This window comes from Aegilops tauschii, chromosome 6 (assembly GCF_002575655.3).
Source record: "Aegilops tauschii subsp. strangulata cultivar AL8/78 chromosome 6, Aet v6.0, whole genome shotgun sequence".
In the NCBI taxonomy this organism is placed as follows: Eukaryota; Viridiplantae; Streptophyta; class Magnoliopsida; order Poales; family Poaceae; genus Aegilops; species Aegilops tauschii.
The window spans coordinates 74,427,785-74,499,873 of record NC_053040.3 but is presented as its reverse complement, the minus strand read 5'-3'; the positions used below and the strand labels follow the sequence as shown (position 1 = coordinate 74,499,873).

Sequence of the window (72,089 nt, the reverse complement as noted above, 5' to 3'; positions counted from 1 at the left end):
ATTCACAAGGTAATTTCACCTCATTTGAAAATAAAGTGCATCACTTTTGGCTACTTTGATTCTAATGCACATATGTGCATTCCTTTTGTCGTTTATCCAAATTGTGTACTTCTACAATGATAACCTGGTATATCTTTGCTGCATGTTGTTGATTCATTTAAAATGGATGCAGTTGCTGGCACTTTAGAATATATTGGATCCAATTGATTGCTTTCATATTTCCATTTCTTCAACTCTCTAAGCATGAAATTTTGAATGTCGCAAGTAAATAAAATTGGGAAGTATTATAGTAAATATAACAAAAAATAAGACCATTCTGTTGCCAACCAAAAACATTATTGACAAGCATATAAAATAAAATAAAATAGAGCTATTGTTTGTTTCCTCGAATTTCGTCCAACGCGAACTGGAACAACGTGGAAAGTGTAGTAGCTCATACATCTAGCCCAATTTTGGTAGTATTGTTTACTAATTTTCTTGCCTCCAATTCTTGCTTCTTCCTTTTCCTGTTTATTAGATGCATGTTACCCTCACTAGAAGCTATGTTGGTTCATCGGTGATATTGAGTGTTCAGTGGCAACTGTTATACTCACATTTGATAATCTACGGTAAACTCCCACAAACCAGATCAGTTTGATAAAACTATGCTGCATTGTTGCTTGCTAGGCATATCTTTTTATAGGCTTTGTTGCCTATTATGCCAGTTTCTAGGTATTTGTACCGAATATGCTATCTCTAAGAACCCAACATGTTGGCAATGTCACCAATTAAGACTGGCGGTGTTAGGTTTTACTGAGCTTTCACCTACATGGTGGATATGCATTTCATTCTTGTACATGTATCTTGTGTAAATTATTTTAGTCTATTATTTCTTATTATTTGTAGAGCCTTTCGATTTCTACCTTTTGAACTCACTCTCATTAACTATTTTTCCTTGGTGCCTTGACCTGTCCATTTACCATTGTTGCACTGTTTTACCTGAGTGAAATTGCTTAAGAAATTGAATTTGTAGAAATTGACTTGCCGGATAATTATTGGCAGTGTTGACATAAGGGTTTTCAGGGGATATTGTATAGGCTGTTTATGCTAAGTACTTGTGGGCAATATGCCCATCCTGGTTGATTCTATTTTTTACCACCGCAAATGATGTCAGATGATACAGATTCTATCGTCTTATTTGGCTTGTGATGCACTAGTGCAGAACCGGGCTTTAGCGCCGGTTCGTAAGGGCCTTTAGTGCCGGTTCTGCAACCGGCACTAAAGAGTGGAGACTAAAGGCCCCCCCTTTAGTACCGGTTCGGCATGAACCGGCGCTAACGTGCCACCACGTGGCACGAGCCAGGCCCGGGTGCGTGTAGGACATTAGTACCGGTTGGTAACACCAACCGTTACTAAATGTTTGGGTGTGTTTTGGTTTTAATTTTTATTTTTCCTTTAGTTCTGTGTTTTCAATTTAATTTAGCGATTGTTTTATTATAATGAGTTGTTAAATCATTAGCTGAAAGTACCGCAGATTAGTTTCGACTGGATGCATGTGGATCCTAGCTAAGTGATCAAGTATATGCCATATCCATATTACTTGATCACTTAGTGATCATCTAAGTAATATGGATATGGCATATACTTGATCACTTAGCTAGGATCCATCCAGTTGAAACTAATGTGCGGTTTCTTTCATAAATGATATAATAACTCATCATCATCATCATCATCATCATCATATTAATATAAAAACTCTTGCATCATATCATCACCAACAACAGTATATACTAGCTAGCAAAGATATCATCAAGTTCAACATGGTCATGATATTATAAGCGTTCATAACACCACAAAAGCAAATCACACTTTGAGATTAAGTTCAGGACGAAGAACACGGACACGCATGAGAGGACAACAAGTACTAAGAGCATGATAACTAACTAAATCACTCCTGCTGCTCTCTCTCAGGTAAAATAGCATAGAACATGTATAGCTCTCCTGATTCATCATATTGGAGCAGGCAGAGGAACCTGTCTCCTAATCGTGGGATGCGCTTCTGATTGCTGCCCCCTAGTACTTCTCTACGATCGTTAACAATTTTGCTCCAATCTTTCACTATTAAGCATTCATCACTTTCAGAAATCCTGAATGCACTCATGTGCACTGTAGGATATCTTGGCCGTAAGCTAACAATTGACATGCGACCTTTAGTCTCGATCCACAGAGGCATAACTGTCATCGGGAGTCCCTGTTGAAGAACATCGTATAGTAATTAATATACTTAGCAATGAAAGTTTAGCTTGAAAAACAATGTATGCAAAAGATGCACTGAGGACTAATAGTAAAAATCTTACCATCTTTCCTAAATACATGTGACCGTAGTTCAATACGATCACTATTGGTCGCACGTTTTGAGTACTAAGATTTTCAAATTCAGGAAAATGATTTCTCTTAACAACATCAAGATCCTCAAGCCATGAAACATAATGACTTATCTCCTCCCAGTTTAGTTCAGCTCCGGGACAGTAGTAGGTCCTGTCTACCAAGCACCGGACATGTTTGCTTGAATGGAAATAAGCTGTCAATAGAAATTAGTTGTCAACTTTTTTTGAATAAACAATATCAAAGACATAAATATGGTTGAGAAACTCACAAAATGGTAGAACTGGAGGCGTCTGCACATCGACCCAGATGTCTCTGTTACCTTCAATATCATCTTCCGGACGAATATCAAAGGTGATAACCATATCAGGCTCAAATGCATAAGCCTTGCATAGTGCTTGCCAAGTTTTGCATTTAAAATAGGTGTACGTGTCTGCATTGTATAATTTGACGTTGAAAGTATAACCATGCTCGGTCTTTAGGTAAACTCTCTTTAGCTCCATAGTTTCCATAGCACTGAAACCTATCTTATCCAAGACAAAAATTCTTGCATGGCAGGGGATGCGCTAGTAGAATAGTGAAAATTTAAAATTATAAGTTGAAGCAAATGAAGCATATATAAGTCATGCTTAATTACGAAAAAAGACTTGTCGTTGTGACTTACTGTATCCACTTCGAAGGTCTCATCCAGCTTGATGCTGAAGCGCCTATCATCAACAAGGAAATTTCTGTCGCACAGGCCGCGCTGGTCTTCACAGAATTCGCACTTAATGAAATCTTTTTCGTCGTCAGACGACATTTCCTATGTTCATATAGGTGAAACATTAAACACTTACTAGTTCTATTAATTCAACTAATTCAACTACTTCTATTAGTTCAACTAGTTCTATTAATTCAACTAATTCAACTAAGCATTTAATAAAAATAAACTTGTTCTATTAATTTTCTTACTAAAATAAAGTAGCTAGTTCTATATAGTAATATTTTAATTAGATCATCAAATCTCAGATATCAAAATTTCTTACTAAAAATAAACTAGTTGTATTAATTCAACTAAGAATTTACTAAAAATAAACTAGTTCTATTAATTTTCTTACTAAAAAATATATATAAAGTAGCTATATATAGTAATATTTTAATTAGATCATCAAATCTCAGATATGTAAATTTTCTTACTAAAAATAAACTAGTTCTATTAATTCAACTAATTCAACTAAGAATTTACTAAAAATAAACTAGTTCTATTAATTTTCTTACTAAAATATATAAAGTAGCTATATATATAGTAATATTTTAATTATATCATCAAATCTCATATACCTAAATTTTCTTACTAAAAATAAACTAGTTCTACTAATTCAACTAGTTCAACTAAGCATTTACTACAAATAAACTAGTTATATTAATTCAACTAGTTCAAATAATCTCATATACCTAAATTTTCTTACTAAAAATAAACTTGTTCTATTAATTTTCATACTAAAAATAAACTCATTATATTAATTCAACTAGTTCAAATCTCATATATATACCTAATTAATATCTAGCTAATTCATCTAAAATTGACATTAATATTTAACATCTTTTCCATATAATTCATCTAACATTAACATTCTAACATTCTTATCTACGTAATTTGTCTAACATTAATCTAAACAACAGAAAACAGAAAATAAGTAAAAAGAATATGTGTGTGTGTATGTGTGTGTGTACGAGCGGGGGGCGGCGGCGTACGGGCGGCGGCACGAGACGGCGATGCGACGGGGACGGCGCGACGACGAGCGGCGGGCCGGGGCGACGGCGCGATCGAGACGACGACGTAGTACGGGGCGGCGGCGACGGGCGGCGGGGGCGACGGCGGTGACGGCGACGATGGGCGGCGGGGGCGACGGCGGTGACGGCAACGACGGGCGGCGAGGGTGGCGGGGCCTGCGAGGGCGGCGCGCGATGGATGACGGCGCGGCGGCGGCGGCGGCGGCGATGTCGCGCGAAGTAGTTGGAGAAGAAGTGGTGGTCGATGAAACTGAACTTTTCGTAAGTGCCATATATATAGGAGGGGCCATTACTACCGGTTGGAGCTACCAACCGGTACTAAAGACCAATTTTCGCCAGGCCAAGGGGCGGGAAACTGCCCCTTTAGTACCGGTTCGTGGCTCCAACCGGTACTAAAGGCCCCCCCTTTAGTATCGGTTGGAGCCACGACCCGGTACTAAAGGGGTGCGCTGGCGCAGGAGCGGTGCGGGCAAGTTTAGTCCCACCTCGCTAGCCAAGGGGCGTCCGCACCAGTTTAAAAGCCCCGGCGGGGCTACTTTCTCGAACTCCTCTCTATAGCAGGCTTTTGGGCCTAACTTTGGCGCGCTGCCCTGTGAGCCTGCTGGCCCTTCTGGGCCTGTATTTGCAAACCCTAGGTCTGGCAGGCCCACTGGACAGCGCCCCAACAATTTTTTATATAATTTTCTTCTATTTATTTCTGAGTAGTTTTTTTGCTGTATTTAGTTTCTTTGTGAAGAAAAAAATTATATAGTTTTTTTTCTTTTCTGCATTATTTATTTTCTGCTATTTATTTTTGAGTAATTTTTTTATATAGTTTTTGTCTTTTCTGTTTTATTTATTTCCTGTTTTGTCTTTTGAACATCCTATGTGGGTGAAATGATGATACCATGCCAAGTTTCGACATTTTCAGAGTTCATTTTGTAGTGATTTTTAATTTCACGGTCATTTAGCTCTCTAAACAAATCGGTAAATGACTGAAAAATAGCAAATGATGTCAGAAAGAGTTGAAAATTGATGACGTCGCTTTGAATGGTGCGTACGGAACGCAAAAAAAGTCTGGAGTTGTAATGAGTTTAAAAAAATGAAGTGCCAGTGTAACAGATGAGTTCTCGTCCGAAACCCTGATACTCCGAAAGAGATTGTCCAGTTTGTACACGAAGTACGTCCAGTTTTTGCCGTAACCCTCTCTACTCTTTTGCATATGCTATGTGGGTGAAATGATGATACCATGCCAAGTTTTGACAATTTCAGAGTTCATTTTTTTAGTGATTTTCAATTTTACGGTCATTTAGCTCTCTAAACAAATCGGTAAATGACTAAAAAATAGCAAATGATGTCAGAAAGTTTTGAAAATTGATGACGTTGCTTTGAATGGTGTGTACGGAACGCAAAAAAGTCTGGAGTTGTAATAAGTTTAAAAAAATGAAGTGCCCATGTAACAGATGAGTTCTCGTCAGAAACCCTGATACTTCGAAAGAGATTGTCCAGTTTGTACACGAAGTGCGTCCAGTTTTTGCCGTAACCCACTCTACTCTTTTGCACATGCTATGTGGGTGAAATGATGATACCATGCCAAGTTTCGACATTTTCAGAGTTCATTTTGTAGTGATTTTCAATTTCACGGTCATTTAGCTCTCTAAACAAATCGGTAAATGACTAAAAATAGCAAATGATGTCAGAAAGTTTTGAAAATTGATGACGCCGCTTTGAATGGTCTGTACGGAACGCAAAAATGTCTGGAGTTGTAATAAGTTTAAAAAAATGAAGTGCTCATGTAACAGATGAGTTTTTATCAGAAACCCTGATACTTCGAAAGAGATTGTCCAGTTTGTACACGAAGTGCGTCCAGTTTTTGTCGTAACCCTCTCTACTCTTTTGCACATGCTATGTGGGTGAAATGATGATACCATGCCAAGTTTCGACATTTTCAGAGTTCATTTTGTAGTGATTTTCAATTTCACGGTCATTTAGCTCTCTAAACAAATCGGTAAATGACTGAAAAATAGCAAATGATGTCAGAAAGTGTTGAAAATTGATGACGTCGCTTTGAATGGTGCGTACGGAACGCAAAAAAAGTCTGGAGTTGTAATAAGTTTAAAAAATGAAGTGCCAGTGTAACAGATGAGTTCTCGTCCGAAACCCTGATACTCCGGAAGAGATTGTCCAGTTTGTACACGAAGTGCGTCTAGTTTTTGCCGTAACCCTCTCTACTCTTTTGCACATGCTATGTGTGTGAAATGATGATACCATGCCAAGTTTCGACATTTTCAGAGTTCATTTTGTAGTGATTTTCAATTTCACGGTCATTTAGCTCTCTAAACAAATCGGTAAATGACTGAAAAATAGCAAATGATGTCAGAAAATGTTAAAAATTGATGACGTCGCTTTGAATGGTGCGTACGGAACGCAAAAAAAGTCTGGAGTTGTAATAAGTATAAAAATAAAGTGCCAGTGTAACAGATGAGTTCTCGTCCGAAACGCTGATACTCCGAAAGAGATTGTCCAGTTTGTACACGAAGTGTGTCCAGTTTTTGCCCTAACCCTCTCTACTCTTTTGCACATACTATGTGGGTGAAATGATGATACCATGCCAAGTTTCGACATTTTCAGAGTTCATTTTGTAGTGATTTTCAATTTTACGGTCATTTAGCTCTCTAAAGAAATCGGTAAATGACTAAAAAATAGCAAATGATGTCAGAAAATGTTAAAAATTGATGACGTCGCTTTGAATGGTGCGTACGGAACGCAAAAAAAGTCTGGAGTTGTAATAAGTTTAAAAAAATAAAGTGCCAGTGTAACAGATGAGTTCTCGTCCGAAACGCTGATACTCCGAAAGAGATTGTCCAGTTTGTACACGAAGTGCATCCAGTTTTTGCCGTAACCCTCTCTACTCTTTTGCACATGCTATGTGGGTGAAATGATGATACCATGCCAAGTTTTGACATTTTCAGAGTTCATTTTGTAGTGATTTTCAATTTCACGGTCATTTAGCTCTCTAAACAAATCGGTAAATGACTGAAAAATAGCAAATGATGTCAGAAAGTGTTGAAAATTGATGACGTCGCTTTGAATGGTGCGTACGGAACGCAAAAAAAGTCTGGAGTTGTAATAAGTTTAAAAAAATGAAGTGCCAGCGTAACAGATGAGTTCTCGTCCGAAACCCTGATACTCCGAAAGAGATTGTCCAGTTTGTACACGAAGTGCATCCAGTTTTTGCCGTAACCCTCTCTACTCTTTTGCACATGCTATGTGGGTGAAATGATGATACCATGCCAAGTTTCGACATTTTCAGAGTTCATTTTGTAGTGATTTTCAATTTCACGGTCATTTAGCTCTCTAAACAAATTGGTAAATGACTAAAAAATAGCAAATGATGTCAGAAAGTTTTGAAAATTGATGACGTCGCTTTGAATGGTGTGTACGGAACGCAAAAAAGTCTGGAGTTGTAATAAGTTTAAAAAAATGAAGATCCCATGTAATAGATGAGTTCTCGTCAGAAACCCTGATACTTCGAAAGAGATTGTCCAGTTTGTACATGAAGTGCGTCCAGTTTTTGCCGTAACACAAGAAGTCCGGAGTTGTAATAAGTTATTAAAGATAAAAAGACGCACAATGCTCGTTAATTAGCTTCAAGCCTTTCGGAATAGTGCAAACTGCACTGCACATAGCTCCGTGCAGTCTACACTATTCCTCAAGGCTTAAAGCTAAGCAACGTGCAGATGAGCATTGCACCTCTCCTTCATCGTCTCTGCACTCAGGGCTTATAAACCGCTCCTAGTGCCTCTCTCTTCGCGAGGTGGGACTAAAAAATAGCTTACTAAGAAACTATAGTACCGGTTCATGGCACGAACCGGTACTAAAGGTGCCCGTGGGGCCCCAGCCTGACCACAGCCTGACGCAACCTCATTAGTACCGGTCCGTGACACGAACCGGTACTAATGATCTCCGCCCGCCTAGCCGTTGGAACCGGCACTAATGGACACATTAGTGCCGACTCAAATCAAACCGGCACTAATGTGCTTCACATTTGACCCTTTTTCTACTAGTGATGGTTGATAATATTAATGCTTCCATTCTTCCGTGGATCAGGTCGATGGTGCCCTTTTGAGTATCTTCATAAAAGAAACAAAAGCATGATATCTAGGGAAGGAAGGCAAAACAGTGTGTCTCGTTTTTATATTTTGAAGAACATGTCTCAGCGCTTTGATTGAAAATGTCGGATGCAAACTCGCTTCATGTAGCTAACTAATTTATTTTGCCGGGTACATCATGGAAGGATGACCTATGTAGTTCTCTATCTAAGATCCACTGTGTACTCTTTTGCCCAATATGCTCTATAGAAATAGATTACATTAGTCATTATTTGGATGAATGGGTTATATCGGTGATGTAAACTCACTTCATGTATAATCAAAGTGACTTAGTGTGGACATATAAGCCCTAATGTATTGTTCATAAGGTTCTTATTTCTGTGACTCATCATTTGAACAGTAGATGAATGATGAATGATTAGTTGCGATTTAGTGTGAACCTTTATCCTTTATCCTTTTGGTATATTACAATTGAATGTTTCTTCTTCACTTTATTTCTATCTTGTATTAAGGGTATTAATGCATCTGCTAAATCTGAATTCCTACTAACTTACCATTACCTACTTTATCAAAATGTTGGGACCGGCACCCTCACGCCAAGGCCCGATCCCGATCTAGTTACTAACATAAGACGGGCATATGGGGGGCACCGGGGAGGGCGACTAGTTTGCACTACTCTTTCTACCTTGACCATCAGGCAATTGTGCTTTCGGTATCACAGAATTTAGTCCAGCACTACAAAAGAATGACTGCAGTTTGAAAACATAAATATGAAATGTCATAATCATTTTTTTTAAATAGAGGGAAAATTTCCTCATCAATTAATTAAGTAGAAAAGACTTGCCCAGTTAATGAACCAAAAAACAAGCAAAAAACATTAGAAACGAGAGCACATGCAAACTACTCCCAAAACATGAAACCCCGCTACCACAAACGCGGCTCCTGAAACACTACCAACATGCCACAACTGCAAGCTATCAGCATAAGGGACAAAACATGACATATCAACCCTAGCGAGAACCCCTCGACCCGGACACTCGAAAAATCACCATGACAACCAAACCCATGATGATCTTCAAGAGAATTAAGGTCATCCATCAAGCAGGCACACAGACGACTTTCCTATACCGCCACTTAATCAATCTTTGGATTGAATAAAGCTGACCAAACAACCTTAATCTGCATCATGTAACCAGCACAAGGAACGACCGCGCGCCCTTCACCGTAGACAAGAGGCGCGAAGACGAAGGATGACTTTGTGTGCAAGTCACCACAGTCACCATCCCACGTCTCAACTGTAATCACCAAAGAATCCCCTACCGACACCGCCACGACGCGACGCGACAGCTCGAGCACACCATCGTCCCCGACTGTGATCACCGCGCCAGATGCGTTGCTGTCGAACAACACCATCTCCTCCGGGATCTTGGTTGTGCGTGCGTGCACCGAGATCTTCCTATACAGTCCGTCGTCAACAACACAAAGATCCTTTTTCTGGTTTCCGTCTTTGGTGGAATTCTTCAGGATCTGGATCTCGACGGTGGACTCGATAGCGCCCCGGACCGCCATGTAGCACAGCTCGACGGCGCCGAGCGGCGACGAGAGGCTGTCGGAGATGTGGGTGTGCTGGTTCATGTGTCTGTTGTACTCCATCATGTCTTGGATGAACTCTATGTCATCCTCGACACGACCCGTCTTGAGCTTGAGGTTAAAGTCGAAGAAGAGGAAACCAAAAACCACGAGGCCGCGGGTTGGACCTGTCAGCAACAACGGCTCGCCCTGCGAGGTGATGAGCTGGGGGTCGTCGCGCTCGCGGTGGAAGAGGCAGATCCCCTCATCGTCGAGGGCGTCTCTCACAACGACGGAGCCGTACAGGCTGAGGGGGAAGCTGGCAACGCCGGAGCTGGTCACCTTGATGGAGAGGACGTTGGCCGATCGCTCGAGGGGTGCCCCGATGGCGTCGGTGTGGCGACCGGGCTGGAGCGGCGACTCCTCCTCCGTGTCGAAGTCGATCGGCGGGGAGAAGAACTGGTAGTCCACACGGCCTCCGTGATTCACATCGTGTCCTTCCAGTCGCGCGGAGCGGAAATTGGCGCGGATTTTGGAGGATGGTGGTGGTTGCTCAGCTTTGCCTCCGGGCTCCCACAGGAGGAGCACCTCGTCCTCGGTCTCCGCCTGCATCTTCAGCTTCGCCATTGGCACACCTGACAAGTCCGCCACCATCGATTTGAGGTCGAACGTCTCCATGTGAAAAGGGGTCACAAGGCCACCAACGGCAGCTGCCACGGCCGCCGCCGTGTCGTTCCTCAAAACAGGCGTATTTGGACCCGCCGGCAGCTGGAGGCCGGGTTGTTGATCCTCCTCGGCACCATCATCGTTCGGGGCAATCTGCCCGGCCTCCTCTCCCGCCATGATGTCCTTCACGATCTGATCGACGCTCGAGTCCACGAGCGTCCGGCGGCCGCCGTCCACCGCCGTTTTCTCCTCGAAGAGCCGGAGGCGCTCTACGTGGCCTCTCAGCTCCAGCAAGGTCTCGCTCTGTCGACAACAAAGCTCTTTGGACGGAGTGTTCCAAAGGCCAAGCTTCTCGACGATTTCCTCCAGGTAGGTCCGCCAGCCTCGGAGCTCCGCCAGCAGCTGCGCCTTGCCGTGGATGCTCTCGTCGAGGAGGAAGACATAGCCCGGGGCGACGCCACGGACGCGGTCGCAGAGGGAGTCTGTGGTACGCCTTATCCACGACATGAAGCTCCCGTCGCCGCTGGCCGTCGCCATTAATACCTTCTGTCCGCGCGGTAGTAATGGTCAAGGGCGAGTTTTCGGGGATTGCTCAGCGCGAGAACCACCTTTTATATTGATCATCAGAATCGGTCGGTACGAGTCCCAACCCAACATGAAACACGATGCCGACTCGAAGTCCTAAAGAAAAAGGAGGTCAACGTACCTCATACAGTCATACTACAACTGGGGTTAATCCTGTGTAAGTGGCCGCGTAATCCGGCCGATATGCAAACCAAATGTAAACCGCCTTGTCTACCGTTAGATGAGATAGATCCGCCTCCGCAAAAAAAGAAAAAAAGAAAAAAAAGAAATATGAGATAGATCCGAGCCCGTCTGCTCGTCTGTCTCCAACTCCTCCAGCACACGCCCGCAACAGTGTCTCAGCTCCTGCATCTAGCGCTTCACAACAGACGCTCCTCGTAACATAACTCTAGACGTGGCAGCCCGGAAGCCCGGCAGCTCCGACGAGCTGTAGCCGACGGCCGGCTCGCAACAGCAACAGGCAACACCTGCACCACCGCACGCTGTCTCCCCGGTTTCGCTGCAAAGTTATCATCCCTGGAGCTAGCTTGCACGCACAGGCTTGAAGGCTTGAAGCAGTGTGTTGTTCTTCATGGTAGCACAGGCGTGCAGGTGCAGCTTCGGCGGCGCCTCATAGCGAAAGCTTCATAATACGGCGACGACCATCACAAACATCAGGCCCACAGCTTTGAACGTCCATTGTCATGAGTTATCATCCCTTGGACGGCCACGAGGAAGGTTATTTGGCGGCAACTTTGGCATTGATTTCCGCGGGAACCGAGACGATGAGAACGACGAAGGTTCTTGGCGTCGCCCAGTCGCTGACTCGGCGGGTCCACGCGGTACGATTTTGTTTTCGCGTCAAATTCATTTCCCTAGGCGCCCCCCAACGCACTGGGTTCGGCCTGGGTCCGCTGGTGCCAACTTCGGCCATAACCGGCGAAATTTAGGCTCCGAGGGCGCAACTAGGCCGAGCATAATACACTTATGCTCTTAGATACATCAACCTGAATTGCTTAGTTCTAACTTTGATAAGGAGTAGCTGCAAACGAGCATAATACACTTCATTATAACCATCAAATAGCCAAATAGGATGGTTGTCGAACCATAGGCGAATAGCAAACTGCATTAAAACAAAGGAACATGACCGCATGAAGCTTGCACACAAGGCAAAATAGTTCAATAATTTCCGAAATTGATGGTATTGCCTGAGATATGATGCTTGCACACAAGAGAAGTTCATGCTTGTGATTGCAAAATCGGTGTATATGTAAAGATCTTGTCCTGGTTTCATGAATTGGCTCAGATTTTTGGAAAGTCTCACTTGGGCAGGACAACCATGGTCTTGATTATATGTATGTTGACTTTCCCACTTTTCTTTTGAGCAGGCTATTTCAATTTTAGGTGAGCTGGCGGGGATCACAAGCATCGGTGTTGCATTCCTGAATCTCACACACACAGGTAAGTATATTCTCCCTCACATAAAGTCCTTTTAATGCATGTATAGAGTTTTGCTCACTTTCTTTCTGTTGGAAATATTAGCACTTTTCCGATTAGACTTATCCACGAGTAAACAGTAAGCATGGCATAAAAGGTATGCATCTCATAGCTATACCTAAGCATACTAGCACGTACAGAAATAGAATCGAACCATCTATGAGCAGCACATATACGGCTAGCATAAGTACGAGTAAATGAGGGATGAACATATCATACCCTCCGGTTGGCTAGGCCAACACGGCGGCGGCAGCAGCAGCCTCGGCGTCGTCTGTGGCCTTCTTCTTAGCGGCGGCGTCGTCGGCCATGGTGTCGATGCAGGGGAAGTAGTGGAAGCAGAGGCGGACAGAGTTGGGAATGGATCGGGAGCAGTCGCGTCGAGACACTCCCCAAAAACCTTATTGCTGTTCTCCCGGGCAGGATCTCGAACGACAGGGTTCCGGAGGCACCTGCTCTCCCGACCGGCCGTGCACGCGGTCGTCGGGATGGGGTCGCCGGAGACAGCACAGAGTGAGGAACAGTAGATGACGGCTAGGTCACGCGAGAGGGAGTGAGTGAACCGAACTAGGTCACTCCACTGGGCAGAGCTTTCTTATATAGGTCGTCGGGCAGGAAGTCGTGGGCCTGGGCGGAGGCCCACGACCGACTCCCGGCAAGGGAGTCGTCGTTCCCGGGAAGGGTGGCACACCCGCGAACAGAGTCGACGAGTCCTGGCAACGCAAGTCAGCCCACAGTCCAACGTCTTGGACAGTGGCCCACCTGTTAGCGACTCGTTAATTAAGCTTCGGCTCGGCTCATTCCCGCAACCCGCGGCGCGCGCGCGTCGTGACGAGGCGAGGCGAGGCGAGGCGAGGCGTGGCGAGGCGGGCGGCGGAGGAGGAGGAGCGCGCGTGTACCACTCCTCTTCCCAAGCTCCCAATGGCAAGTGGTAGAGCAGCCCTTATAAAGGGGTCTCAACTCTCCTCAACTAGCAAGGTGGGACTAAACTTCCCACCACCTGCCATCTCATACATGGGCCTCAAGATTAACCAGGAATCATTGTTCATATGGGCCTAAAGCCCATCTATGATTCAACAATCCCCCACCAGATCTCGAGGCACATAAGTTTGTCAACTATTCCAAACAATGTTTGATATATCAGAAATTTCAGTGGAGACTGTTAAGTTGAACTTCCACCTAGAGCAACAGGATTAGACTTCTTCACAACTGAACAATGGACTATGCCTTGAATTGTCAGTTTGGCGTGCAGAAGTTTCACCTATTGTCAGCTGATACGTGGCTGCCGAAGGCTAAACCCCACGGGTGGAGCTTATTAGTCATACTCCGTACCTTCTCATGAGCTTACTAGAGATTACCCAATCTCATAGACTGTGACCAGCAGTCGGGCTCACATAGGTGTTTTCCTCCAAAGAATGCTCTGTAGGTTAGCATCTTGCTTACACAAGCTTTGGAACCACATTAAGACAAAAGTCAGCCTGCCTTACAGAATTGAGAGTATTACTGCATCTCCAACGGAGTGGGTTTATTAAGGATACTCTCCTCAGTTGACCGCTGGATTGTTTTCCCAGGTCCTAATTCACGGGATCTCCGATCACATAGGTTGGGTTACCCCCATGGCAACTTACGTGGGTCTCATACCCATCCCCCTCGATGCATTCTCTATCACTATCCGTGATAGCCCTTTCGTAAAAGGGTCTGCCAGATTCTTAGCCGTCTGGATATAATCCAACGCTATCACTCCGGAGTTTCTTGATTTTCTGACAGATTTCAATCTTCTTCTTATGTGCTTTGTGGATTTCATGTTGTCCTTTGAACTCTTAGCCTTGGCAATCACCGTTTGATTGTCACAGTTCATAAGGACAGCTGGCACTGGTTTATCAACCACCGGCAAGTCCATCAAAAGCTCTCGGAGCCATTCTGCTTCGAGCATGATGTGTCTAATGCTGTGAGTTCTGCTTCCATGGTTGATCTGGTTAAAATCGTCTGCTTGCAAGACTTCTAGGAAACAACACCACCACCAAGTGCGAAGACATGTCCACTTGTGGCTTTCATCTCATCAGCATCAGATATCCAATTCGAATCACTATATCCCTCAAGTACCGTCGGGTACCCAGTATAGTGAATTCCATAGTTCGCAGTATCTTGCAAGTAACGCATCACTCGCTCAACAGCATGCCAATGCACATCTCCCGGATTGGAAACAAACCGGCTCAGTTTGCACACAGCAAATGAGATGTCAGGACGAGTAGCACATGCTAGGTACATCAGTGAACCAACCACTTGAGAATATCTCAATTGATATATAGCCGTGCCTTCGAACTTTCGAATCCGCACGCTAGGATCATATGGTGTTGCAGAAGGTTTGCAGTCCGAATATCCAAAACGGCTCAAAATCTTCTCAACTAGTGGGATTGCAAAAGTGTAATTCCACCCTCAGAATTTCTCAGTAGCTTGATGTTCAAGATAACATCAGCCACGCCCAGGTCTTTCATCTCAAAGTTATGAGATAGAAAAGCCTTGACCTCCTCAATGACTTTGAGGTGGGTCCCAAATATCAGTATGTCATCGACATACAAACACAGTATAACTCCTTCGCCCCCACCATAGCGATAGTATACACATCTGTCAGCTTCGTTCACAACAAAGCCAGCAGATGTCAGAGTAGTGTTGAACTTCTGATGTCATTGCTTAGGCGCTTGTTTCAGGCCATACAAATATTTCACTAGCTTGCACACCTTTCTTTCCTGACCATTTACTACAAATCCATCCGGCTGTTGCATGTAAATTTCCTCGTCTAGCTCTCCGTTAAGGAAAGTCGTCTTAACGTCCATCTGATGAACGAGAAGACCATGCAAGGCAGCCAAAGCGAGTAACACTCGAATGGTTGTCAGCCTAGCCACAGGTGAGTAAGTGTCGAAGAAATCATCTTCTTCCTTTTGGGTATAACCCTTGGCCACAAGCCTAGCCTTGTACTTCTCAACAGTACCATCGGGCCTAAGCTTCTTCTTGAACACCCACTTACATCCCAATGGTTGACAACCATAAGGACGATCAGTGATTTCCATGTCCCGTTAGCCAAGATGGAATCCATCTCGCTACGGACTGCATCCTTCCAGTAGTCAGCATCCGGAGATGCATAAGCTTCTGAAATGGAACTGGGAGTATCATCATCCACGAGGTACACGAGGAAATCATCACCAAAAGACTTTGCAGTCCTTTGTCTCTTGCTCCTAACAGGAGCTTCTTCGTCATCCTTCGTGGAACTCTTGTTACTTTTATGTTCATAATATTCCATCAGAATGGCAGGTTCAGGAGTCGCATCAGATTCCAGTCTAGAAATGCTTTGCATATCTCTCATGGGGGAAATATCCTCAAAGAATGTAGCATTCCTAGACACTATAATTGTACCGACCTTCTGGTCAGGTACCTCAGATTTCACCACCAGAAATCTATAGCCAACGCTATGCTTGGCATAGCCAAGAAAAACACAGTCCACGGTATTTGGTCCTAACTTGCGCTTTTTGATTATCGGCACGTTGACTTTCGCCAAACAGCCCCAAGTGCGCAAGTAAGAGAGTGTAGTTCTTTTCTTTTCCCATTGCTCATAGGGAGTAGTCTCATTATCCTTTGTGGGGACTTTACACAGGACATGACATGATGTCAATACAGCCTCCCCCCACCATGCCTTGGATAAACCCGATGTATCTAACATGGCGTTAACCAAATCAGTTAGAGTACGGTTTTTCCGTTCGGCAACCCCGTTTGACTGCGGTGAGTAGGGAGGCGTCCTCTCATGAATAATACCATGTTCCGCACAGAATAAATCAAACTCATTAGAAAAGTACTCTCCACCACGATCAGATCGGACTCGTTTTATTTTCTTCTGAAGTTGGTTCTCAACTTCAGCCTTATAGACTTTAAAGTAGTGTAGAGCCTCATCCTTAGTATTTAACAAATACACATAGCAGAATCTAGTGGAATCATCAATCATCCACCTTTATTCAACACACCATTCATCTCACAAAGATCTGAATGTATGAGCTCTAATGGTGCCAGGTGTCTCTCCTTCGCAAGCTTGTGAGGCTTACGAGGTTGCTTTGCTTGCACACACGCATGGCACTTAGAGCCTTTGGCTAAAGTGAAACTCGAGATTAAGTCCATCTTAGCTAGCCGCGTCATACAACCAAAATTTATGTGACAAAGACGTGCATGCCAAACCTCAGATTCGTTCACATTAGAATGAATTTGGTTCACGACTTTATTACAGAAATCCTCCAGGGAAAGGCGGAACAAACCACCAAAATCATATCCTTTTCCAACAAACAGTCCATACCGAGATACGACTACTTTGTTAGACTCAAATACTAACTTAAACCCTTCTTTACATAGAAGGGAGCCACTAATGAGATTCTTCTTTATGGCGGTGACATGTTGCACGTTCTTCAGTTGCACGATCTTTCCCGAAGTAAACTTCTAATCTACCGTGCCAACACCAACAGAAGCATGCGAGCCATTCCCCATCAGGACGGAACAATCTCGTGTGACCTGATAAGAAGAAAACAAAGACACATCAGCACACACATGAATATTGGCCCCAGTGTCAACCCACCAATCGGTGGACTGACAAACTGAAAGTATGGTAAACAGATTACCATACTCAGATGCCGCATCATTGTTGCTCAGAGTGACATTCACAGACTTGGAGTCCTGTGCTGGCTTCTTGTACTTGTTTGGGCACTTGTTTGCCCAATGTTCATCTGAACCACAAGTAAAGCAGCCATCTTTCTTTTTGTCTTTCTTCTTACCCTTCTTCTTAAAGGTAGTATTCTGCCGGACAGAGTTCTTTCCCTTGAACTTGTGGAAGTTCTTCTGCACCACATTGGCGCTAGAAGAACCCTCTGCCCCTTTCACGTGTGAGTCCTTTGCTCTTGAGTTCTGCTCAACACTGAGATGACCGATGACATCCTCAACAAAGAATTCACATCTCAAGTGCTTGAGAGAAGTAGCAAAGTTCCTCCAACTAGGAGGGAGTTTTGCAATAATGCAACCCACGACAAACTTGTCCGGTAACTCACACTTAGCAATGCACTGTATCTCATGAGCCTGGTCCAATACAGAATGGTTATCGACCATCCTGTAATCATGAAACTGCTCCATGGCATACCGCTCACTGCCGGCATCAGTTGCGCCGAATTTGACTTTGAGCGCATCCCACAAGTTTTTGGCAACCCCCATATGAATATGGGTTAATTATCCTTTTGCCCTCAGTGGTGTCCATGTGCTCAGTTTTGCCCCTAGTCCATGCACAGCAACTATGACGAGGCCAAACGACCATATTTGAGTCCATTCCGTCCGCCGACGTTAGTGGTTGTGGGTCCGAAGCTTACACGTGGGACCGCGTGGACGTGGGTCCGGAGCTGACATGTAGGCCCGTGCAACTAAATCCCCAAATCATTCTAGCTCACTCTGCCCATCCGCCGGCCGGCTGTCCTGCGCCGCCGCCGCCGCCACCTGCGCCGCGGCAAGCACCTGCCCCGCCACCAGCTGCACGGCCTGCTCCGCCGCTACCGTCCTGCGCCTACACTCCATGGCTACCTGCGACGCCCGCCACCTTCGTGCGACGCCACGGGTGGGGCGCCCGCCACCTGCTCGACCCGCGGCACGGCCTCCTTCCGTGCGCCCGGCCGGAGCGCTTAAAGGTGGGGGGCTGCCGGAGCTATTTGAACTAGGAGGAAGAACCCTAGGGCGAAATGGCGAGCAGCGGCGACCCCAGAGTATTTGGCGAGGCAGGGATCGGGCCGGAGATCCTCCGCGTCGACGACTGGGTTCCCGAGGGGTAAGTCTCCCCTCTTGTTAGATTGAGCTTAGTTATGCATTTGAACACTCGATTCGAGTAGGTTTGCCCAATTAGTGTGCTGATTGCGTCTCTGTTTTTCACCGTTTAGGATGGAGTTGCGGTTTGCTTTCATGGTGCACATTAGAAGGGACCGGTACATGTTCGATGCAAAGGATAAGAAGAAATACCAAGGAGGTTTTGATTATCGGTTGCCAATGGCTAGTAATTGGAGTTTCAGACAATTTGGGGAGGTAATTTGTAGCCAATATCCTTGGGGTTTGCTTGATGAAGTGGTATACAAATACTATGATGGGGAAAAGAATTGGGTGACGGTTACTAATGATGAAGAGCTAGCCAAGTTGATGTGCTTGAGCAGGCATTTGGACCTAGGATGACGGGTGCAACATCTCGGGGAGAACCAAGTCGTCGTAATGGCATCTCTAGCCAGAATAGTTCAGTTGGTGCACGGCAACGTGGTGGCTCGACAAGTGTGGGCAACAGCAGTAGGGTCCCCCTTGAAGTGGAGCCTGATGACTACAATTCTGGGGTTGATGAAGAGAAGCTATATTCTGATGTTATTCGGAATTTACGACGGGCACCTCGGACTGAAAACCAAGATGAGCTCACAATGCAGTCCGTGTGGATGATGACGCGGTGGGTGAGGACGAAGACCTTGCAGCTGTTGAATGGGACCCTTTGATGTTGGAAATATGCCCTAGACGCAATAATAAAATGGTTATTATTGTATGTCCTTGTTCATGATAATTGTCTGTTGTTCATGCTATAATTGTATTAACTGGAAACCGTAATACATGTGTGAATACATAGACCACAACATGTCCCTAGTAAGCCTCTAGTTGACTAGCTCGTTGATCAATAGATGGTTATGGTTTCCTGACCATGGACATTGGATGTCATTGATAACGGGATCACATCATTAGGAGAATGATGTGATGGACAAGACCCAATCCTAAGCATAGCACAAGATCGTGTAGTTCGTTTGCTAGAGCTTTTCTAATGTCAAGTATCATTTCCTTAGACCATGAGATTGTGCAACTCCCGGATACCGTAGGAATGCTTTGGGTGTACCAAACGTCACAACGTAACTGGGTGGCTATAAAGGTGCACTACAGGTATCTCCGAAAGTGTCTGTTGGGTTGGCACGAATCGAGACTGGGATTTGTCACTCCGTATGAGGGAGAGGTATCTCTGGGCCCACTCGGTAATGCATCATCATAATGAGCTCAATGTGACTAAGGAGTTAGCCACGGGATCATGCGTTACGGTACGAGTAAAGTGACTTGCCGGTAACGAGATTGAACAAGGTATTGGGATACCGACGATCGAATCTCGGGCAAGTAACGTACCGATTGACAAAGGGAATTGTATACGGGATTGATTGAATCCTCGACATCGTGGTTCAACCGATGAGATCATCGTGGAACATGTGGGAGCCAACATGGCTACCCAGATCCCGCTATTGGTTATTGACCGGAGAGTCGTCTCGGTCATGTCTGCATGTCTCCCGAACCCGTAGGGTCTACACACTTAAGGTTCGGTGACGCTAGAGTTGTAGAGATATTAGTATGCGGTTAACCGAAAGTTGTTCGGAGTCCCGGATGAGATCCCGGACGTCACGAGGAGTTCCGGAATGGTCCGGAGGTAAAGATTTATATATGGGAAGTCCTATTTTGGCCACCGGAAAATGTTCGGGATTTTTCGGTATTGTACTGGGAAGGTTCTAGAAGGTTCCGAAGTGGGGCCCACCTGCATGGGGGGACCCACATGAACGTGGGTAGTGGGGGCAAGGCCCCACACCCCTGGTAAAGGCGCACCAAGATCCCACCTTAGAAGGAATAAGATCATATTCCGAAGGGATAAGATCAAGATCCCTAAAAAAGGGGGATAACAATCGGTGGGGAAGGGAAATGATGGGATTTCTTTCCCCCACCTTTGCCAACACCCCAATGGACTTGGAGGGCAAGAAACCAGCCCCCTCCACCCCTTTATATAGTGGGGAGGCGCATGGGAGCAGCACCCCAAGCCCTGGCGCCTCCCTCCCTCCCGTGACACCTCTTCCTCCCCGCTTGCGCTTGGCGAAGCCCTGCCGGGATCCCGCTACTTCCACCACCACGCCGTCGTGCTGCTGGATCTCCATCAACTTCTCCTCCCCCCTTGCTGGATCAAGAAGGAGGAGACGTCCCCGCTCCGTACGTGTGTTGAACGCGGAGGTGCCGTCCGTTCGGCGCTAGGATCATCGGTGATTTGGATCACGACGAGTACGACTCCATCAACCCCGTTCTCTTGAACGCTTTCGCGCGCGATCTACAAGGGTATGTAGATGCACTCCCCTCTCTCTCGTTGCTAGATGACTCCATAGATTGATCTTGGTGATACGTAGAAAATTTTAAATTTCTGCTACGTTCCCCTACAGTGGCATCATGAGCCAGGTTTATGCGTAGAATTTTTTCACGAGTAGAACACAAAGTAGTTGTGGGCGAAGATTTGTTCAATTTGCTTATCGTTACTAGTCTTATCTTGATTCGGCGGCATTGTGGGATGAATCGGCCCGGACCGACCTTACACGTACTCTTACGTGAGACAGGTTCCACCGACTGACATGCACTTGATGCATAAGGTGGCTAGCGGGTGTCTGTCTCTCCCACTTTAGTCGGATCGGATTCAATGAAAAGGGTCCTTATGAAGGGTAAATAGCAATTGGCATATCACCGTTGTGGCTTTTGCGTAGGTAAGAAACGTTCTTGCTAGAAACCCATAGCAGCCACGTAAAACATGCAACAACAATTAGAGGACGTCTAACTTGTTTTTGCAGGGTATGCTATGTGACGTGATATGGCCAATAGGATGCGATGAATGATATATGTGATGTATGAGATTGATCATGTTCTTGTAATAGGAATCACGACTTGCATGTCGATGAGTATGACAACCGGCAGGAGCCATAGGAGTTGTCTTAATTTATTGTATGACCTGCGTGTCAATGAAAAACGCCATGTAATTACTTTACTTTATTGCTAACCGTTAGCCATAGTAGTAGAAGTAATAGTTGGTGAGACAACTTCATGAAGACACGATGATGGAGATCATGATGATGGAGATCATGGTGTCATGCCGGTGACGAAGGTGATCATGCCGTGCCTCGAAGATGGAGATCAAAAGGCGCAAGATGATATTGGCCATATCATGTCACTTTATGATTTGCATGTGATGTTTGTCATGTTTACATCTTATTTGCTTAGAACGACGGTAGCATAAATAAGATGATCCCTCACTAAAATTTCAAGAGATGTGTTCCCCCTAACTGTGCACCGTTGCGAAGGTTCGTTGTTTCGAAGCACCACGTGATGATCGGGTGTGATAGATTCTAACGTTCGCATACAACGGGTGTTGACGAGCCTAGCATGTACAGACATGGCCTCGGAACACAAGCAAAACACTTAGGTTGACTTTACGAGCCTAGCATGTACAGACATGTCCTCGGAACACAAGAGACCGAAAGGTCGAACATGAGTCGTATAGTAGATACGATCAACATGGAGATGTTCACCGATGATGACTAGTCCGTCTCACGTGATGATCGGACACGGCCTAGTCGATTCGGATCATGTATCACTTAGATGACTAGAGGGATGTCTATCTAAGTGGGAGTTCATTAAATAATCAGATGAACTTAATTATCATGAACATAGTCAAAAGGTCTTTGCAAATAATGTCGTAGCTTACGCTTTAGTTCTACTAAGATATGTTCCTAGAGAAAATTTAGTTGAAAGTTGATAGTAGAAATTATGCGTACTGGGTCCGTAAACTGAGGATTGTCCTCATTGCTGCACAGAAGGCTTATGTCCTTAATGCACCGCTCGGTGTGCTGAACCTCGAGCGTCGTCTGTAGATGTTACGAAACATCTGACATACACGTTTTGATGACTACGTGATAGTTCAGTGTGTGATGCTAACGGTTTAAAATTGTGGCACCAAAGACGGTTTTGAAACGTCGCAGAACATATGAGATGTTCCAAAGACTGAAATTGGGATTTCAGACTAATGCCCACGTCAAGAGGTATGAGACCTCTGACAAGTTTCTTAAGCCTGCAAACTAAGGGAGAAAATCTCAGTCGTTGAGCATGTGCTCAGATTGTCTGAGTACTACAATCACTTGAATCGAGTGGGAGTTAATCTTCCAGATGAGATAGTGATGGTTCTCCATAGTCACTGCCACCAAGCTATTAGAGCTTCATGATGAACTATAACATATCAGGGATAGACATGATGATCCTTGAGCAACTCGCGATGTTTGACACCGCGAAAGTAGAAATCAAGAAGGAGCATCAATTGTTGATGGTTAGTAAAACCACTAGTTTCTAGAAGGGCAAGGGCAAGAAGGGATACTTCATGAAACGGCAAATCAGTTGCTGCTCTAGTGAAGAAACCCAAGGTTGAACCCAAACCCGAGACTAAGTGCTTCTGAAATGAGGGGAACGGTCACTGAAGCAGAACTACCCTAGATACTTCGTAGATGAGAAGGCTGGCAAGGTCGACAGAAGTATATTGGATATACATTATATTAATGTGTACTTTACTAGTACTCCTAGTAGCACCAGGGTATTAGATACCGGTTCGGTTGCTAAGTGTTAGTAACTCGAAATAAAAGCTGCGGAATAAACGAAGACTAGCTAAAGGTGAGATGACGATATGTGTTGGAAGTGTTTCCAAGGTTGATGTGATCAAGCATCGCATGCTCCCTCTACCATCGAGATTGGGGTTAAACCTGAATAATAATTATTTGGTGTTTGCGTTGAGCATAGACATGATTGGATTATGTTTATCGCAATACGGTTATTCATTAAAGGAGAATAATGGTTACTCTGTCTATTTGAATAATACCTTCAATGGTCTTGCACCTAAAATGAATGGTTTATTGAATCTCGATCGTAGTGATACACATGTTCATGCCAAAAGATATAAGATAGTAATGATAGTACCACATACTTGTGGCACTGCCACTTGAGTCATATTGGTATAAAACGCATGAAGAAGCTCCATGTTGATGGATCTTTGGACTCACTCATTTTTGAAAAGATTGAGACATGCGAACCATGTCTATTAGTATATATGCATGAAGAAAGTCCATAGAGATGGATCATTTGGACTCACTTGATTTTGAATCACTTGAGACATGCAAATCATACCACATGGGCAAGATGACTGAAAGGCCTCGTTTTCAGTAAGATGGAACAAGAGAGCAACTTGTTGGAAGTAATACATTTGATGTGTGCAGTCCAATGAGTGCTGACGCACGCAGTGGATATCGTTATGTTCTTACTTCACAGATGATTTGAGTAGATGCTGAGAATATTTACTTGATGAAACACAAGTCTGAATTATTGAAAGGTTCAAGTAATTTCAGAGTGAAGTTGAAGATCGTCGTGACAAGAGGATAAAATGTCTGTGATATGATCATAGAGATGAATATCTGAGTTACGAGTTTGGCACACAATTAAGAAATTGTGGAAATTGTTTCACGACTAATACCGCCTGGAACACCATATTGTGATGGTGTGTCCGAACATCATAACTGCACCCTATTGGATATGGTGCATACCATGATGTCTCTTATCGAATTACAACTATCGTTTATGGGTTAGGCATTAGAGACAACCGCATTCACTTTAAATAGGGGACCACGCAATTCCGTTGAGACGACACCGTATGAACTATGGTTTAGAGAAACCTAAGCTGCCGTTTCTTAAAAGTTTGGGGCTGCGACGCTTATGTGAAAAAGTTTCAGGCTGATAAGCTCGAACCCAAAGCGGATAAATGCATCTTCATAGAATACCCAAAACAGTTGGGTATACCTCCTATTTCAGATCTGGAAGCAAAAGTGATTGTTTCTAGAAACGGGTCCTTTCTCGAGGAAAAGTTTCTCTCGAAAGAATTGAGTGGGAGGATGGTGGAGACTTGATGAGGTCATTGAACCGTCACTTCAACTAATGTGTAGCACGGCACATGAAGTTGTTCCTGTGGCACCTACACCAATTGAAGTGGAAGCTTATGATAGTGATCATGAAACTTCAGATAAAGTCACTACCAAACCTCATAGGACGACAAGGATGCGTACTACTTCAGAGTGGTACGTAATCCTGTCTTGGAAGTCATGTTGCTAGACAACAATGAACCTACGAGCTATGGAGAAGCGATGGTGGGTCCGGATTCCGACGAATGGCTCGAGGCCATAAAATCCGAGAGGATCCATGTATGAAAACAAAGTATAGACTTTGAAAGAACTACTTGATGGTCGTAAGGCTGTTGGGTACAGATGGATTTTAAAGGGAAGACAAACAATGATGGTAAGTGTCACCATTAAGAAAGCTCGACTTGTCGTTAAGATGTTTTCCCGCAAGTTCAAGGAGTTGACTGCGATGAGACTTTCTCACTCGTAGCGATGCTAAGAGTCTGTTAGAATTATATTAGCAGTTACTGCATTATTTATGAAATCTTGCAGATAGGATGTCAAAACATTGTTTCCTCGACGATTTTCTTGAGGAAAGGTTGTATGTGATACAACCAGAAGGTTTTGTCAATCCTGAAAGATGCTAACAAGTATGCAAAGCTCCAGCAATCCTTCTAAGGATTGGAGTAAGCATCTCGGAGTTGGAATGAATGCTTTGATGTGATGATCAAAGATTTTGGGTTTATACAAAGTTCATGAGAAACTTGTATTTCCAAAGAAGTGAGTGGGAGCACTATAGAATTTTTGATGAGTATATGTTGTTAACATATTGTTGATCAGAAATGATGTAGAATTTCTGGAAGCATCCAGGGTTATTTGAAAAGTGTTTTTAATGGAAAACCTGGATTAAGCTACTTGAACATTGAGCATCAAGATCTATAAGGATAGATCAAAAACGCTTAATAGTACTTTCAAATGAATACATACCGTGACAAGATTTTGAAGGAGTTCAAAATAGATCAGCAAAGAAGGAGTTCTTGGCTGTGTTACAAGGTGTGAGTATTGAGTAAGACTCAAGACCTGACCACGGCAGAAGAAAGAGAAAGGACGAAGGTCGTCCCCTATGCTTTAGACGTAGGCTCTACAATATGCTATGCTGTGTACCGCACCTGAAGTGTGCCTTGCCATGAGTTAGTCAAGGGGTACAATAGTGATCCAGGAAGGGATCACATGACAGCGGTCGAACTTATCCTTTGTATCTAGTGGACTAAGGAATTTTCTCGATTATGGAGGTGGAAAGGGGGTTCGTCGTAAAGGGTTACGTCGATGCAAACTTTGACACTAATCCGGATGACTCTGAGTAGTGAACCGGATTCGTATAGTAGAGCAGTTATTTGGAATAGCTCCAAGTAGCGCGTGGTAGCTACATCTACAAGATGACATAGAGATTTGTAAAGCACACACGGATCTGAATGTTGCAGACCCGTTGACTAACCTCTCTCGTAAGCATAACATGATCAAACCCTAGAACTCATTGAGTTTTAATCACATGGTGATGTGAACTAGATTATTGACTCTAGTAAACTCTTGGGTATTAGTCACATGGCGATGTGAACTTTGAGTGTTAATCACATGGTGATGTGAACTACATTATTGACTCTAGTGCAAGTGGGAGACTATTGGAAATATGCCCTAGAGGCAATAATAAAATGGTTATTATTGTATTTCCTTGTTCATGATAATTGTCTGTTGTTCATGCTATAATTGTATTAACTGGAAACCGTAATACATGTGTGAATACATAGACCACAACATGTCCCTAGTAAGCCTCTAGTTGACTAGCTCGTTGATCAATAGATGGTTATGGTTTCCTGACCATGGACATTGGATGTCATTGATAACGGGATCACATCATTAGGAGAATGATGTGATGGACAAGACCCAATCCTAAGCATAGCACAAGATCGTGTAGTTCGTTTGCTAGAGCTTTTCTAATGTCAAGTATCATTTCCTTAGACCATGAGATTGTGCAACTCCCGGATACCGTAGGAATGCTTTGGGTGTACCAAACGTCACAACGTAACTGGGTGGCTATAAAGGTGCACTACAGGTATCTCCGAAAGTGTCTGTTGGGTTGGCATGAATCGAGACTGGGATTTGTCACTCCGTATGACGGAGAGGTATCTCTGGGCCCACTCGGTAATGCATCATCATAATGAGCTCAATGTGACTAAGGAGTTAGCCACGGGATCATGCGTTACAGTACGAGTAAAGTGACTTGCCGGTAACGAGATTGAACAAGGTATTGGGATACCGACGATCGAAACTCGGGCAAGTAACGTACCGATTGACAAAGGGAATTGTATACGGGATTGATTGAATCCTCGACATCATGGTTCATCCGATGAGATCATCGTGGAACATGTGGGAGCCAACATGGGTATCCAGATCCCGCCGTTGGTTATTGACCGGAGAGTCGTCTCGGTCATGTCTGCATGTCTCCCGAACCCGTAGGGTCTACACACTTAAGGTTCGGTGATGCTAGAGTTGTAGAGATATTAGTATGCGGTTAACCGAAAGTTGTTCGGAGTCCCGGATGAGATCCCGGACGTCACGAGGAGTTCCGGAATGGTCCGGAGGTAAAGATTTATATATGGGAAGTCCTATTTTGGCCACCGGAAAATGTTCGGGATTTTTCGGTATTGTACTGGGAAGGTTCTAGAAGGTTCCGAAGTGGGGCCCACCTGCATGGGGGGACCCACATGAACGTGGGTAGTGGGGGCAAGGCCCCACACCCCTGGTCAAGGCGCACCAAGATCCCACCTTAGAAGGAATAAGATCATATCCCGAAGGGATAAGATCAAGATCCCTAAAAAAGGGGGATAACAATCGGTGGGGAAGGGAAATGATGGGATTTCTTTCCCTCACCTTTGCCAACGCCCCAATGGACTTGGAGGGCAAGAAACCAGCCCCCTCCACCCCTATATATAGTGGGGAGGCGCATGGGAGCAGCACCCCAAGCCCTGGCGCCTCCCTCCCTCCCGTGGCACCTCTTCCTCCCCGCTTGCGCTTGGCGAAGCCCTGCCGGGATCCCGCTACTTCCACCACCACGCCGTCGTGCTGCTGGATCTCCATCAACTTCTCCTCCCCCCTTGCTGGATCAAGAAGGAGGAGACGTCCCCGCTCCATACGTGTGTTGAACGCGGAGGTGCCGTCGGTTCGGCGCTAGGATCATCGGTGATTTGGATCACGACGAGTACGACTCCATCAACCCCGTTCTCTTGAACGCTTCCGCGCGCGATCTACAAGGGTATGTAGATGCACTCCCCTCTCTCTCGTTGCTAGATGACTCCATAGATTGATCTTGGTGATACGTAGAAAATTTTAAATTTCTGCTACGTTCCCCTACATTTGAACCCTCATATGGAAGAAGGTACAGTTTTTGCATCCATGAATGAGTGTAGAAATGCACTTGTGATATACTGCATCAAGGTAGAACGTACTTTCAAAGTTGACAAGAGCGATCAAGTACGTTACAGAGTGCACTGTCCGACTGAGGGTTGTCCATGGAGGCTGCTCGCATCTAAAATGCGGAATAGCACTAATGTTCAGGTCAAAGTGAACCCTTTTAAGCACACATGCCAGGAATCAACCCTTAGGAAGGATACAATCAGTAGAGCCAAGTCAAGATGGGTGGCAGAAGAAGTGAAGAAGTGGGTGAAAGAAAACCAACAAGTGGGTCCAAAGGAATTGCAGAAGAACATCAAAGATAAGTTCAAGATAGATTTACCATACATGAGGTTGTTCAATGGTAAACAACATGCTATGGATTCTATTTATGGTAACTGGCAGGAAAGTTTTCAATTGTTGTATTCATTCAAAGGTGAGGTAGAGAGGACAAGCCCAGGTAGTATTGTAGATATTCATTACCACACCGTGGAGTACACATTCAGGGGAGTGACAAAGACCAAGGAATGCTTTAGGAGGGTTTTTGTCTGTTTTGAGGCTTGTCGCCAGGGTTTTTTGGCAGGCTGCAGGCCTTATTTGGCTATTGATGCCACTTCTCTCACAGGGAGGTTTAAAGGACAGTTAGTAGCAGCTTGTGCAGTTGATGCACACAGTTTTGTATTTCCAGTTGCCTACGGTGTGCTGGAGATAGAGTCTGAGGAGAGCTGGACTTGGTTTTTGCATAATCTGCGCCGGGCTATTGCACGTCCCAATGGGTTGGTCATTCATACAGATGCCTGCAAAGGTTTAGAAGTGGCCATGGACAATGTGTTCCCTGGAGTAGAGCATAGGGAATGCATGCGTCACCTTGCTGCAAATTTCATGAAGAAATTCAAAGGAAAGGTGTATACCGGCAATTTATGGCCAGCATCTTTGACTTGCAGTGTGAAGAAGCACAACTACCACTTGAGGCAGTTATACATGAATCCCAAAGTGAAAGAATACTTGGAAACACACCACTCCAAGTTATGGGCCAGAAGCCAATTCAGTGAAGTGAGCAAAGTTGACTGTGTGCACAATAATCTAGCAGAGTCTTTCAACTCAACGATCCGGAAACTAAAGGGTCATTATGTGGTGGATTTGCTTGACAGGATAAGGATAGAATACATGCAGAAATTTCATTATCGTGCAGGAATAGCCGAGGCAAAATTCATGGGCCACATTATCATACCTGCCATGATGAATGAACTGAAGCAGAAGACAACAGGCTTGGAAATGAACATGACTCTTTGCTCGGGTACCACAGCAGAGATATCATATTTGGATAAAGAGAAGAGGGAATGGAGATATCCAGTGGATTTAGAAGCTAGAACTTGCAGTTGTAGGCAATGGCAGATAACTGGGTTGCCATGCATTCATGCCTTGTTTTTCATCACTTCTCTCCCAGGTCCAGCAGGGAACATACAGCAGTATGTGCATGATTACTACTCTGTTGCAAGGTTCAAAGCCACATATGCTTATGCCTTGCCTGCTATGGAGGGAAAACAACAATGGGACATGGTGGACCCTGGATTCAAGCTTTGCGCTCCAGTTCTGAAGAGAGCAGCAGGTAGACCAAGGAAGAGTCGAATCAGACCTCGCAGCGAAGGAGCTGGACTTGGAGCGAGGAAGCGTAAGTGCACAAGGTGTGGTGGGTCTGGTCATTTCGGTAAGTATTGTGATAACACAGTAGATCCAGCGTTCAGAGAGAGTTTTGATGAAGGCTTCGATGAAAATGTTGGTCAGCAGCCGGTTGCCTCAACAGATGATGAAAATGATAGTCAACAGATGGTTGCATCAGATGAGGATTTTGACGAGGTTCCAAATGATGATGGTCAACAGCCGCATGATTTTGACGATGATCCAAAATATCCTCCAAATAATGATTCAAGTGAGGCTCCAAATGGTGATCCAAGTGAGGCTCCAAATAGTGATCATGGTGATACAAGTGAGGCTCCAAATGGTGACCAACCTTCTGTTGTTGTGAGTTCTGCTAGGTATGTAAATCTTGCAAGGGTCAAATACTACTGTACATTTATCACTTGACATGATCTCATTACCGTTTATGTTTTGCACAACTCTATGATAGCTTTGAAGAAGACGCGCAAGGTACCGACAACCAAGAGGAGAAGAGAAGAAGCAATGAGCACAAGGTGCACGAGGAGCAAAGTGATGGCAAGAAGCTCAAGGAACAGACAGAAGCCCCAACGCTATATATGAATAATTATGAAACATTATGAATAAGGGATGATGTTGTATTATGAAACATTTATCACTTGACATGTTGTATTTCTGTTGGATGATGTTGGACCTATGTTAGAAGTATGTTTGACATGATGTTTAAATAGCTATTGGATGATGTTTGAATGAGCACATGGTTTTTCCTTTTTTTGATTTTTTTGAATTCTGCTTTGCTCATTTAAATTCTGGTCAAACCTAACTTTGACCAAGATTTAAACAAGTCCAAAACATCAAAATGAAAAACTAAGCCTGGATCCTTCTTAGTCAATCCAAAATGAAGCTGTGGTGAGGTTTTTGAAATTTTCATGAAAAATGTGCTAAAAAGAGGGGTCCAAAGGTAGGGTAAACGACCTCATTTCTAAGCAAGTTTATTTTCGACCTTGTCTAAATCAGCCAAATAACTTTCTTACACATATATTCTATATATACAGACTATGTGCGCTGGTTTTTCCATTTTTTGATTTTTTTTAATTTGTTTTGCTCATTTGAATTCTGGTCAAACTTAACTTTGACCAAGATTTAAACAAGTGTAAAACATCAAAATGAAAAACTAAGCCTAGATCCTTCTTAGTCACTCCAAAATGAAGCTGCGGTGAGTTTTTTGAAATTTTCATGTTCATTTCCCCAAAACACTTCTCTTCACTTCATACAAGAGAGTTTGAGATACTCGAGATATCACACAATACACATGAACTTATCGTTTAAATGTATGTAAACCTTGTTTATCAACTTAAATCGTTAGTATATGACATAAGAAGACTATGTGCGCAGGTTTTTTATTTTTCTGATTTTTATTTAATTTATTATGCTCATTTGAAATCTGGTCAAACATAGCTTTGACTGCTCCAAACCCCTCCCAAACCCCGCTAACCCTAGCGCTGAACAAGGACCGTCCATCTAACCCTAGCGGCGATCAAGGGTCGTCGATCTAACCCTTCTAGAAGGAATCTGCGGGGAGGAGGGGGGCGATCCGCGAGATGCAATCTGATTGGCTGGGAGATTGTTTTTTTAACAAATACCGGGCACGCTGGATGGACCGTTGGGCCGTCTCGTTGTCTGGGCCTGAGACCGCAGTAAATAGCCCGTCTCAGCCTTTCCAGGCCTTGCATGCATGGGAGGCGGCGACGTGGGTTTGCATGCGCGGGAGGCGGCGACATGCATGCATGCGAGCGAGGCGAGCGAGGCGCGCTAGGTGAGCTAGGTGGTTCAGGAGTGGTTCAGGGCAGCGATTCACATGCACCGCCCGGTCAAAGAGCTATGCAGTGATTCAGATGCACGCACGCACCCCATGCATCGTTTTCGTGCAAAAATTTAAGAGTGCAAAACGTAACGGATACACACACGCGTCCGGATACACACACGCGTCCGGATTCACACACGCACCGTTCTCATCCTTTCTCTCTTCCTCTCCCACCCACAGGCCTATAAATGGGGTGCCTCTCTTCCTCTCCCACCCACAAGCCAGATCCGATCATCTCCAACTTCAAACACCCAAGCGACCGAGCCCTCCCCAAGCAAGACCAAGTGAAGATGCAGTTCAACGGGCCGACCTTCAACCGTCCGCCTATCGTGCCGGAGCTGCGCTACCCACCGGGCGTGCTCGTGGAGAGGGAGCTCCGTGTGTGGGCTATTTCAAGGTGGAGAGGTTCCGTCGAACTCACCCGCGCCTTCCTCAGAGCCGGCTATGCCCACCTCCCACGGGGCTCGCCGAGGATGTTCACCCTCAACGAGGTTCGTGACCGCGGCGGCATCCTCCTACTGCTCACGGTCACCTTCACCAACCCGTTTGACGCGCGCGAGCTCCTCGGCCAAGTCTTTTGGTGCGGCTGCGAGGCCATCTTCTTCACCGTCTACAACATCTACACCAACTACGAGCGCATCTTCCCCGCTCCAGGCCAGATGCACTCCCTTCCCTACGACGAGGAGGAGGAGGTGTGAAGATGAAGACGGTGTTGAAGGGGCGCGCGCGGCCAAGGTGGAAGAAGGAGGTCAAGATGAAGATGTTCAAGCCCGGAGTCAAGCTCGTCATGTTTCGTTTTTTATTTTGTTGCTTTTTTATGTCGTGTCGTGTCATGTTTCATCATGTGTCCGTGAACTGTCCGTGAACTTATTATTGTTGCTTTTCTATTGTAATGGTGTGTTGCATCTTATCTAAGTTATTAGGGTTTATTATGCGTGTTAAAAATGTCTGTGCCCAAACATATCATTTCTTCCCTAAACCAAGTCATGAAGTTCGAGAACTTGTGGTTTTCATTAATGAAAATCGGAGGGGGTGAGAAGCCCTCTGTTTCATTCAAAAAAATTCATGAACTAACATGCAAATTTATTCCCTATAAATCCTAAACCAAGTGTCACTCTAACCCTAAACCAAGTGCCACTCTAACCAAAATCATGTGGCAGTGCAAACATACGTTTTCAACCTTCCAACCCTCCAAAATTTCAATGCAAAACAAAGGAAAACCACTCTCACGCGTGTGCAAACATTCACGGTCTCACTATTTTTTTTTAAATCACAGTCTCCCTATGTATACCTTCCTTCCCTACCCATGTCAAAGTCTTGCCATCTGTCCTAGTGGTTACCAGCGCAGCCCTAAACACCGCAAACCCACGCGGTCCTGGGTTCGAGTCCCTAGTCGCACCAATTTTTTGTGCATTTTCCACCCTTCATTTTTTTAGACAAATTATTTTTTTCTCAATGTAATGCCCTTAAAAAATGTTCATTTATTTTGGCACCAGGTGTAAACCTCTACCAGAGCAGAGGCACATTTTCCATGACATTTTGGTCTTTGATTTAAATCACGGTGTATTTGAATTGGATTAATTAACAGCTCCAAAAAATTTCTAACCATAATTGTTTGGCTCCGGAATAATTCAATTAGCTTCCACAAAAAGTTTCACCATTATGATTTACTGCCTAAATTAAATCAGAACAGAAAACAGAAAAATACGCATGTGAACCCCCGAATGGGCCTAATTGGATGCAGTTGGCCCATTAGTCTAGCCTGCACTTGGCTCTACGCTCTGAATTTGGCCCAAGAGCAACCTTTTTTTGGACAGAAAGGCAGAGCAGAGAGCTGCATTTCATTGATCAAAAGTTTCTGAATTCCTCATTTCTTCTCTTTTTTTCAACATATTTAAATGTTGGTCACTTCTTCTCTTTTTGTTTCAACATTTAAACAACTTTAACCAACATTTAAACTAGGTGATTTTCTCATACAATTTCAATATTACAAATTCCTCCATAATTCATGCCTTTCCATACATTTTCAATATTACAACCAGTGTGATTACCATACCTACAAATGCCCAAAAGTATTTGCAAATGGGTATTGGTAGTGCTTGATCTTCAAGATTCCTAACCTTCTTCTTCAACATCCTAAGCTCAACAGCTAGCTCTCTGTCAGTGCGTGCTTCGCCCTCCATCTCTTCTTCCGGAGCTCGTGATGTGGCCACTGCCGTTCGTGGCAGCATGCGCAACCATTCTTCATGCTCTTCTTGCAGTTCATTCATCAGAGTCTTGGCCAGAGCATCGACCCAAAGAAAGAAGCATGTCACCTGCATGAACACCAAACAAATCAACCCATTGCTCAAAGATCCCGACCATGAAAATGGTGCAATTACCCCAATTCTTACCCCATTCTTGCTGCACGTAGAACGGATGATTTTGGTTCCTCGGTGTGTGAGAAACCCTCCGATCAACGCCCGCCCGGCACCGCAGACAGACGAAGACAGGCATGTCCACACGCGCCCGGCTGTGCATCCGCGAGGTGGCGCGGGAGCTTGAGGAAGACATGGAGCTCGGAGCCGAAGGGGATCTCAATGCCACCGTGCCCTCCACAGCTAGCTTCCCACCGCCGCGCCCTCCACAGCTAGCTTCCCACCGCCGTGCTCTCTCTCTCTCTCGCCGTGGTCACCGCCGTGCTCTCTGTCGCCGTGGTCACCGCCGCTGTCGCCCGCTTATATAGCACACCTGCAACGGCCCTCTGCTCAACGGCTCTCTGCTGGGTCCCACAAGCCACGCGTGCAACGGTCGGAATAAAATTGGTCGTCCCTGCCACCTGGTCCCACCTGTAAGGGCCGAGTCAAAAGGTTGACCTGATGGAGACGGCTGAGTTCACGGAACGAGTCGGTGCGCTCGGACTAGGGGCAAAACTAAGCACAATTCGCATCTGAGGGCAAAACTGAGCACATGGACACTACTGAGGTTTTTGAGTGGCGGTCGAGTATGCGGTCCAGACTGGACGGACCCGAATTGTCGGTTTTGAGTGGCTCCTTCCACTGACTGGACGTAGAGCCACTAAATCCGGCATTGACTGCCGTATCTTCAGCGTTTTCACCATGTTTGCGCGCTTGTGTTTGTTGCGCCGGGGTTTGCCGTTGCTATCTCTGGCCTTTGACGTGCCAGGGTTGCTTGCTGTGTTGTTGCTACAGGCCAACCGGCTGTCTTCGCCCACGCAAAAGCGGGTCATGAATGGGCTGCCATGGATTTTGGCTTCTCTTGGCCGAGATGTCGGGAGAGCCACTCGTCGCGGATGTTATGTTTAAAGGCTGCTAGGGCTTCGGCATCCGGACAGTCGACAATTTGGTTCTTTTTAGTTAGGAACCGAGTCCAGAATTTCCTGGCTGACTCTCCGGACTGTTGTGTTATGTGACTTAAATCGTCAGCGTCCGGTGGCCGCACATAAGTGCCCTGGAAGTTGTCCAGGAATGCGTCTGCCAGGTTCTCCCTGAAGGAAATATGCCCTAGAGGAAATAATAAAGTATTATATATTTCCTTATATCATGATAAATGTTTATTATTCATGCTAGAATTGTATTAACCGGAAACATAATACATGTGTGAATACATAGACAAACAGAGTGTCACTAGTATGCCTCTACTTGACTAGCTCGTTAATCGAAGATGGTTATGTTTCCTAGCCATAGACATGAGTTGTCATTTGATTAACGGGATCACCTCATTAGGAGAATGACGTGATTGACATGACCCATTCCGTTAGCTTAGCACTCGATCGTTTAGTATGTTGCTATTGCTTTCTTCATGACTTATACATGTTCCTATGACTATGAGATTATGCAACTCCCGTTTACCAGAGGAACACTTTGTGTGCTACCAAACGTCACAACGTAAATGGGTGATTATAAAGGTGCTCTACAGGTGTCTCCCAAGGTACTTGTTGGGTTGGCGTATTTCGAGATTAGGATTTGTCACTCCGATTGTCGGAGAGGTATCTCTGGGCCCACTCGGTAATGCACATCACTATAAGCCTTGCAAGCATTGTGACTAATGAGTTAGTTGCGGGATGATGTATTACGGAACGAGTAAAGAGACTTGCCGGTAACGAGATTGAACTAGGTATCGAGATACCGACGATCGAATCTCGGGCAAGTAACATACCGATGACAAAGGGAACAACATATGTTGTTATGCGGTCTGACCGATAAAGATCTTCATAGAATATGTGGGAGCCAATATGGGCATCCAGGTCCCACTATTGGTTATTGACTGGAGAGGTGTCTCGATCATGTCTACATAGTTCTCGAACCCGTAGGGTCCGCACGCTTAACGTTACGATGACAGTTATATTATGAGTTTATATGTTTTGATGTACCGAAGGTTGGTCGGAGTCCTGGATGTGATCACGGACATGACGAGGAGTCTCGAAATGGTCGAGACATAAAGATTGATATATTGGAAGCCTATGTTTGGACATCGGAAGTGTTCCGGGTGAAATCGGGATTTTTCCTGAGTACCGGGAGGTTACCGGAACCCCCCGATAACTTAATGGGCCTTATTGGGCCTAGGTGGAAGAGAGGAGAGGAGGCTAGGGCAGGGCCGCGCCCCCTTCCCCCCAGTCCGAATAGGACAAGGAGAGGGGGGGCGCCCCGCCTTCCTTCCTCCCCTCCACCTCTTCCCCCTTCCACTCCTAGTCCAACATGGAAAGGGGGGGAGTCCTACTCCCGGTAGGAGTAGGACTGCTCCTGGCGCGCCTCTACCTCCTAGGCCGGCGGCCTCCCCCTTGCACCTTTATATACGGGGGCAGGGGGCACCTCTAGACACACAATTGATCAACGATCTTTTAGCCGTGTGCGATGCCCCCCTCCACCATATTACACCTCGATAATATCGTAGCGGAGCTTAGGCGAAGACCTGCGTCGGTAGAACATCATCATCGTCACCACGCCGTCGTGCTGACAAAACTCTCCCTCAACACTCGGCTGGATCGGAGTTCGAGGGACGTCATCGAGCTGAACGTGTGCTGAACTCGGAGGTGCCGTGCGTTCGGTACTTGATCGGTCGGATCATGAAGACGTACGACTACATCAACCGCGTTGTGTTAATGCTTCCGCTTTCGGTCTATGAGGGTACGTGGACAACACTCTCCCCTCTCGTTGCTATGCATCACCATGATCTTGCGTGTGCATAGAATTTTTTTGAAATTACTACGTTCCCCAACAGTGGTATCAGAGCCAGGTTTTATGCGTTGGTGTTATGCACGAGTAGAACACAAGTGAGTTGTGGGCGATATAAGTCATACTGCTTACCAGCATGTCATACTTTGGTTCAGCGGTATTGTGAGATGAAGCGGCCCGGACCGACATTACGCGTACGCTTGCGCGAGACTGGTTTGACCGTTGCGAGCACTCATTGCTTAAAGGTGACTGGCGGGTGTCTGTCTCTCTCACTTTAGCTGAACCGAGTGTGGCTACGCCCGGTCCTTGCGAAGGTTAAAACAACACTAACTTGACAAACTATCGTTGTGGTTTTGATGCGTAGGTAAGAACGGTTCTTGCTAAGCCCGTAGCAGCCACGTAAAACTTGCAACAACAAAGTAGAGGACGTCTAACTTGTTTTTGCAGGGCATGTTGTGATGTGATATGGTCAAGACACGATGCTATATTTTATTGTATGAGATGATCATATTTTGTAACCGAGTTATCGGCAACTGGCAGGAGCCATATGGTTGTCGCTTTATTGTATGCAATGCAATCGCCATGTAATTGTTTTACTTTATCACTAAGCGGTAGCGATAGTCGTAAAAGCAATAGTTGGCGAGACGACAATGATGCTACGATGGAGATCAAGGTGTCGAGCTGGTGACGATGGTGATCATGACGGTGCTTCGGAGATGGAGATCACAAGCACAAGATGATGATGGCCATATCATATCATTGATATTCATTGCATGTGATGTTTATCTTTTATGCATCTTATCTTGCTTTGATTGACAGTAGCATTATAAGATGATCTCTCACTAAAATTTCAAGATAAAAGTGTTCTCCCTGAGTATGCACCGTTGCGGAAATTCTTCATGCTGAGACACCACGTGATGATCGGGTGTGATAGGCTCTACGTTCAAATACAACGGGTGCAAAACAGTTGCACACGCGGAATACTCAGGTTAAACTTGACGAGCCTATCATATGCAGATATGGCCTCAGAACACGGAGACCGAAAGGTCGAGCGTGAGTCATATAGTAGATATGATCAACATAGTGATGTTCACCATTGAAAAACTACTCCATCTCACGTGATGATCAGACATGGTTTAGTTGATTTGGATCACGTAATCACTTAGATGATTAGAGGGATGTCTATCTAAGTGGGAGTTCTTAAGTAATATGATTAATTGAACTTGAATTTATCATGAACTTAGTACCTGATAGTATCTTGCTTGTCTATGTTAATTGTAGATAAATGGCCCGTGCTGTTGTTCCGTTGAATTTTAATGCGTTCCTTGAGAAAGCAAAGTTGAAAGATGATGGTAGAAATTACATAGACTGGGTCCGTAACTTGAGGATTATCCTCATTGCTGCACAGAAGAATTACGTCCTGGAAGCACCGCTAGGTGCCAGGCCTCCTGCAAGAGCAACACCAGAAGTTATGAACGTCTGGCAGAGCAAAGCTGATGACTACTCGATAGTTCAGTGTGCCATGCTTTACGGCTTAGAACCGGGTCTTCAACGACGTTTTGTACGTCATGGAGCATATGAGATGTTCCAGGAATTGAAGTTAATATTTCAAGCAAATGCCCGGATTGAGAGATATGAAGTCTCCAATAAGTTCTACAGCTGCAAGATGGAAGAGAATAGTTCTGTCAGTGAGCATATACTCAAAATGTCTGGGTATAATAATCACTTGATTACACTGGGAGTTAATCTTCCGGATGATAGCGTCATTGACAGAATTCTTCAATCACTGCCACCAAGCTACAAGAGCTTCGTGATGAACTATAACATGCAAGGGATGAATAAGACAATTCCCGAGCTCTTCGCAATGCTAAAGGCAGCGGAGGTAGAAATCAAAAAGGAGCATCAAGTGTTGATGGTCAGTAAGACCACTAGTTTCAAGAAAAAGGGCAAAGGGAAGAAGAAGGGGAAATTCAAGAAGAACAGCAAGCAAGTTGCTGTTCAGGAGAAGAAACCCAAGTCTGGACCTAAGCCTGAAACTGAGTGCTTCTACTGCAAGCAGACTGGTCACTGGAAGCGGAACTGCCCCAAGTATTTGGCGGATAAGACGGATGGCAAGGTTAACAAAGGTATATGTGATATACATGTTATTGATGTGTACCTTACTAATGCTCGCAGTAGCACCTGGGTATTTGATACTGGTTCTGTTGCTAATATTTGCAACTCGAAACAGGGGCTACGGATTAAGCGAAGATTGGCTAAGGACGAGGTGACGATGCGCGTGGGAAATGGTTCCAAAGTCGATGTGATCGCGGTCGGCACGCTACCTCTACATCTACCTTCGGGATTAGTTTTAGACCTAAATAATTGTTATTTGGTGCCACCGTTAAGCATGAACATTATATCTGGATCTTGTTTGATGCGAGACGGTTATTCATTTAAATCAAAGAATAATGGTTGTTCTATTTATATGAATAATATCTTTTATGGTCATGCACCCTTGAAGAATGGTCTATTTTTGTTGAATCTCGATAGTAGTGATACACATATTCATAATGTTGAAGCCAAAAGATGCAGAGTTGATAATGACAGTGCAACTTATTTGTGGCACTGCCGTTTAGGTCATATCAGTGTAAAGCGCATGAAGAAACTCCATACTGATGGACTTTTGGAATCACTTGATTATGAATCACTTGGTACTTGCGAACCGTGCCTCATGGGCAAGATGACTAAAACACCGTTCTCCGGAACTATGGAGATAGCAATAGATTTATTGGAAATCATACATACAGATGTATGTGGTCCGATGAATATTGAGGCTCATGGCGGATATCGTTATTTTCTCACCTTCACATATGATTTGAGCAGATATGGGTATATCTACTTAATGAAACATAAGTCTGAAACATTTGAAAAGTTCAAAGAATTTCAGAGTGAAGTTGAAAATCATCGTAACAAGATAATAAAATTTCTCGATCTGATCGTGGAGGAGAATATTTGAGTTATGAGTTTGGTCTTCATTTGAAACAATGCGGAATAGTTTCGCAACTCACGCCACCCGGAACACCACAGCGTAATGGTGTGTCCGAACGTCGTAATCGTACTTTACTAGATATGGTGCGATCTATGATATCTCTTACTGATTTACCGCTGTCGTTTTGGGGTTATGCTTTAGAGACGGCTGCATTCACTCTAAATAGGGCACCATCAAAATCCGTTGAAACGACACCTTATGAACTATGGTTTGGCAAGAAACCAAAGTTGTCGTATCTTAAAGTTTCGGGTTGCGATGCTTATGTGAAGAAACTTCAACCTGATAAGCTCGAACCTAAATCGGAGAAATGTGTCTTCATAGGATACCCAAAGGAGACTGTTGGGTACACCTTCTATCACAGATCCGAAGGCAAGACATTCGTTGCTAAGAATGGATCCTTTCTAGAGAAGGAGTTTCTCTCGAAAGAAGTGAGTGGGAGGAAAGTAGAACTTGATGAGGTAACTGTACCTGCTCCCTTATTGGAAAGTAGATCATCACAGAAACCATTTTCTACGACACCTACGCCAATTAGTGGGGAAGTTAATGATAATGATCATGAAACTTCCGATCAAGTTATTACTGAACCTCGGAGGTCAACCAGATTAAGATCCGCACCAGAGAGGTACGGTAATCCTGTTCTGGAGGTTATGTTACTAGACCATGACGAACCTACGAACTATGAAGAAGCGATGGTGAGCCCAGATTCCGCAAAATGGCTTGAGGCCATGAAATCCGAGATGGGATCCATGTATTAGAACAAAGTATGGAATTTGGTTGACTTGCCCGATGATCGGCAAGCCATTGAAAATAAATGGATCTTTAAGAAGAAGACTGACGCTGACGGTAATGTTACTGTCTATAAAGCTCGACTTGTTGCAAAAGGTTTTTGACAAGTTCAAGGGATTGACTACGATGAGACCTTCTCACCCGTAGCGATGCTTAAGTCTGTCCGAATCATGTTAGCAATTGCCGCATTTTATGATTATGAAATTTGGCAAATGGATGTCAAACCTGCATTCCTGAATGGATTTCTGGAAGAAGAGTTGTATATGATGCAAGCGGAAGGTTTTGTTGATCCAAAGGGAGCTAACAAAGTGTGCAAGCTCCAGCGATCCATTTATGGACTGGTGCAAGCCTCTCGGAGTTGGAATAAACGCTTTGATAGTGTGATCAAAGAATTTGGCTTTATACAGACTTTTGGAGAAGCCTGTATTTACAAGAAAGTGGTGGGAGCTCAGTAGCATTTCTGATATTATATGTGGATGACATATTGCTAATTGGAAATGATATAGAATTTCTGGATAGCATAAAGGGATACTTGAATAAGAGTTTTTCAATGAAAGACCTCGGTGAAGCTGCATATATATTAGGCATCAAGATCTATAGAGATAGATCAAGACGCTTAATTGGACTTTCACAAAGCACATACCTTGACAAAGTTTTGAAGAAGTTCAAAATGGATCAAGCAAAGAAAGGGTTCTTGCCTATACTACAAGGTTTGAGATTGAGTAAGACTCAATGCCCGACCACTACAGAAGATAGAGAGAAGATCAAAGATGTTCCCTATGCTTCAGCCATAGGCTCTATCATGTATGCAATGCTGTGTACCAGACCTGATGTGTGCCTTGCTATAAGTTTAGCAGGGAGGTACCAAAGTAATCCAGGAGTGGATCACTAGACAGCGGTCAAGAACATCCTGAAATACCTGAAAAGGACTAAGGATATGTTTCTCGTTTATGGAGGTGACAAAGAGCTCATCGTAAATGGTTACGTTGATGCAAGCTTTGACACTGATCCGGACGATTCTAAATCGCAAACCGGATACGTATTTACTTTGAACGGTGGAGCTGTCAGTTGGTGCAGTTCTAAGCAAAGTGTCGTGGCGGGATCTACGTGTGAAGCGGAGTACATAGCTGCTTCGGAAGCAGCAAATGAAGGAGTCTGGATGAAGGAGTTCATATCCGATCTAGGTGTCATACCTAGTGCATCGGGACCAATGAAAATCTTTTGTGACAATACTGGTGCAATTTCCTTAGCAAAGGAATCCAGATTTCACAAGAGAACCAAGCACATCAAAAGACGCTTCAATTCCATCCGGGATTTAGTCCAGGTGGGAGACATAGAAACTTGCAAGATACATACGGATCTGAATGTTGCAGATCCGTTGACTAAGCCTCTTCCACGAGCAAAACATGATCAGCACCAAGACTCCATGGGTGTAAGAATCATTACTGTGTAATCTAGATTATTGACTCTAGTGCAAGTGGGAGACTGAAGGAAATATGCCCTAGAGGCAATAATAAAGTATTATTTATTTCCTTATATCATGATAAATGTTTATTATTCATGCTAGAATTGTATTAACCGGAAACATAATACATGTGTGAATACATAGACAAACAGAGTGTCACTAGTATGCCTCTACTTGACTAGCTCGTTGATCAAAGATGGTTATGTTCCTAGCCATAGACATGAGTTGTCATTTGATTAACGGGATCACATCATTAGGAGAATGATGTGATTGACTTGACCCATTCCGTTAGCTTAGCACTCGATGGTTTAGTATGTTGCTATTGCTTTCTTCATGACTTATACATGTTCCTATGACTATGAGATTATGCAACTCCCGTTTACCGGAGGAACACTTTGTGTGCTACCAAACGTCACAACGTAACTGGGTGATTATAAAGGTGCTCTACAGGTGTCTCCAAAGGTACTTGTCGGGTTGGCGTATTTCGAGATTAGGATTTGTCACTCCGATTGTCGGAGAGGTATCTTTGGGCCCACTCGGTAATGCACATCACTATAAGCCTTGCAAGCATTGTAACTAATGAGTTAGTTGCGGGATGATGTATTACGGAACGAGTAAAGAGACTTGCCGGTAACGAGATTGAACTAGGTATCGAGATACCGACGATCGAATCTCGGGCAAGTAACATACCGATGACAAAGGGAACAACGTATGTTGTTATGCGGTCTGACCGATAAAAATCTTCGTAGAATATGTGGGAACTAATATGAGCATCCAGGTTCCGCTATTGGTTATTGACCGGAGAGGTGTCTCGGTCATGTCTACATAGTTCTCGAACCCGTAGGGTCCGCACGCTTAACGTTACGATGATAGTTATATTATGAGTTTATATGTTTTGATGTACCGAAGGTTGTTCGGAGTCCCGGATGTGATCACGGACATGACGAGGAGTCTCGAAATGGTCGAGACATAAAGATTGATATATTGGAAGCCTATGTTTGGACATCGGAAGTGTTCCGGGTGAAATCGGGATTTTTCCGGAGTACCGGGAGGTTACCGGAACCCCTCGGTAACTTAATGGGCCTTATTGGGCCTAGGTGGATGAGAGGAGAGAAGGCTAGGGCAGGGCCGCGCCCCCCTTCCCCCCAGTCCGAATAGGACAAGGAGAGGGGGGGCGCCCCCCCCCCCCCCTTCCTTCCTCCCCTCCACCTCTTCCCCCTTCCACTCCTAGTCCAACATGGAAAGGGGGGAGTCCTACTCCCGGTAGGAGTAGGACTCCTCCTGGCGCGCCTCTACCTCCTAGGCCGGCGGCCTCCCCCTTGCACCTTTATATACGGGGGCAGGGGGCACCTCTAGACACACAATTGATCAACGATCTTTTAGCCGTGTGTGATGCCCCCCTCCACCATATTACACCTCGATAATATCGTAGCGGAGCTTAGGCGAAGACCTGCGTCGGTAGAACATCATCATCGTCACCACGCCGTCGTGCTGATGAAACTCTCCCTCAACACTCGGCTGGATCGGAGTTCGAGGGACGTCATCGAGCTGAACGTGTGCTGAACTCGGAGGTGCCGTGCGTTCGGTACTTGATCGGTCGGATCGTGAAGACGTACGTCTACATCAACCGCGTTGTGTTAACGCTTCCGCGTTCGGTCTACGAGGGTACGTGGACAACACTCTCCCTTCTCGTTGCTATGCGTCACCATGATCTTGCGTGTGCGTAGAATTTTTTTGAAATTACTACGTTCCCCAACAGTCTGCCAACGCTTAAAATGCGTCCCGGTAAACTTTTCCGGTTTCAGAGTAGCAGCAAAGCCTTGAATCGAAAAGTGCCTAAAATAAGGTTTTTGGATTGTTGGAAATATTAGCACTTTTCCGATTAGACTTATCCACGAGTAAACAGTAAGCATGGCATAAAAGGTATGCATCTCATAGCTATACCTAAGCATACTAGCATGTACAAAACATAGAATCAAACCATCTATGAGCAGCACATATACGGCTAGCATAAGTACGAGTAAACGAGGGATGAACATATCATACCCTCCGGTTGGCCAGGCCAACGCGGCGGCGGCAGCAGCAGCCTCGGCGTCGTCCATGGCCTTCTTCTTAGCGGTGGCGGCGTCGGCCATGGTGTCGATGCAGGGGAAGTAGTGGAAGCAGAGGCGGACAGAGTTGGGAACGAATCGGGAGCAGTCGCGTTGAGACGCTCCCCAAAAACCTTATTGCCGTTCTCCCGGGCAGGATCTCGAACGACAGGGTTCCGGAGGCACCTGCTCTCCCGGCCGGCCGTGCATGCGGTCGTCGGGATGGGGTCGCCGGAGACAGCACAGAGTGAGGAACAGTAGATGACGGCTAGGTCACGCGAGAGGGAGTGAGTGAACCGAACTAGGTCACTCCACTGGGCAGAGCTTTCTTATATAGGTCGTCGGGTAGGAAGTCGTGGCCCTGGGCGGAGGCCCACGACCGACTCCCGGAAAGGAGTCGTCGTTCCCGGGAAGGGTCGCACACCCGCGAACGGAGTCGACGAATCCCGGCAACACAAGTCAGCCCAATTAATCCCTGATTAATTAATTCATTCCTGAGCGGTAAAAATAAGCTTCGGCTCATTCCCGCAACCCAGGCGTGGCGAGGCGGGCGGCGGAGGAGGAGGAGCGCGCGTGTACCACTCCTCTTCCCAAGCTCCCAATGGCAAGTGGTAGAGCAGCCCTTATAAAGGGGTCTCAACTCTCCTCAACTAGCAAGGTGGGACTAAACTTCCCACCACCTGCCATCTCATACATGGGCCTCAAGATTAACCAGGAATCATTGTTCATACGGGCCTAAAGCCCATCTATGATTCAACACTTTCTAGCTAGCTGCTGCATTAATTTCTTTCACCGTATAGTTTATACCTCAGAGAGGTCATTTTAGTGCATGATGTTCTGGTGTAGCTACCATTAGCTTTACTGGAGCAGAGCAACATTTAATAGGAATTCCACCATAAATATTTACCCAGATACAACATTCTTCTGTGGAATTTGAGTTTTTTTCCAGAAGGTTTAGGATCTAAGGATGAGCTATCAGTGGTACTGATTATACAACGAGTTTGTACAAAATGTTCGCTGGTGTTGGGTGTTTACTTTTATAACTTCTATATCCCCTTATTGTGTTTCTCTGTTTCTAGAAAGTAAGCCATTTGTTCCAGGATTTCAAGTTTGTGCTATAACGTGAAGGAGAAAGAGTTCATTATTGGCCAACAGTTTTTTTTTGAAAGACCCGGCAAATCACCGGCTTCATTGATTTAGCAGAAAGCAGTGGAAACATGTAGATCAAGTGATCAAGTGGATGAAATTAGAAAAGTACAGCTATCTCCCCTCTGATTAGGCTAATTTTCACTAATTGTGTCCCCGAAGGGAGGCTCTATGAATTTGGCTCCGGCCAATCTCCATTGCTCGATATTGGTCCTAATCGCCATGATGACATCTTCCACCCGAGGTGTTTTTGCCCGGAAAACACAGTGGTTTCTTTCCCTCCATAATTCCCAGGCGATCATGATGATCAGAGTTCTGATTCCGCGCCTGTTTGCGGTAGTAGTCTTGTTGATGAGGAGTTGGCAAGTCTGAGCCGAGCTGAGCGGAGACCTCGTGTCTGGTGCGAGCGAAGAGCAGCCCGACCATCTGGCACATTTCCCCCAAACCTGTTGCGAGAAACTGCAGCCCCAAATCAGATGGGTAGATGTTTCCAAATTTCTGGTGCATAGAGGGCAGAAATAGCCATTGGGCCAGCCTCTTCTCTGCAATCTGTCATTGCACCACAGGCGGTCTCTGACTAGGAGCCACGTGAACATTTTGAGCTTGTTGGGAGCCCAGACCTTCCAGATGAAGCTGTTGTAAACTGAGTTGGGGGCCTGCTGACATTGCATTTGGTAAGCCGATTTGGCAGTGTATGTACCTTCGCGAGTGAGCTTCCAAGTGATTTCATCTTCTTGGTCAGAAGCCATGGTAATGCGTGCTGCGTCAATGAGCCGCCACATCTGTAGAAACTGAGGTGCTATTGCGGCAGTATCTCCATGTTGCAAATCTGAAATCCACTGATCATTGGCTAGAGCCACCCGAATGGACCTGTTTTTGCGCCTCGCGTGACTGAACAGAGCAGGGAAGACTGTGGACAGTGGCTCGTCACCGATCCAGCTATCTTTCCAGAAGTTGGTCTTGTTTCCATTGCCAACTTGGATTGATGTCGCTTTGCCGAACAGAGCCCTTTCATGATCGTCAGGAGTAGGGGTCACGGCAACCCAAGGCTTATCCGGCCGCGCCAATGCGAGCCACTGCCATCGTAATCTCAGCGCACGGTTGAATATGTGCAAGTCTAGTAAACCAAGGCCTCCACAGTCTAGAGGGGAGCAAACCTTTTCCCAGGAGACCTTGCACTTTCCACCAGAGAGCTCATCGTCTTGTGCCCATAGGAAGCGTCTTTGAGATTTGTCCATTTCCTTCAGGATTTTCTTTGGTATCTTCAGTGCAGTCATCGCAAAAGTTGGTAGGGCAGAGAGGACGCATCTGACGAGGACTCTTCTCCCAGCGATATTAAGGAGCTTGCCCTTCCAGCCGGCCAGCCGTGCTTTCAATCTATCGATCAGGAATTGGAAATGCGCCATTCTGAGGCGAGTTGGCGAGATTGGGAGCCCCAGGTAAATTATCGGGAAACTGACAATCTGTCCACCAAAACCCTGTAGCAAATCCGGCACATTCAGATCTTCACAGCAGATTGCAACAACTGATGATTTTCTTTGATTCAGTTTCAGTCCGGTGGCTTGTCCAAAACTGTCCAACAGATCAAGCAACTTGCCCACCTCCTGAGCAGATGGATATGCGAAGATAACTGCGTCAACGGCGTATAAACTAACCCGCAAGCTTGGACCGTGGCCCGGCATAGGCGCCAGGACCCCAAGATCGGACGCAGCAGTTAAATCAGTTAAATAAGTTTTTTACCTCATTTTCCATCTCCACGGTAGCACTTTCTATTAGTTCGAACAATATCTCAATGCATTATTTACACACCTAGCTTGTGCTCTCTGACCAGAATTGGTAAACTGTAGCCGTGATAATACTACACTGTATTCAGAAATAGCAGGAGGAGATAAAGCTAGGTGTTGCATATAGGCCAGTGGTGAACCCTTTTAGAGCTGACCTTCCTTCAAAGTTGGATATCATCTACAGTAACCTCACCGCATCCATAGATCAACTGAACAAACAAAAGGCACTTAAGACCTATACTGGTATCCAGGATGTGTTGTCTGACCATCTAAGCAAACTGGCCCAGTATGCTAAGGAATTAGGACAGTTCAGTTACTTGATCGGACTGTTTAGCATGCAGAAATTGGAAGCGGGCTTAGAAAAACACCACCAAGCTTGAAAGCAGAAAAAGATGCACACACTCACCATTATTATCTTCCTGTCATAATTTTAGGCTTGTACCAGGAAACTTGAAGAGGCAATTTTAGTTGGTGGTGTGCTTTAAAATTTCATATTGATGTTCGATGTTTCTCCATAATCGTGTCTTCTATTTTTTTTAGAATTTTATAGCATATGAACTATCACATGAATTTTCCTAGCTCCGGTGGTCGCACCGCCCAGGACGCCGGCGGCGGAGACGAAGGCAATTTGTACTGGGACGTCGTGGCCGAGCCGCAGGTCCTCCGCCTTGACGAGCTGCTGGACCTAGGCCTCGACGAGACGCCGGACCTCGGCCTCTCTCTGGTTTTCATGGTACGGTCCCTTCCCCTCTCCACCAAATCTTGACTTGTGTGTTGTTCTGCTCTGCACTGATTGTATTGCCATTGTTATAACTCTTCTAAATCCATTTTTTATATGGTGGCCCGCTCCAGCTGGAATAGTTTTGTAGAGACAAATTGGAAGAGTGCAGCTGCCCTGGCTCATGGAACTGGAAAAAATTATGCTTTTTTCTACTCAGAAAGGAAGCTATTTTTTTCTGGATCGTAGATAGAAAGGATGCAACTTTGTCAGGGGTAGTAGATACAAAGTTCAGTGTCTACAGCATATAAACCGGAAGCCGTGCTTCCGGTTTCAGCATATAAACTTTTTTGGTCATACAATCTGAATTTTTACCATTTCACATAGACAACCTATCATTTGTGGTTCACCACATTTACATGCTCTGATTCCCACGCTCATGTGAATAAGTATATGACAGAAATTTCAAAGTATCGTGTCAGTTAGAATTATCACATGGGTACCCATTTTTCTCCATGAAAATACCTCATGTAATGCTATGTTCCATATTTCCTACATTATGATAAGTTCATAGTTTATATATTGTTTCAACATTTTTTTTGTACTGAGACATGCAGCCATATATTCTTTTTTTTAAAGGAGGATGACCCCCGGCCTCTGCATCTGGGAGATGCATACGGCCACTTTATTGATTATTCTCAAGGACCATACAAAGTATTACAACAATGTGTCTGAATCCACCATCTTGGCAACATATACCGCTACTCCTATCCAATATGATGAAGGGGTGCTAGCTGGGCCACTACCCAAACCACTCACCTAAGCCTAACATCAAAAGCCGGAAGCCGAAACTCATTCGGAAGCCCCAGCCGAGCCACATACCGGGTCTAGGGCACAATCCGGTCAGACGCACTCGTGTGTCATCGCCGCCATCTTCCACAGGTCTTCAGATCATATTGAGGCTTCTACCTTGTCTGGCCACTCTGTCATCGACGTCACCATGACGCCAGACAACAACCTCCTCCTGGGCGAGCCCATCTCCGTGCATCGGACGCCGAGTCTCCACAGCGCCATGCCATCGATCTCCGCCGCCATCAATATGTGAGATGAAGCACCGCTCCACCATCCCTCCAGCCAGCACTTGCTCCAAAACGATGCCCCCAGAAGGGAAAGCGATAGAACGCCATCATCATCCGATCCGGAAGACCCAGATCTGAGGTTTCCCCCTGAGCACCCCGAGCCTGATGGCGCAGACTGTCGACGATGCCTCGACTATCGGCAGTAGCTCCACCAGACGAGCGTCGCCTACGTCGCCGCAGCCTCCAAGATGAAGCTGACCAGAATGCATGTGTCGACCCCGAACCGCCACCACTTCCACCGCCGCTTGAGCAGCCCCCGAGCAACGCCTTCAGGAAGGAGCACGCCACCGTGGTGTCGTCGTTGCTTGGAACAGGGGGGTCTGAGGTTTTCACCTGAGCTCCTGGGAGGGGTGGAAGGAAGGAGGTCCTCTCCGAAGCCTCCAACGAGGGAAGCAACACCCAAAGGCACTGCCATCGGAGTGGCCGCCACGCCGGCCAAGAGATTCCCCCGGAACCCTTCCAGCCACCGGATCTGCAAGGCGAGCACCCAAGAACGGTGACGGAAGCCACCAAGGGCCGGATCCGCTACAGATCGGAGTAGATCAGGGTCGAGGACGAACATCACCATGGCCACCAACATCCAGCGAAGAACCGCCGCCGCAGCCGAAGCCCACCACCTCCCCGCCATCCACATGGCCAGGGAAGTGGCCCACCTGTCCACGCCGGCGCCGCCCGCCGAAGCTGCACCGCGTGCCACCAGCCAGGGCCGCCGCCATGGATCCAAGGCTCCCCACGAGGGGCGCGCCCGACCAGCGCGAGCGCCAGATCCCGCCGCCGCCGGCCGCCAACGGGCTTTGCCCGCCGACGAGCGCCGACGGCGGCGAGGGGGTGAGAAGGAAAGAGGGCGGCGGCGGCGTGTAGGGTTCCGCCCGAGATTCGGTAATAATTTATTTTACATTGCCATCTTTCTTGATTACGTACCGTGTCGTTGCAGATGATCTCAGGTAATCAGATCCAACACTCAAATTCAATTTGAGTTGCTTTTAAATGCTTCTGGGAGGCACATGATGTTGATATGCTACATTGTAGTTTATGTTTGGTAGGCTATGATATTTTTGCCCTAAATGTCACATTTCTTAATTCCAAATTTTAATTTTTGTAGGCTGAACATGAGCATGTCTGTTTGTGGTGTTGAGGTAAAGCTCAGTTTGTTACACAGCAGAGCCAAGGGCATGCCGTGGACCAAGTATAGCAAGCTGGGTAGCGTGTGCAGGTTGACATGCTACAGTAATATGCTTTTTAAACTGCTACAACGCATGGCCATTCGGCTATTCTCTAAATTAATGCTTATATTGTTAGCATAGACCTTTCAGGTAAACATGGTTATGGTTAGAAAGAAAAAGAGTGCTATTAAACCTTACTGATTTATTTCATATAACCGTTTATTTTAGTGAGGACAATACTTTTGTAAAGTCTACACTGCTCATTTGCATATTTTCAACTATATACGACAGACTAAAGTTCAGATTATGTTTGGGCAACCTAATATGAGGTTTAGACTATATGTGTCATGATATAGACTGCATTGCTCATCCTTCCACTTTTCTTTATTTTTTTTCTTGTTCGACAGCTAGCTTCAGGAGTGAAATGAGATAATACAGAGCATGACATGTGCTGATAGCATGTAAGTTGTTTCTTATTTGTTACCTAATTTCCAGTCTCATTTTCTATTCCAAGATATGTTTTACTTCTCGCCACTTCCAGTATGCAAGTACTGTTAATCAGCTATTGCTCTATCTTATTTTGATCAGTTTATCTCATAGCATTGGTCGCAAATGACTTCTAGCTAATTTAATAGCACGTTGTCAGTTCGTAAGGTTCCCATGACCAATTGTAATGAGCGGGCCCCATTAGCATCTGCAGGTACGAGAACCATGTAACAATAATAACATGCACCTGGGTGCTCATACAGTACACATGCAGCAACAAAAGCTCCTTGAAACACACACTCAATGGCCTGCAAATTAGTTTTTTTGAAGAAATCAGCTTTGCTGGTTTGAGTATGCGTCAACGGCATTCCTAGCTAGGGCCAACAACAATAAGGTGAGAACTATCACAGTGGCATAATGCTAGAGGAGCTGAATTGCTTACCTTCTGATGATATTCTAATGAGGGATCCGTAGTTTGTTTCTAGCAATCTTTGTATCATTTCCTTAATTCCATGGTTATGTATTTATAACTACTCTCTTGTATTCCATATACGTTCGTCTAGGAAATTGGAGGAGCTGAATTCTATATTGGTTCCTTGTTGACCTCTGACCCTGCTGATGCAGTTCTGTATTGTATAGGTATAAATTCCAAATCTCAAACTTCCAACAATATTTAAATTCTTTAGTAATAACTCTGCATTAATGTCATCTTTAATGCTCAGAAACTGGTACTAAAAAAATTGCTTGGTCATACGATCTGAATTTTGACCATTTCACACACACAACCTATCGTTTGTGGTTCCGTCAATATCACATATAATCCAATAATTGGACAATATATACTTATACAAGACAATGCCTTTTAGTTGGGCTGAATTATACGATATTTACATATCAATGTTATTGCTCATAGTCATTTGCCAACATTGTGCAAATGGTTTCCACCAAAGAACATGTAGTATTATTTTTAAAATTGTGATGGGTTATGTTCTTCTTTCTTACTCGCTTCCTCGTCTCATTCTTGATAATCGAAACGCCATTGCTTTCCTTTCAAGTAATGTATGTTGGCAAAAAGAAGGTTTTATAGCTCTCGAATCCTTGCCAGTTGTGTTCTTCTTTTATGTTTTTAATAGCATGAACAAATATATGTTCAGGTGATTGCACTTGTGGAAGGATTACCCCACCAGTGCTCAGAGGGAACGTGCATTCTAAGCCAGATTCAGGTGCTCTGCTCCAGCCTTCAACAAGTCAATCTTGTTTAGTACTATGGAGCGCAAACTATGCAGATGATGTTTATGTTTAGAAGTTTCTACTAAAGCACATATAACTCTTTGGGTGGGTCAGGTGCCCCCTTTCTCATACAATTGAGCAGTGTTCACTTTGAGTGTAACTTGTAGCCTTGTAAATTAAAGAGAACATCTGTTGATTCCCCAGTTTATAGCTGAAACCTTGCACGCCAAAGTTGGACAAATATGATTGAGCTAAAGATATTCAAATCCAATGCTGAGGCTAATATCGTAGCTATGCCCAAGGCTTTGAATAAAATAATCGACAGATGGGTGGTGGCTTGTGGTCCGTGTGGTGGCGTGGAGGTTCGGCAGGGTGGCCGTAGGGCGGTGGCACCCGCCGGCGAGGCGGCCACTGCGGCTTGGGTGGCGGTGGTTGGCGTTCGGCTGTGGGGTGCGGGTGGTGGTGCTCCTCTCTTCTCTTAGGTCCGGGTTGGTGGCGATTGTTGGGGAACGTAGTAATTTCAAAAAAATTCCTACGCACACATACAGGATCATGGTGATGCATAGCAACGAGAAGGGAGAGTGTGTCCACGTACCCTCGTAGACCGAAAGTGGAAGCGTTAGCACAACGCGGTTGATGTAGTCGTACGTCTTCACGATCCGACCGATCCAAGTACCGAACGCACGGCACCTCCGAGTTCAGCACACGTTCAACTCGATGACGTCCCGCGAGCTCCGATCCAGCAAAGCTTCGCTGGAGAGTTTCGTCAGCACGACGGCGTGGCGATGTTGATGATGATGCTACCGACGCAGGGCTTCGCCTAAGCACCGCCACGATATGATCGAGGTGGATTATGGTGGAGAGGGGCACCGCACACGACTGGGAGAGATCAACAGATCAACTTGTGTGTCTAGAGGTGCCCCCATGCCCCCATATATAAAGGAGCAAGGGGGAGGCCGGCCGGGCCCTGTAGGCGCGTCAGGAGGAGGGGTCCTCCTGCTAGTAGGAGTAGGACTCCCCTCTTTCCTACTCCTACTAGGAGGAGGAAAGGAAGGGGGAGAGGGAGAAGGAAAAGGCCCCCCCTCCACTAGTCCAATTCGGACCAGAGGGGGAGGGGCGCGCGGCCTACCCTAGGCCAGCCCTCTCTCTCCACTAAGGTCCATAAGGCCCATTTTATCTCCCGGGGTGGTTCCGGTAACCCTCTGGCACTCCGGTTTTCTCTGAAACCATCCGGAACACTTCCAGTGTCCGAATATAGTCGTCCAATATATCGATCTTTATGTCTCAATCATTTCGAGACTCCTCGTATTGACGGTGAACATATTCGGGACTCCGAACTACCTTCGGTACATCAGAACACAAAAACTCATAATACCGATCGTCACCGAACTTTAAGCGTGCGGACCCTACGGGTTCGAGAACTATGTAGACATGACCGAGACACGTCTCCGGTCAATAACCAATAGCGGAACCTGGATGCTCATATTGGCTCCCACATACTCTACGAAGATCTTTATCGGTCAAACCGCATAACAACATAGGTTGTTCCCTTTGTCATCGGTATGTTACTTGCCCGAGATTCGATCGTCGGTATCTTAATACCTAGCTCAATCTCGTTACCGGCAAGTCTCTTTACTCGTTACGTAATGCATCATTCCACAACTAACTCATTAGTTACATTGCTTGCAAGGCTTATTGTGATGTGCATTACCGAGAGGGCCCAGAGATACCTCTCCGACAATCAGAGTGACAAATCCTAATCTCGATCTATGCCAACTCAACAAGTACCATCGGTGACACCTATAGAGCACCTTTATAATCACCTAGTTACGTTGTGACGTTTGGTAGCACACAAAATGTTCCTCCGGTAATCGGGAGTTGCATAGTCTCATAGTCATAGGAACATGTATAAGTCATGAAGAAAAGCAATAGCAGTAAACTAAACGATCAAGTGCTAAGCTAACGGAATGGGTCAAGTCAATCACATCATTCTCCTAATGATGTGATCTTGTTAATCAAATGACAACTCATGTCTATGGTTAGGAAACTTAACCATCTTTGGTTAATGAGCTAGTCAAGTAGAGGCATACTAGTGACACTATGTTTGTCTATGTATTCACACATGTATTATGTTTCCGGTTAATACAATTCTAGCATGAATAATAAACATTTACCATGATATGAGGAAATAAATAATAACTTTATTATTGCCTCTAGGGCATATTTCCTTCAGTCTCCCACTTGCACTAGAGTCAATAATCTAGATTACACAGTAATGATTCTAACACCCATGGAGTTTTGGTGTTGATCATGTTTTGCTCATGGAAGAGGCTTAGTCAATGGGTCTGCAACATTCAGATCTGTATGTTTTTTCCAAATCTCTATGTCTCCCACCTGGACATGATCCCTGATGGAATTGAAGCGTCTCTTGATGTGCTTGGTTCTCTTGTGAAATCTGAATTCCTTTGCCAAGGCAATTGCACCAGTATTGTCACAAAAGATTTTCATTGGTCCCGATGCACTAGGTATGACACCTAGATCGGATATGAACTCCTTCATCCAGACTCCTTCATTTGCTGCTTCCGAAGCAGCTATGTACTCTGCTTCACACGTAGATCCCGCCACGACGCTTTGTTTAGAACTGCACCAACTGACAGCTCCACCGTTGAATGTAAACACGTATCCGGTTTGCGATTTAGAATCGTCCGGATCAGTGTCAAAGCTTGCATCGACGTAACACTTTACGACGAGCTCTTTGTCACCTCCATAAACGAGAAACATATCCTTAGTCCTTTTCAGGTATTTCAGGATATTCTTGACCGCTGTCCAGTGATCCACTCCTGGATTACTTTGGTACCTCCCTGCTAAGCTAATAGCAAGGCACACATCAGGTCTAGTACACATCATTGCATACATGATAGAGCCTATGGCTGAAGCATAGGGAACATCTTTCGTTTTCTCTCTATCTTCTGTAGTGGTCGGGCATTGAGTCTGACTCAACTTCACACCTTGTAACACAGGCAAGAACCCTTTCTTTGCTTGATCCATTTTGAACTTTTTCAAAACTTCGTCAAGGTATGTGCTTTGTGAAAGTCCTCTCAAGTGTCTTGATCTATCTCTATAGATCTTGATGCCCAATATGTAAGTAGCTTCACCGAGGTCTTTCATTGAAAAACTCTTATTCAAGTATCCTTTTATGCTATCCAGAAATTCTATATCATTTCCAATCAGCAATATGTCATCCACATATAATATTAGAAATGCTACAGAGCTCCCACTCACTTTCTTGTAAATACAGGCTTCTGCAAAAGTCTGTATAAATCCATATGCTTTGATCACACTATCAAAACGTTTATTCCAACTCCGAGAGGCTTGCACCAGTCCATAAATGGATCGCTGGAGCTTGCACACTTTGTTAGCTCCCTTTGGATCGACAAAACCTTTCGGTTGCATCATATACAACTCTTCTTCCAGAAATCCATTCTAGAATGCAGTTTTGACATCCATTTGCCAAATTTCATAATCATAAAATGCGGCAATTGCTAACATGATTCGGACAGACTTAAGCATCGCTACGGGTGAGAAAGTCTCATCGTAGTCAACCCCTTGAACTTGTCGAAAACCTTTCGCAACAAGTCAAGCTTTGTAGACAGTAACATTACCGTCAGCGTCAGTGTTCTTCTTGAAGATCCATTTATTCTCTATGTCTTGCCGATCATAGGGCAAGTCAACCAAAGTCCACACTTTGTTCTCATACATAGATCCCATCTCAGATTTCATGGCCTCAAGCCATTTTGCGGAATCTGGGCTCACCATCGCTTCTTCATAGTTCGTAGGTTCGCCTTGGTCAAGTAACATGACCTCCAGAACAGGATTACCGTACCACTCTGGTGCGGATCTTACTCTGGTTGACCTACGAGGTTCAGTAGTAACTTGATCTGAAGTTACATGATCATCATCATTAGCTTCCTCACTAATTGTTGTAGGAGTCACAGGAACAGATTTCTGTGATGAACTTCTTTCCAATAAGGGAGCAGGTACAGTTACCTCATCAAGTTCTACTTTCCTCCCACTCACTTCTTTCGAGAGAAACTCCTTCTCTAGAAAGGATCCATTCTTAGCAACGAATATCTTGCCTTCGGATCTGTGATAGAAGGTGTACCCAACAGTTTACTTTGGGTATCCTATGAAGACACATTTCTCCGATTTGGGTTCGAGCTTATCAGGTTGAAGCTTTTTCACATAAGCATCGCAGCCCCAAAATTTAAGAAATGACAACTTTGGTTTCTTGCCAAACCACAGTTCATAAGGCGTCGTCTCAACGGATTTCGATGGTGTCCTATTTAACGTGAATGCAACCGTCTCTAAAGCATAACCCCAAAACGATAGTGGTAAATCAGTAAGAGACATCATAGATCGCACCATATCTAGTAAAGTACGATTACGACGTTCGGACACACCATTACGTTGTGGTGTTCTGGGTGGCGTGAGTTGCAAAACTATTCCGCATTGTTTCAAATGTAGACCAAACTCGTAACTCAGATATTCTCCTCCACGATCAGATCATAGAAACTTTATTTTCTTATTACGATGATTTTCCACTTCACGCTGAAATTCTTTGAACTTTTCAAATGTTTCAGACTTATGTTTCATTAAGTAGATATACCCATATCTGCTCAAATCATCTGTGAAGGTGAGAAAATAACGATACCCGCCGCGAGCCTCAATATTCATCGGACCACATACATCAGTATGTATGATTTCCAACAAATCTGTTGCTCGCTCCATTGTTCCGGAGAACGGCGTTTTAGTCATCTTGCCCATGAGGCATGGTTCGCAAGTACCAAGTGATTCATAATCAAGTGATTCCAAAAGTCCATCAGTATGGAGTTTCTTCATGCGCTTTACACCAATATGACCCAAACGGCAGTGCCACAAATAAGTTGCACTATCATTATCAACTCTGCATCTTTTGGCTTCAACATTATGAATATGTGTATCACTACGAGATTCATAACAAATAGACCACTCTTCAAGGGTGCATGACCATAAAAGATATTACTCATATAAATAGAACAACCATTATTCTCAGATTTAAATGAATAACCGTCTCGCATAAAACAAGATCCAGATACAATGTTCATGCTTAACGCTGGCATCAAATAACAATTATTTAGGTCTAAAACTAATCCCGAAGGTAGATGTAGAGGTAGCGTGCCGACGGCGATCACATCGACTTACGAACCATTTCCCACGCGCATCGTCACCTCGTCCTTAGCCAGTCTTCGCTTAATCCGTAGTCCCTGTTTCGAGTTGCAAATATTAGCAACAGAACCAGTATCAAATACCCAGGTGCTACTGCGAGCTCTAGTAAGGTACACATCAATAATATGTATATCGCATATACCTTTATTCACCTTGCCATCCTTCTTATCCGCCGAATACTTGGGGCAGTTCCGCTTCCAGTGACCAGTCTGTTTGTAGTAGAAGCACTCAGTCTCAGGCTTAGGTCCAGACTTGGGTTTCTTCTCTTGAGCAGCAACTTGTTTGTTGTTCTTCTTAAAGTTCCCCTTCTTCTTCCCTTTACCCTTTTTCTTGAAACTGGTGGTCTTGTTGACCATCAATACTTGATGCTCCTTTTTGATTTCTACCTCCGCAGCCTTTAGCATTGCGAAGAGCTCTGGAATTGTCTTATCCATCCCTTGCATATTATAGTTCATCACGAAGCTCTTGTAGCTTGGTGGTAGTGATTGAAGAATTCTGTCAATGACACTATCATCCGGAAGATTAACTCCCAGTTGAATCAAGTGATTGCAGTACCCAGACATTCTGAGTATATGCTCACTGACATCACTATTCTCCTCCATCTTGCTGTTGTAGAACTTATTGAAGACTTCATATCTCTCAATCCGGGCATTTTCTTGAAATATCAACTTCAACTCCTGGAACATCTCATATGCTCCATGACGTTCAAAACGTCGTTGAAGTCCAGGTTCTAAGCCGTAAAGCATGGCACACTGAACTATCGAGTAGTCATCAACACGCGACTGCCAGGCATTCACAATGTCTGTAGTTGCCAGCGCAGGTGGTACACCTAGCGGTGCTTCCAGGACGTAATTTTTCTGTGCAGCAATGAGGATAATCCTCAAGTTACGGACCCAGTCCGTGTAATTGCTACCATCATCTTTCAACTTTGCTTTCTCAAGGAACGCATTAAAATTCAATGGAACAACAGCACGGGCCATCTATCTACAACAACATAGACAAGCAAAATACTATCAGGTACTAAGTTCATGATAAATTTAAGTTCAATTAATGATATTACTTAAGAACTCCCACTTAGATAGACATCCCTCTAGTTATCTAAGTGATCACGTGATCCATATCAACTAAACCATAACCGATCATCACGTGAAATGGAGTAGTTTTCAATGGTGAACATCACTATGTTGATCATATCTACTATATGATTCACGCTCGACCTTTCGGTCTCAGTGTTCCGAGGCCATATCTGCATATGCTAGGCTCGTCAAGTTTAACCCGAGTATTCTGCGTGTGTAAAACTGTCTTACACCCGTTGTAGATGAACGTTGAGCTTATCACACCCGATCATCACGTGGTGTCTCGGCACGAAGAACTTTGGCAACGGTGCATACTCAGGGAGAACACTTTTACCTTGAAATGTAGTGAGAGATCATCTTATAATGCTACCGTCAAACAAACCATAATAAGATGCATAAAGGATAAACATCACATGCAATCAATATAAGTGATATGATATGGCCATCATCATCTTATGCCTTTGATCTCCATCTCCAAAGCACCGTCATGATCACCATCGTCACCGGCGCGACACCTTGATCTCCATTGTAGCATCGTTGTTGTCTCGCCAACTATTGCTTCTACGACTATCGCTACCGCTTAGTGGTAAAGTAAAGCAATTACAGGGCGATTGCATTGCATACAATAAAGCGACAACCATATGGCTCCTGCCAGTTGCCGATAACTTCGTTACAAAACATGATCATCTCATACAATAAATATAGCATCATGTCTTGACCATATCACATCACAACATGCCCTGCAAAAACAAGTTAGACGTCCTCTACTTTGTTGTTGCAAGTTTTACGTGGCTGCTACGGGCTGAGCAAGAACCGTTCTTACCTACGCATCAAAACCACAACGATAGTTCGTCAAGTTAGTGTTGTTTTAACCTTCTCAAGGACCGGGCATAGCCACACTCGGTTCAACTAAAGTTGGAGAAACTGACACCCGCCAGCCACCTATGTGCAAAGCACGTCGGTAGAACCAGTCTCGCGTAAGCGTACGCGTAATGTCGGTCCGGGACGCTTCATCCAACAATACCGCCGAACCAAAGTATGACATGCTGGTAAGCATTATGACTTGTATCGCCCACAACTCACTTGTGTTCTACTCGTGCATATAACATCTACGCATAAACCTGGCTTGGATGCCACTGTTGGGGAACGTAGTAATTTCAAAAAAATCCTACGCACACATACAGGATCATGGTGATGCATAGCAACGACAGGGGAGAGTGTGTCCACGTACCCTCGTAGACCGAAAGCGGAAGCGTTAGCACAACGCGGTTGATGTAGTCGTACGTCTTCACGATCCGACCGATCCAAGTACCGAACGCACGGCACCTCCGAGTTCAGCACACGTTCAACTCGATGACGTCCCGCGAGCTCCGATCCAGCAAAGCTTTGCCGGAGAGTTTCGTCAACACGACGGCGTGGCGACGGTGATGATGATGCTACCGATGCAGGGCTTCGCCTAAGCACCACTATGATATGACCGAGGTGGATTATGGTGGAGAGGGGCACCGCACACGGCTGGGAGAGATCAACAGATCAACTTGTGTGTCTAGAGGTGCCCCCCTGCCCCCGTATATAAAGGACAAAGGGGGGAGGCCGGCCGGCCCCTGTAGGCGCGCCAGGAGGATGAGTCCTCCTCCTAGTAGGAGTAGGACTCCCCTCTTTCCTACTCCTACTAGGAGGGGGAAAGGAAGGGGGAGAGGGAGAAGGAAAAGGGGGGCGCCACCCCCCTCTCCTAGTCCAATTCGGACCAGAGGGGGAGGGGCGCGCGGCCTGCCCTAGGCCAGCCCTCTCTCTCCCCACTAAGGCCCATAAGGCCCATTATTTCTCTCGGGGGGGTTCCGGTAACCCTCCGGCACTCCGGTTTTCTCCGAAACCAGCCGGAACACTTCCGGTGTCCAAATATAGTCGTCCAATATATCAATCTTTACGTCTCGACCATTTCGAGACTCCTCATCATGTCCGTGATCATATTCGGGACTCCGAACTACCTTCGGTACATCAAAACACAAAAACTCATAATACCGATCGTCAACGAACTTTAAGCGTGCGGACCCTACGGGTTCGAGAACTATGTAGACATGACCGAGACACGTCTCCGGTCAATAACCAATAGCGGAACCTGGATGCTCATATTGGCTCCCACATACTCTACGAAGATCTTTATCAGTCAAAATGCATAACAACATACGTTGTTCCCTTTGTCATCGGTATGTTACTTGCCCGAGATTCGATCGTCGGTATCTTAATACCTAGCTCAATCTCGTTACCGGCAAGTCTCTTTACTCGTTACGTAATGCATCATTCCACAACTAACTCATTAGTTACATTGCTTGCAAGGCTTATTGTGATGTGCATTACCGAGAGGGCCCAGAGATACCTCTCCGACAATAGGAGTGACAAATCCTAATATCGATCTATGCCAACTCAACAAGTACCATTGGAGACACCTGTAGAGCACCTCTATAATCACCCAGTTACGTTGTGACGTTTGGTAGCACACAAAGTGTTCCTCCGGTAATCGGGAGTTGCATAGTCTCATAGTCATAGGAACATGTATAAGTCATGAAGAAAAGCAATAGAAGTAAACTAAACGATCAAGTGCTAAGCTAACGGAATGGGTCAAGTCAATCACATCATTGTCCTAATGATGTGATCCCGTTAATCAAATGACAACTCATGTCTATGGTTAGGAAACTTAACCATCTTTGATTAACGAGCTAGGCAAGTAGAGGCATACTAGTGACACTATGTTTGTCTATGTATTCACACATGTATTATGTTTCCGGTTAATACAATTCTAGCATGAATAATAAACATTTATCATGATATGAGGAAATAAATAATAACTTTATTATTGCCTCTAGGGCATATTTCCTTCAGCGATGGCCAGGACTTGGGGCTCGTGCTCGGGCGGACCAGCTTGGGGCCCGGGGCGGGTCGGAGCTTCGGCTCCGGGTAGGCGATGGTGGGTGCGGTATGGGCGGTGCCTGAAGGAAATATGCCCTAGAGGCAATAATAAAATTGTTATTTATATTTCCTTATATCATGATAAATGTTTATTATTCATGCTAGAATTGTATTAACCGGAAACTTAGTACATGTGTGAATACATAGACAAACAGAGTGTCCCTAGTATGCCTCTACTTGACTAGCTCGTTAATCAAAGATGGTTAAGTTTCCTAGCCATAGACAAGTGTTGTCATTTGATAAACGGGATCACATCATTAGAGAATGATGTGATGGACAAGACCCATCCGTTAGCTTAGCATAATGATCGTTTAGTTCTTCTGCTATGCTTTCTTCATGACTTATACATGTTCCTCAGACTATGAGATTATGCAACTCTCGAATACCGGAGGAACTCCTTGTGTGCTATCAAACGTCACAACGTAACTGGGTGATTATAAAGATGCTCTACAGGTGTCTCCGATGGTGTTTGTTGAGTTGGCATAGATCGAGATTAGGATTTGTCACTCCGTGTATCGGAGAGGTATCTCTGGGCCCTCTCGGTAATGCACATCACTATGAGCCTTGCAAGCAATGTGACTAATGAGTTAGTCACGGGATGATGCATTACGGAACAAGTAAAGAGACTTGCTGGTAACGAGATTGAACTAGGTATGATGATACCGACGATCGAATCTCGGGCAAGTAACATACCGATGACAAAGGGAACAACTTATGTTGTTATGCGGTTTGACCGATAAAGATCTTCGTAGAATATGTAGGAACCAATATGAGCATCTAGGTTCCGCTATTGGTTATTGACCGGAGATGTGTCTCGGTCATGTCTACATAGTTCTCGAACCCGTAGGGTCCGCACGCTTAACGTTCGATGATGATTTTGAAGGAAATATGCCCTAGAGGCAATAATAAAGTTGCTATTTGTATTTCCTTATATCAGGATAAATGTTTATTATTCATGCTAGAATTGTATTAACTGGAAACTTAGTACATGTGTGAATACATAGACAAACGAAGTGTCACTAGTATGCCTCTATGATACGTCTCCGTCGTATCTATAATTTTTTATTGTTCCATGCCAATATTGTACAACTTCCATATACTTTTGGCAACTTTTTATACTATTTTTGGGACTAACATATTGATCCAGTGCCTAGTGCCAGTTCCTGTTTGTTGCATGTTTTTTGTTTCGCAGAAAATCCATATCAAACGGAGTCCAAACGGAATAAAAACTGACGGAGATTTTTTTGGAATATATGTGATTTTTGGGAAGAAGAATCAACGCGATACGATGCCCGAGGGGGCCACGAGGCAGGGGGCGCGCCCCAGGGGTCAGGCGTGCCCTGGACCCTCGTGACCACCCCATAAGGCGGTTGGAGCCCTTCTTTCTCCGCAAGAAAGCTAATTTCCGGATAGAGATCGTGTCCAAAATTCAGCCCAATCGGAGTTATGGATCTCCAGTTATAAAAGAAACGGTGAAAGGCCAGATCTAGGAACGCAGAAACAGAGAGAGACAGAGAGACAGATCCAATCTCGGAGGGGATCTCGCCCCTCCCATGCCATGTAGGCCAAGGACCAGAGGGGAAACCCTTCTCCCATCTAGGGAGGAGGTCAAGGAAGAAGAAGAAGAAGGGGGCCCCTCTCCCCCTCTCTTCCGGTGGCGCCGGAACGCTGCCGTGGCCACCGTCATCATCACCGCGATCTTCACCAACACCTCCGCCATCTTCACCAACATCTCCATCACATTCCCCCTCTATCTACAACGGTCCACTCTCCCACAACCCGATGTACCCTCTACTTGAACATGGTGCTCTATGCTTCATATTATTATCCAATGATGTGTTGCCATCCTATGATGTTTGAGTAGATTTTCGTTGTCCTATTGGTGGTTGATGAATTGCTCTGATTGATTTAATTTGCTTGTGGTTATGTTGCTGTCCTTTGGTGCCCATCATATGATCGCGCGCGTGGATCACACCATAGGGTTAGTTGTATGTTGATAGGACTATGTATTGGAGGGCAAGAGTGACAGAAGCTTCAACCTAGCATAGAAATTGATGCATACGGGATTGAAGGGGGGCCAATATATCTTAATGCTATGGTTGGGTTTTACCTTAATGAACGTTAGTAGTTGCGGATGCTTGCTAATAATTCCAATCATAAGTGCATAGAATTCCAAGTCAGGGATGACATGCTAGCAAGGGCCTCTCCCACATAAAACTTGCTATCGGTCTAGTAAAGTAGTCAATTGCTTAAGGGACAATTTCGCAACTCCTACCACCACTTTTCCACACTCGCTATACTAACTTTATTGCTTCTTTACCTAAACAGCCCCTACTTTTTATTTACGCGCTCTTTATTTTCTTGCAAACCTATCCCACAACACCTACAAAGTACTTCTAGTTTCATACTTGTTCCAGGTAAAGCGAACGTCAAGCGTGCGTAGAGTTGTATCGGTGGTCGATAGAACTTGAGGGAATATTTGTTCTACCTTTAGCTCCCGTTGGGTTCGACACTCTTACTTATAGAAAGAGGCTACAATTGATCCCCTATACTTGTGGGTTATCAAGACCTTTTTCTGGCGCCGTTGCCGGGGAGTCATAGTGTGGGGTGAATATTCTCGTGTGTGCTTGTTTGCTTTATCACTAAGTAATTTTTATTTGTTGTTCTCAGTTGTTCTTTATCTTTAGTTATGGATATGGAACATGAAATACAAAAAAATAGGTTTACTTGCTACTCATGGAGAAGGGGAACCTCCTAAAACCCTCGATGATCATTATGTGAGAAATATTATGTACTACTTTGATAATTGATACGTCTCCAACGTATCTATAATTTTTTATTGTTCCATGCTATATTATATTCTGTTTTGGATGTTTAATGGGCTTTATTATACACTTTTATATTATTTTTGGGACTAACCTATTAACCGGAGGCCCAGCCCAAATTGCTGTTTTTTTTCCTATTTCAGTGTTTTGCAGAAAAAGAATATTAAACGGAGTCCAAACGGAATGAAACCTTCGGGCACGTGATTTTCGGAACAAACGTGATCCAGAGGACTTGGAGTCTACGTAAAGCAATCAACGAGGAGAGCACGAGGCAGGTGGCGCGCCTACCCCCCCCCCCAAGCGCGCCCTCCACCCTCGTGGGGCCCATGTTGCTCCACCGACGTACTTTTTCCTCCTATATATACCTACGTACCCCCAAACCATCAGAGGCATCCACGAAAACCTAATTCCACCGCCGCAACCTTCTGTACCCGTGAGATCCCATCTTGGGGCCTTTTCCGGCGCTCCGCCGGAGGGGGCATTGATCACGGAGGGCTTCTACATCAACACCATAGCCTCTCCGATGATGTGTGAGTAGTTTACCTCAGACCTTCGGGTCCATAGTTATTAGCTAGATGGCTTCTTCTCTCTCTTTGGATCTCAATACAAAGTTCTCCTCGATTCTCTTGGAGATCTATCCGATGTAATCTTCTTTTGCGGTGTGTTTGTCGAGACCGGTGAATTGTGGATTTATGATCAAGTTTATCTATGTACAATATTTGAATCTCCTCTGAATTCTTTTATGTATGATTGGTTATCTTTGCAAGTCTCTTCGAATTATCAGTTTGGTTTGGCCTACTAGATTGATCTTTCTTGCAATGGGAGAGGTGCTTAGCTTTGGGTTCAATCTTGCGGTGTCCTTTCCCAGTGACAGCAGGGGCAGCAAGGCACATATTGTATTGTTGCCATCGAGGATAACAAGATGGGGTTTATATCATATTGCATGAGTTTATCCCTCTACATCATGTCATCTTACTTAAAGCATTACTCTGTTCTTATGAACTTAATACTCTAGATGCATGCTGGATAGCGGTCGATGTGTGGAGTAATAGTAGTAGATGCAGAATCGTTTCGGTCTATTTGTCACGGACATGATGCCTATATACATGATCATACCTATATATTCTCATAACTATGCTCAATTCTATCAATTGCTTGATAGTAATTTGTACACCCACCGTAATACTTATGCTCTTGAGAGAAGCCATTAGTGAAACCTATGGCCCCCGGGTCTATTCTCCATCATATTAATCTTCCAATACTTAGTTATTTTTATTGCCATTTACTTTACTTGCATCTTTATCATAAAAATACCAAAAATATTATCTTATCATATCAATCAGATCTCACTCTCGTAAGTGACCGTGAAGGGATTGACAACCCCTTAATCGCGTTGGTTGCGACGTTCTTATTTGTTTGTGTAGGTGCGCGGGACTTGAGCGTGGTCTCCTACTGGATTGATACCTTGGTTCTCAAAAACTGAGGGAAATACTTACGCTACTTTACTGCATCACCCTTTCCTCTTCAAGGGAAAACCAACGCAGTGCTCAAGAGGTAGCAATAATCCTGAGAAAACCTCATTCAATTATGTAATGGGAGACACATTGGACCAACGTGAATACTTTAGGGATTATCGCTTGACTCAAAAACGGAAACTATTATGGGATCAAATTTATATGTTGAAGTGGTATGCTCGGCAAGTATGCTTGAGATATGATTATACTTGTTGCTCTAGGATGAAGGCTCCACACCTTCCCTTTTCATGCAAATTTAATGATAATAAAACCTTAGCTTCTTATGCTAATGGTACATACTATTACTATGATGTGGAACAAATAGAAGAATTTGTTGCTTTTATGGGTGCTTATGAAATTGAATCTATGTTCAAAGAGTTCGAATGTATATAGACCTGAAAATTTAGCTATCCTTAAATATTGCTATGAGAATTATGAATACAATGCCGATATTGAAGCATTTATTGAGAAAGTCTCCGCTGTCCAAGAAGAGATTAATATTTTGCAGGAGTCTATGGAAGAAGAAATTGATGAAACTGTGAGCTCATTGGATGAAAAAGATGATGAAGAGAGCGAAGAACAAAAGGAGGAAGAGCAGATTAGCTACCCGTGCCCACCTTCTAATGAGAGTAACTCTTCAACTCATACATTGTTTAATTTCCCTTCGTGCTTACCGAAGGATGATTGCTATGATGATTGTTATGATCTCGTTGATTCTTTTGAAATATCCCTTTTTGATGATGCTTGCTATGCTTGTGGCCATGATGCCAATATGAATGATACTTATGGAGATGAACTTGCTATAGTTCCTTATGTAAAACATGAAATTGTTACTATTGCACCCACACATGATAGTCCTATTATCTTTTTGAATTCTCCAAACTACACTATATCGGAGAAGTTTGCTTTTATTAAGGATTATATTGATGGGTTGCCTTTTACCCTTGCACATGATGATTTTGATGAATATAATATGCATGTGCTTGCTGCTCCTACTTGCAATTATTATGAGAGAGGAACAAAATATGAATTGGTTTGCAACAGTACTTAGAGTAGTGATTTGCTTTATTATACTAACGGATCTTACCGAGTTTTCTGTTGAAGTTTTGTGTGGATGAAGTGTTCGATGATTGAGAAGGTCTCGATGTGAGAAGAAGGAGGAGAGACAAGAGCTCAAGATTGGGGATTCCCAAGGCACCCCAAGTAAATATTCAAGGAGACTCAAGCGTCTAAGCTTGGGGATGCCCCGGAAGGCATCCCATCTTTCTTCAACAAATATCGGTATGTTTTCGGATTCGTTTCGTTCATGCGATATGTGCAAATCTTGGAGCGTCTTTTGCATTTAGTTTTCATTTTTATTTTATGCACCATGCTGGTATGAGATAGTCCTTGGTTGATTTATAGAATGTTCTTTGCACTTCACTTATATCTTTTGAGTATGGCTTTATAGAATGCTTCATGTGCTTCACTTATATCATTTGAAGTTTGGATTGCCTGTTTCTCTTCACATAGAAAACCACCATTTGTAGAATGCTCTTTTGCTTCACTTATATTTGTTAGAGCGTGGGCATATCTTTTGTAGAAAGAATTAAACTCTCTTGCTTCACTTATATCTATTTAGAGAGATGACAGGAACTGGTCATTCACATGGTTAGTCATAAAATCCTACATAAAACTTGTAGATCACTGAATATGATATGTTTGATTCCTTGCAATAGTTTTGCGATATAAAGATGGTGATATTAGAGTCATGCTAGTGGGTAGTTGTGGATTAGTAGAAATACTTGTGTTGAGGTTTGTGATTCCCGTAACATGCACGTATGGTGAACCGTTATGTAACGAAGTCGGAGCATGATTTATTTATTGATTGTCTTCCTTATGAGTGGCGGTCGGGGACGAGCGATGGTCTTTTCCTACCAATCTATCCCCCTAGGGGCATGCGTAGTAGTACTTTGTTTCGAGGGCTAATAAACTTTTACAATAATTATATGAGTTCTTTATGACTAATGTGAGTCCATGGATTATACGCACTCTCACCCTTCCATCATTGCTAGCCTCTTCGGTACCGTGCATTGCCCTTTCTCACCTCGAGAGTTGGTGCAAACTTCGCCGGTGCATCCAAACCCCGTGATACGATACGCTCTATCACACATAAACCTCCTTATATCTTCCTCAAAACAGCCACCATACCTACCTATCATGGCATTTCCATAGCCATTCTGAGATATATTGCCATGCAACTTCCATCATCATCATATACATGACTTGAGCATTTATTGTCATATTGCTTTGCATGATCGTAAGATAGCTAGCATGATGTTTTCATGGCTTGTCCGTTTTTTGATGTCATTGCTATGCTAGATCATTGCACATCCCGGTACATCGCAGGAGGCATTCATATAGAGTCATATCTCTGTTCTAGTATCGAGTTGTAATATGGAGTTGTAAGTAAATAAAAGTGTGATGATCATCGTTATTAGAGCATTGCCCGCCAAAAAAAGAGAGGCCAAAGAAGCCTAAATAAAAAAAGGGGGCCAAAGAAGCCCGCCAAAAAAAGAAGAAGAAGAAGAAGGGGGCAATGTTACTATCATTTTACCACACTTGTGCTTCAAAGTAGCACCATGTTCTTCATATAGAGAGTCTCTTGAGTTATCACTTTCATATACTAGTGGGAATTTTCATTATAGAACTTGGCTTGTATATTCCAACGATGGGCTTCCTCAAATGCCCTAGGTCTTCATGAGCAAGCAAGTTGGATGCACACCCACTTAGTTTCAGTTTGAGATTTCATATACTTATAGCTTTAGTGCATCCGTTGCATGGCAATCCCTACTCCTCACATTGACATCAATTGATGGGCATCTCCATAGCCCGTTGATTAGCCGCGTCGATGTGAGACTTTCTTCTTTTTTGTCTTCTCCACACAACCTCCACCATCATATTCTATTCCACCTATAGTGCTATGTCCATGGCTCACACTCATGTATTGCGTGAGGGTTGAAAAGGCTGAAGCGCGTTAAAAATTATGAACCAATTGCTCGGCTTGTCATCGGGGTTGTGCATGATTTGAATATTTTCTGTAGTGAAGATGGAGCATAGCCAGACTATATGATTTTGTAGGGATAACTTTCTTTGGCCTTGTTATTTTGAAAAGACATGATTGCTTTATTAGAATGCCTGAAGTATTATTGTCTTAATGTCAAATGATAGACTATTGCTTTGAATCACTCGTGTCTTAATATTCATGCCATGATTAGATTATGTGATCAAGATTATGCTAGGTAGCATTCCACATCAAAAATTATCTTTTTTATCATTTACCTACTCGAGGACGAGCAGGAATTAAGCTTGGGGATGCTGATACGTCTCCGTCGTATCTATAATTTTTTATTGTTCCATGACAATATTGTACAACTTCCATATACTTTTGGCAACTTTGTATACTATTTTTGGGATTAACATATTGATCCAGTGCCCAGTGCCAGTTCCTGTTTGTTGCATGTTTTTCGTTTCGCAGAAAATCCATATCAAACGGAGTCCAAGTGGAATAAAAACTGACGGAGATTTTTTTTGGAATATATGTGATTTTTGGGGAGAAGAATCAACGCGATACGATGCCCGAGGGGGCCACGAGGCAGGGGGCGCGCCCCAGGGGGCCAGGCGCGCCCTGGACCCTCGTTGCCACCCCGAAAGGCGGTTGGAGTGAGGGAGTCCTGGATTAGGGGGTCCTCGGACTGCTGGACTATATACTTTGGCCGGACTATTGGACTATGAAGATACAAGATTGAAGACTTCGTCCCGTGTCCGGGTGGGACTCTCCTTTGCATGGAAGGCAAGCTTGGCAAATACGGATATGTAGATCTCCTCCCTTGTAATCGACTCTGTGTAACCCTAGCCCCCTCCGGTGTCTATATGAACCGGAGGGTTTAGTCCGTAGGACAAGGACAATCATAATCATAGGCTAGCTTCTAGGGTTTAGCCTCTACGATCTCGTGGTAGATCAACTCTTGTAATACTCATATCATCAAGATCAATCAAGCAGGAAGTAGGGTATTACCTCCATCGAGAGGGCCCGAACCTGGGTAAACATTGTGTCCCCGCCTCCTGTTACCATCCGCTTTAAACGCACAGTTCGGGACCCCCAACCCGAGATCCGCCGGTTTTAACACCGACATTGGTGCTTTCACTGAGAGTTCCACTGTGCCATCACCATAAGGCTTGATGGCTCCTTCGATCATCGACAACGATGTGATCCAGGGCGAGGTTTTTCTCCCCGAACAAATCTTCGTATTCGGCGGCTTCGTACTGCGGGCCAACTCGCTTGGCCATCTAGAGCAGATCGAGAACTACGCCCCTAGCCGTCAGGTCAGGTTTGGAAATTTAGACTATACTGCTGACATCCGCGGAGACTTGATCTTTGACGGATTCGAGCCTATGTCAGGTGCGCCGCACAGTCATGATGGGCATGACTTAGCTCTGTCGTCAGACAGTGTTCGGGAGATCACACCTGCGGCTACTCCGGCCCCCAATCCGGAGCAGATTGCGCCGTCCGAGGACGGGTGGATGGACTCCGCCACGGAGGCGCACACTCGGCGGCGATAAAGCCGAATACTGACTTCACCTCCTACGAGACATGTGTTGCCGGATCCTTGGATTCGTCCCCGGCCATGGGCTCCGAACCGCCTGCGTCCGTGCCTATTGAATCGGGGTGGGCGCCGATCATGGAGTTCTCCTCCGCGGATATCTTTCAGCACTCGCCCCTGGGTGATGTGTTAAATTCATTTAGGTCTCTCTCCTTGTCAGGAGGCCCCTGGACGAACTGTGTTCGGCTTGAGTGGGAAGCGGACGACGAAGAAATTCGTTCCCCACCCACCACCCACTTAATAGCCACTGTCGACGACTTAACCGACATGCTCGATTTCGGCTCCGAAGACATCGACGGTATGGACGACGATGCAGGAGAAGAACATGAACCACCGCCCACAGGGCGCTGGACTGCCACCTCATCATATGATATATACATGGTGGACACCCCCAAAGAAAGCCATGGAAATAAGGCAACGGAGGATAATCCCCCCGAGAAGCAATCTAAGCACCGGCGTCATCGGCGCCGCTCTAGGCCCCGCCATAGCAAAAGCAGCGGTACCGGCACAAGAGACAATAACGCTGCGGTAGTGCCGAAGACGAAGACAATCCCCTCCAACCAGGCCTCGAGCGGGAGGACGGGCAAGCTAGCCCTAAGGAACAGGCAGCAAACGGAGAATCAGAGGACGACAGTTACATGCCTCTCTCCGAAGACGAGGTGAGCCTCGGCGACGAAGAATTTACCGTGCCTGAGGATCCCTTCGAATAGGAGTGCTTCAAGCTCCGGCTTATAGCCATAGCAAATAGCTTGAAGAAAAAGCAACAGCAGCTTCAAGGACCAAGATCTACTAGCGGATAGATGGACTGAGGTCCTCGCGGCCGAGAAATACGAACTCGAGCTCCCAAAGAAAAGTTACCCAAAGCGCAGGTTGCTACCCCAACTCGAGGAGGAAGCATTAAAGCCTACGCTTCCAGCGTAAGATGTGGCCGACCGGCCACCTCGTGGCCGAGACAAAGTGGCATATCAGGCCGAAGTCCAGCCCGCACCCCGTCGCCAGTTAAACAAAAATACTAAGGCCCGGGGTAATACGCAGGACCTGCGAGACGTATGGGAAAATAAAGCAGGACATGCAAGATCGATCTACGGATCACGGGGGCGCACCTCAATGCGTGATGACAACCGTCACGCCGGATATACTAAAAGCAAATCCAGCCGGGCCGAACACAGCAGACAAGACTCGTATGAACTGCGTCGTGATATAGCCCAGCACAGAGGCGCCGCACACCCCCTATGCTTCACTGATGAAGTAATGGATCATGAATTCCCAGAAGGGTTTAAACCTGTGAACATTGAATCATATGACGGCACTACAAACCCTGCGGTATGGATAGAGGATTTCTTCCTCCACATTCACATGGCCCGCGGGGATGATCTACACGCCATCAAGTATCTCCCGCTAAAACTCAAAGGGTCGGCTCGGCATTGGCTGAATAGCTTGCCGGCAAACTCCATCGGAAGTTGGGAGTGTTGGGGAACGTAGTAATTTCAAAAAAATTCCTACGCACACGCAAGATCATGGTGATGCATAGCAACGAGAGGGGAGAGTGTTGTCCATGTACCCTCGTAGACCGACAGCAGAAGCGTTATCACAACGCGGTTGATGTAGTCGTACGTCTTCACGATCCGACCGATCAAGTACCAAACTCACGGCACCTCCGAGTTCTACACACGTTCAGCTCGATGACGTCCCTCGAACTCCGATCCAGCCGAGTGTTGAGGGAGAGTTTCGTCAGCACGACGGCGTGGTGACGATGATGATGTTCCACCGACGCAGGGCTTCGCCTAAGCTCCGCAACGGTATTATCGAGGTGTAATCTGGTGGAGGGGGGCACCGCACACGGCTAAAATATCGTATATCCAGTGTCTAGAGGTGCCCCCCTGCCCACGTATATAAAGGAGCAAGGGGGAGGCCGGCTGCCCTAGGCGCGCCAAGGAGAGAGGGGGGAGTCCTCCTCCTAGTAGGAGTAGGACTCCCCTTTCCTAGTCCTACTAGGAAAAGAGGGGGGAAGGAAAGAGAGGGAGAGGGAGAGGGAAAGGGGGCTGCTCCCCCCTCTCCTAGTCCAACTAGGATTCCTCCTGGGAGGGGGCGCACCACCTCCTGGCTGCTGCCCTCTCTCTCCCCTCAAGGCCCACTAAGGCCCAATACTTCCCCGGGGGGTTCCGATAACCCTCCGGCACTCCGGTTTAATCCGAAACTTTTCCGGAACACTTCCGGTGTCCGAATATAGTCGTCCAATATATCAATCTTTATGTCTCGACCATTTCGAGACTCCTCGTCATGTCCGTGATC

The 72,089-nt window shown here is 45.0% G+C and overlaps 1 protein-coding gene across 1 annotated transcript; it reads left to right on the top strand.

The window, feature by feature from the left end:
- Positions 1-18,274: 18,274 nt before the first annotated feature.
- On the top strand, positions 18,275-29,819 carry LOC141025833 (uncharacterized). Its single transcript, XM_073501761.1, has 4 exons — positions 18,275-18,360; positions 18,470-18,611; positions 27,941-29,705; positions 29,812-29,819. The coding sequence occupies exons 1-4, from the start codon at positions 18,275-18,277 to the stop codon at positions 29,817-29,819; spliced, it is 2,001 nt and encodes a 666-aa protein (XP_073357862.1).
- Positions 29,820-72,089: the final 42,270 nt, after the last annotated feature.

Bases quoted from the DNA above. Each gene is read 5' to 3' on its own strand.
- LOC141025833 (XM_073501761.1), top strand. From the start codon at position 18,275: ATGGCGAGCAGCGGCGACCCCAGAGTATTTGGCGAGGCAGGGATCGGG. The intron at 18,361-18,469 runs GTAAGTCTCCCC...TTCACCGTTTAG, and splicing joins GACGACTGGGTTCCCGAGGG to GATGGAGTTGCGGTTTGCTT. The intron at 18,612-27,940 runs GTAATTTGTAGC...ACTAATGTTCAG, and splicing joins GTTTCAGACAATTTGGGGAG to GTCAAAGTGAACCCTTTTAA.